Source organism: Lathyrus oleraceus, chromosome 6 (genome assembly GCF_024323335.1).
Source record: "Lathyrus oleraceus cultivar Zhongwan6 chromosome 6, CAAS_Psat_ZW6_1.0, whole genome shotgun sequence".
Lineage (NCBI taxonomy): Eukaryota > Viridiplantae > Streptophyta > Magnoliopsida > Fabales > Fabaceae > Lathyrus > Lathyrus oleraceus.
The window spans coordinates 320,944,686-321,016,774 of NC_066584.1; the positions used below are offsets into that span (position 1 = coordinate 320,944,686).

General features: G+C 35.8%; 4 protein-coding genes and 1 long non-coding RNA gene across 35 annotated transcripts; 4 read left to right on the top strand and 1 right to left on the bottom strand.

The window, feature by feature from the left end:
- The first annotated feature begins 4,273 nt into the window (after positions 1-4,273).
- Positions 4,274-9,576, top strand: LOC127092067 (uncharacterized). 4 transcript variants are annotated; one of them, XR_007792074.1, is made up of 7 exons: positions 4,311-4,535; positions 4,641-4,780; positions 6,853-7,005; positions 7,925-8,027; positions 8,296-8,476; positions 8,754-9,208; positions 9,304-9,576. XR_007792074.1 is itself a non-coding variant. In XM_051030848.1 (6 exons), the coding sequence occupies exons 3-6, from the start codon at positions 6,886-6,888 to the stop codon at positions 9,353-9,355; spliced, it is 456 nt and encodes a 151-aa protein (XP_050886805.1). In that variant the 5' UTR covers positions 4,312-4,535; positions 4,641-4,780; positions 6,853-6,885; the 3' UTR covers positions 9,356-9,576. The 4 variants fall into 4 exon arrangements, 3 of the variants coding, with proteins under 3 accessions (XP_050886806.1, XP_050886805.1, XP_050886807.1); XM_051030848.1 differs by lacking the exon at positions 8,754-9,208 and having other exon boundaries at positions 4,312-4,535; XM_051030849.1 differs by lacking the exons at positions 4,641-4,780; positions 8,754-9,208 and having other exon boundaries at positions 4,274-4,535.
- A 2,459-nt stretch (positions 9,577-12,035) lies between these two features.
- Positions 12,036-26,486, bottom strand: LOC127092069 (uncharacterized). Of its 24 annotated transcripts, none has more exons than XR_007792097.1 (9): positions 26,295-26,486; positions 25,944-26,153; positions 25,653-25,772; positions 25,068-25,372; positions 24,862-24,971; positions 24,529-24,767; positions 24,146-24,432; positions 12,570-12,883; positions 12,036-12,439 (listed from the first exon to the last, which is right to left on the bottom strand). It is a non-coding gene; the product is annotated as an uncharacterized LOC127092069 (long non-coding RNA). The 24 variants fall into 24 exon arrangements; XR_007792092.1 differs by having other exon boundaries at positions 12,570-12,640; positions 23,860-24,432; XR_007792091.1 differs by lacking the exon at positions 12,570-12,883 and adding an exon at positions 23,681-23,751 and having other exon boundaries at positions 23,860-24,432.
- On the top strand, positions 15,263-20,676 carry LOC127092068 (uncharacterized). Of its 3 annotated transcripts, none has more exons than XM_051030851.1 (5): positions 15,263-15,888; positions 17,961-18,113; positions 19,033-19,135; positions 19,404-19,584; positions 20,412-20,676. In XM_051030851.1, exons 2-5 carry the CDS (start codon positions 17,994-17,996, stop codon positions 20,461-20,463), a joined length of 456 nt encoding a protein of 151 aa, XP_050886808.1. In that variant the 5' UTR covers positions 15,263-15,888; positions 17,961-17,993; the 3' UTR covers positions 20,464-20,676. The 3 variants fall into 3 exon arrangements, with proteins under 3 accessions (XP_050886808.1, XP_050886809.1, XP_050886810.1); XM_051030852.1 differs by lacking the exon at positions 15,263-15,888 and adding an exon at positions 16,442-16,467; XM_051030853.1 differs by lacking the exon at positions 15,263-15,888 and adding an exon at positions 16,533-17,222.
- Positions 26,487-26,770: 284 nt separating the features above from the next.
- LOC127092066 (uncharacterized) lies at positions 26,771-31,786 on the top strand. 3 transcript variants are annotated; one of them, XR_007792072.1, is made up of 6 exons: positions 26,771-27,000; positions 29,071-29,223; positions 30,143-30,245; positions 30,514-30,694; positions 30,972-31,426; positions 31,522-31,786. XR_007792072.1 is itself a non-coding variant. In XM_051030847.1 (5 exons), the coding sequence occupies exons 2-5, from the start codon at positions 29,104-29,106 to the stop codon at positions 31,571-31,573; spliced, it is 456 nt and encodes a 151-aa protein (XP_050886804.1). In that variant the 5' UTR covers positions 26,771-27,000; positions 29,071-29,103; the 3' UTR covers positions 31,574-31,786. The 3 variants fall into 3 exon arrangements, 1 of the variants encoding a protein (XP_050886804.1); XR_007792073.1 differs by having other exon boundaries at positions 31,036-31,426; XM_051030847.1 differs by lacking the exon at positions 30,972-31,426.
- A 27,417-nt stretch (positions 31,787-59,203) lies between these two features.
- Positions 59,204-60,898, top strand: LOC127095445 (uncharacterized). The gene has a single exon (XM_051034131.1). It carries the CDS (start codon positions 59,204-59,206, stop codon positions 60,896-60,898), a length of 1,695 nt encoding a protein of 564 aa, XP_050890088.1.
- The last annotated feature ends 11,191 nt before the right edge of the window (positions 60,899-72,089 follow it).

Genomic DNA, 72,089 nt, shown 5'->3' on the forward strand with positions numbered 1-72,089 from the left:
AAAAATTAATTTACTTATTTGGCCCATAATGTAAATTCAAAAAGTATATATAATTGGACCTAAAAAATAATAAATTTGGCCCAAAGAAAGAGTTGGATACAAACTCACGTGATTCATTCCATTCTCCACAACTCTTCAGTCTACAATAGAACCAATTGGAAACTAGTGAAATTGGCGCAAAACCCAGGCGATTCATTCCATAGCCGCTGCCTGTGTGTGTTAGAGCTTTCAAAATTGACCTAGCCACTGGCTCGCTGCTGTGTAGAGTAGAGCTGTGCGTGTGCTGTTGTTTCGTGTTCGCTTCCTCGTCGCTGTCGTTCCGCTGTAGCCTGTAGCGATTCATTGTTTCCAGTAAGTGAAATTGCTTACCATTACTGTTGTATTGTTGCTGTTCTACTGAATATTTGCTGCTGCTTATCATTAGTTTTGAGACATTCCAATCAAAACCTCTAAAACCAAACAGTTTTGATAATTTGAATAGAGTGCAAGCTATATTGGGAATACGTTATAGATTATTTGCTGTTGTTTATCATTACTATAAAGTGATTTTGCTAAAGTGATTATAATGTTATTTTGACGAATCTGTTAGAGTAGTGATTATAATGTTTGATAAAGTGATTATGGGCCCGTTTGTTTTGTTTTTTTTTTAAAATGATTTTTATAGTGTTATATATTTTAGTGTAAAAAGATTTACAAAGAAATTTTTCATAAAAGTTTCAAATAAAAATTTTGTTTGAATAGTTATTCTTAAAATGTTATTTTAGGTATTTTATCATTTTATCGAAACTCTTTTTTGGATATCAAAATTTCAAAAAAATAATTTAATTTAGAAGCTATTTCAAATATCTTTTTCTAAAAATCATTTTTTAGATACAATTTTTAAAAAAAATTGTGATTTTGAATATGTTTTGATCTTCAATAATGTATATTTATGTTATACAATGAACAATTCAATCTTTTAATTTATAAAAAATAAATTTTGAAAAACTTGTAATATTTTGAAAAATATTTTTGTAAAATCCATTTTAAAAAATACAAAGAAAAAATCCATTTTTTTAAAGCTAAAACAAACTGGCCCTATAATGTTTGATTCCATTGAAATGGAATATGTGATTATAACGTTATTTTTGATGAATCTGTTACAGTAGACTAAAGTGATTTTGATAGAAAAAATAAATAGAGATTACATTGCAGTGTTTATAATGTCTATATTGTTTATGCTGTGATTATGCCTTGTGTCAATTTTAACCCGTCAAAAGGTACATAACTTTAACTAAAATCTACTCTTAATCATACATTTAGGATTATGCCTTGTGTCAATTTTTTTATTTTTTAAATAAAATAAAATCGAAAATATGTTTTTATTATTAATAGTAATTACGTCTACTCTTAATTATACATTTAGGATTATGCCTTATGTCAATTTTTTTATTTTTTAAATAAAATAAAATCGAAAATATGTTTTTATTATTAATAGTAATTACGTTGATTTCTTAAATATGAATTTGCAATAGAAAATATGTTTTTGTTATACTCATATGCGTAAGATAATTATTTGCATCGGAAAAACTCAACAAATAAAAAATATTACGTTTGCACAAGAGAACATATTTTAATTGGTCGGATATTTTCATGTTTATAACATGTACATTATATATTTATCTACTTTTTATTTTTTAATAAAATTTAGTTATCATTCTTTTATGTATTCATTATGTGATTGTTTATATTTTTACATGAATATTCCGTAAAATTACATTAAAAAATATTTAACTTATAGAAAAAAATGAAAATTTGTAAATTGTAAGATAATAATTTGTAAATTTATCTCTTTTAAGAAAATGATATGATTGAAATAAAATTAATTTGCAAATAGTATTTTACAATAAATTAAAATAAATTATAAAGAGATTTTTGGAGATGTACTAACCTAGTAAAAACAATTTACACAATCATTCAATAAAAATATATCATTTTCCTATATCATATAAATAATTTAAAAAAAAATTAATATGATTTAGTGGGATATAATCGTTATTGATCGAAAGTGTAAAATTAATTTACACTATCAACGTATCATCCATTTTCTCAATTGCAAAATCATTGTTTAAAATTTTAAATTAAAAAAATAAATTAGTTTAATTAATTACTGAAATAATTTTATACTTTTTTTAATAACTCTTTAATATATATAATATTTTATCATTTACTTATAATCACACTATTTCTAAAAGTAAAAATCAAACAATATTTAAATTAGTTTTTAAAAACAAATCAACCAAACAAGTTTTTTCTTTTATTAACTCAAAAATAGTTTTACAAAACAAAGCTTCCAAATAAATTTTTATTTTGTTTTCATCCTAAAAATAATTCTTAAAACTAATTTATAAAACAGTTTTTAAAAACAAAAAGTTGAAATTGAATCAAACAAGCCCTTAGTGTTTTAAAATCTAAAAAACTGAAACTATCAAAATATGTTTTGATTTTCAATTTTCACTTTTACTTTTTAATTTTCAATTGAGGTAAGTTGAAAAAAAAATACGGTTTCATTAATCGAATTATAGTAATTACTTGCAAGATTTTTTAATTGTAATATTTCACTCTCAATCTATTGTTAATCCTCATATATTGTTAATGAAAATTAAAATTCTCAGTCTCAATTATTCTCTCTTTAATTAATCCTCATTAAGTGAATAGTATATTGTTATACATTAAATAAATTGTGTATATATATTCAAACCAACACTGAAATATAATCTTTATACATTAAGTGAATTGTATATTTTATCATTAATTATTAAAAATATTTTAATAAACTTAAATGTATATTAGCTGAATTTTAATATTTTCAAAAATATATCACAATTATTTTATTTAGTAAAATAGATTTTTAAAATATAGATTATCAAACAAGCTATATTGTATTATATTAAAAAAAACAGTTTTTACAAATTATACTATCAAACATATTTTTTCACTTTTTAATTTTTAAAACAGTTTTCAAAAATTGAATAACCAAATGAATTCTTTTTATTTTATTTTCTCAAAAACAAATTTACAAAATAGATTTGTAAAACAGATTTTAAAAACTAAAATTGAGAAGAGATCCAAACAAGCCCTTAGTATCTACATTTTGCTAAATGTAATGAAATGATTCATTAATTCCAAACAAGCATTTGTGTTTAAACTCCAACAAAAGGTAAAATTATTCAAAAGTTATTACAGAATCTTTTATATATTCATGTTTATAACATGTACATTATATATTTATCTACTTTTTATTTTTCATGTTTATAACATGTACATTATATATTTATCTACTTTTATTTTTTAATAAAATTTAATTATCATTCTTTTATATATTCATTATGTGATTGTTTATGTTTTTTACATGAACATTCCGTGAAATTACATTCAAAAATATTTAATTTATAGAAAATAAATAAAAATTTGTAAAATTGTAACATAATAATTTGTAAATTTTATCTTTTTTAAGATAATTAAATTAACAAAAACACAGTAAAATGATATGATTGGAATAAAATTAACTTGTAAATAGTATTTTACAACAAATTAAAATAAATATAAAGAGATTAATGGAGATGTACTAACCTAGTAAAAAACAATTACACGATCATTCAATAAAAATATATCATTTTGCTGTATCATATAAATATTTTAAAAAAATAATATGATTTAGCGGGATATAACCGTTAATGATCGAAAGTGTAAAAATTAATTTACACTATCAATGTATCTTCCATTTTCTCAATTGTAAAATAATAGTTTAAAATTTTAAATTAAAGAAATAAATTAGGTTAATTAATTAGTGAAATAATTTTATACTTTCTTAATAACTATTTAATATAGATAATATTTTATCATTTAGAAAAGTAAAAATCAAACAATTTTTGAATTAGTTTTTAAAAACAAATCAATCAGATCTTCCATTTTTATGTTTAAACAACTAAAAAAGAAACAAGAGTGTATATATGAGAGGCTTGTTATAGCTAGAACCGTCAAAATGGACCAAAGCCTATGGACCAATCCACCAGATTCAAAAAAAAGTTAGGGCTTGACTTTATTTTTGGAGCCCATATTATTCTGAGTCTTTTTTAGCTCGGTCTGAAAAAGCCTAAAAAAAGGGCCAGGGTTATGGGTAGCCCAACGGCCAAATAAAAAAACTTTTAAAAATTAATTTACTTATTTGGCCCATAATGTAAATTCAAAAAGTATATATAATTGGACCTAAATAATACATTTGGCCCAAAGAAAGAGTTGGATACAAACTCACGTGATTCCATCCGTTCTACACAACTCTTCAGTCTACAACAGAACCAATTGGAAACTAGTGAAGTTGGCGCAAAACCCAGGCAATTCATTCCATAGCCGCTGCCTGTGTGTTAGAGCTTTCAAAATTGACCTAGCCACTGGCTCGCTGCTGTGTAGAGTAGAGCTGTGCGTGTGCTGTTGTTTCGTGTTCGCTTCGTCGTCACTGTCGTTCCGCTGTAGCCTGTAGCGATTCGTTGTTTCCAGTAAGTGAAATTGTTTACCATTACTGTTGTATTGTTGCTGTTCTACTGAATATTTTCTGGTAGAGCTTTCAAAATTGACCTAGCCACTGGCTCGCTGCTGTGTAGAGTAGAGTTGTGCGTGTGCTGTTGTTTCGTGTTCGCTTCGTCGTCACTGTCGTTCCGCTGTAGCCTGTAGCGTTTCGTTGTTTCGTTGTTTCCAGTAAGTGAAATTGTTTACCATTACTGAAGAAGATCGCTTACCCGAGGTACGTTCACGGATACCGGACGTCCGTCAAAGTTGTGAAATTTCAGCGAATCCTCTTCTCTGTCTCTTTGATTGTTTTAGCATCGTAACCTTTGTGTAGTTTTGTTGCCCATGTTGTGATTTGCTGATCTTTTATTGTTGTTTGTCAACGTGAGAAATGGGTTAAGGATCTAGGGTAGACCTTCTTTTGAGGTTCAGATTTGCTATTGTTTGCTAGATCCAGTTGAAGTTTTAGAAGTCTGAAAGGATTAGGAGCGTTTTTTTTGTGTTGGTCATTTTTTAAAACTTCATGCGATACTGAAACAGATCGGTTGCCTCGCGATTTCCTTGTTTTCTCGCTTCGTCTTTAGACTAGGAATAGGGGCGTGTTTAAGAAGGAGAAAGTTTTTTTTTCAGAAGAAACAAGGGTCATTTTAAGAGAGAGGGAGACGGCTGGGCTAATAATGCTCACTGTTGGCATTCCCTTAGTTATTATTATTATTATTCATAGTAAATGATGATGATAAGTGCATGATTAACCCACTTGCCTTTTCCAAAGCTGAACGTTCCGCTGTAGCCTGTAGCGTTTCGTTGTTTCCAGTAAGTGAAATTGTTTACCATTACTGTTGTATTGTTGCTGTTCTACTGAATATTTTCTGGTGCTTATCATTAGTTTTGAGACATTCCAATCAAAACCTCCAAAACCAAACAGTTTTGATAATTTGAATAGAGTGCAAGCATATATTGGGAATACGTTATAGAATATTTGCTGTTGTTTATCATTACTATAAAGTGATTTTGATAAAGTGATTATAATGTTATTTTGACGAATCTGTTACAGTAGTGATTATAATGTTTGATTCCATTGAAATGGAATATGTGATTATAATGTTATTTTTGATGAATCTGTTACAGTAGACTAAAGTGATTTTGATAGAAAAAATAAATAGAGATTATAATGTCTATATTGTTTATGCTGTGATTATGCCTTGTGTCAATTTTAACCCGTCAAAAGGTAAATAACTTTAATTAAATTGTACTCTTAATCATACATTTAGGATTATGCCTTGTGTCAATTTTTTTACTTTTTATTTTAAAAATAAAATAAAATCTTATCAGTCTCGTAACACTTCCTAGACCTTCACATGTTATTGTGGAACCACTGTGCTGTCCTCCTTCACGCCGCCCTAGTCCCTCAACACTGCCGGCGTCTCTCACGCCTCTGCAATCTGTGCTGTAACTATCAATTTCTGAGATGATGACAACTGTGGCGGTGACGGTGAACACAGTGAAGAACAGAATAGTCTAGTGATGACAACGGCGACGCTGACGGAGACGACCTGCAAAGACATGCGCTGTACTGTGTTTTTTTTCCAAATAGTCTAGTAATTGAAATTTACTTTTTTTTTTAGGGGAACAATTAGGATCTTCCCGATTCGAACCCACACTTTTACTATAGTTGTAATTAGTTATATTTGTTTTTTAAAAGAAATAAATAGATAGACATATGGCGTGGTTTAGACCGTAAGGTACCCTTCCCGCTCTAACGGCAGCAAATCCTGATCCGCCGTTTTAGGGAATTAGGGTTTCTCTTCAGATTTGTTTAGCAAGGAGGCATCGGGCAGCAGTGCCGTTAAGTTACGATGCAGTGCGTGGTGGAGCTTAGTTTTTAGTTGGCGTTTGGTTGGTGTCAAGTCTCGTTAGGGGATCATGAGCTGAGTGCAGATGGAGCTCTTAGTGGGAGTTAAAGGGTGGTTTTCTGGTTGTTTCAGTAATTGTAATTTTTAGGGTGTTGCTTTGGTGATGTTGGGATGTCTTCATTCCAAATCTTTCTTATGTTTTCTTGGTTGTGTTGACACAATTGTGACACTTTTGCAGATTGTTTATTCATGTTGTTTGACATATCTTATGCCTTATTTTTGTGTTAATAAAACTTTTGGCCTTTTCCAAAAAAAAAGAGTGGGTCAAGTAGCCTAATTCAGTTTGAGCTTGCGTTCACAGATTATTACTAACACTCCACAATTTTTCCTATTATTTCTTAATTCACAGATATTTATTTATTTTGAATACAATTTTTTTAACAAATGTTTTCAGGTCTTAGGTGCTTACAGTAGTTGATTCGATCCCATGAAGAAAGTTAGAAACTTGAAGAAGAGATTGGAAAGACCCGTTGAGTTGGATAAAATCAACAATGAGACTAGGGTTCAAGATGTCGATTGGATTTGCTCTCTTTCAGAGTCTGAGATTGTAAGTATTTTTCATACTTATTGTTGATATACTATAGTTGTAGTAATTGTCAATTCTTTTAAAATCGAGCTGGTAATCAAATCGGCAAGATCACCATGTCATTATTCAAATGTTTTGAAAGCCGTCGAATTGGGACTAAAGTGTAATTGAACTGCTCAATTCGTATGTGTTTGGTTATGCGGTGAAGATAATTAATTTGGAGTAAATTGATTGATTCTATAAAATTGATTTGGGGTAAAAGTGAGATGACGCTAAGGTGCTTTATGTTTGGATAAGTTCCTGCAAAAGTGTGTTGAATTGGTTGAGATGAAGGTAAATAAGTGCTTTATGTTTGGATAGTTCCTGCATAAGTGAGTTGAAAACAGTAAATTTTCAGTGTAACAATCACATTTAGACTCAGAAGCTACAAATCTTAGCTTTAAGTAGAATCAATTTCGGAAAGTATAATCAATTCTACACATTCAAAATCAATTCTGGATGCTTCAAACTGAAACCAAACATACACTTTAATGTAAAGAGTGTTGGTTTACAGTTCAATCTTCAAATTCAATTTTGAAAACATTGATATTTCTAGTTACTAGGAGGAGCTCTAAGGCCTTTTAGTAAAAGGTGTAATTTGTTATAATGTCTCTGTAATATCAACAATTGACTTATTCATCAGTATATTTATTTTATTTTATTTTATTTTATTTATAAATAGTAATAAGTGATAAAGGGAATTGAGAGGTTTAACTGTTATAGTCCTCTTTATGTAATATTCTGGTAATGTTTTAGAAGCAGCTACACTTTGGGATAAATTTGTGAAATTCAACATTTGAAATCTTAGTGATTATTCATGTATGTTTGTGAAATTCAACATTTGAAATCTTAGTGATTATTCATGTATGTTTGTGTAATTCAACATTTGAAATCTTGGCAGGATTTTATGATTAGCTTGAAACTGTTGATCACAAAGCGAGCAGAAAGGATAGGGTGTAAAAACTTGGCTGACAGATTTGACCTTAAGACGATTCGAGCTATTGGTATGTCATATGCTTTAGTTTAAGACCTATAATATACCTTTTGAAAAAAATCATGTGTATCCTTGATTTTGCAATGTGTGTAATGTTCTTAGAGTTTGAATTATTGAGATTTAGAGTTGGATTTAATTGAATATTGCTGTATTCATTTCGAATAATTGAAATTCTTAATGTCTTGTGCTTGAAAATCCGCTTCTTGCATTAGTAGCTATTAGTTGAACTATTTCAGTATCTGAATTCTCTAACGATTTGTGAATCTTTATTTGTGCAGCATTTGTTTTGATGGAAAATCTCAAAACAGAGGTAAAAGAAACATCACTTGTACCAGACACGGTAAAATCTACTGCCTTCTTAGATGCTTGCAACATACTTAAATGTAGTAATGTGGTTTCTGCAACTATTGAAGAGCTTAGTAAAACTGTTGGTGCTGATATACAACCTATTCTAACAAGGTACCTATGCCAAACTCTAATATTTTCGGAATGGACTAAATATATGATTACTGTCTGATTGAGTGTGCAAATTATTTTCCATGGTTAGAACTTGAGCTTTATTATAAATAGATACATGGCATATGATCCATTTTCCTCTGGAGCAGCTGTAAAATATGTAGCAGTTAACCAACTGATTGAATTCAATAATCAATGAATACAGCAAATTTCCACTAGAACCATATAAACAAAAGAGAACAAACCTAATGAGATTTTGATTTATTTGTCTTAAATTTAGGTTACATACCCTACAAAATTAGCTTGTAAGGCGGGGGAGTCAACTTATGTAAACACATTTTCAGGTCTTATCGTCAAATATGATACTATTAATACAACTCTCTCGAGTCCAAAGATTGAATATCTGAAGTGTGACTTGAGTGATCGGATGAGAGTTTCCAAGATGCGTTGCGCCTCTTGCAATCGGATGAGACACCAAAAGTCTAGTATTCAGTGTCAGATGGGTGTGTGCTGGCAGTATTACGTTGGGTGATATATGACCTGAAAGTTTTTGAGTTATTTCCCTCATCTTACAAGTCAATTGTGTAAAGTTAAGTTAGGCCCAAGTTAAATTCTAAGTAGCTACGAAGGTCTATCCTTGATCGGTTGAATCACACTTCAAAGGTTCAGTCCTGAATTTGAGGGGTGTGTTAACTATTCTACATTATGACCTGAAAATGTGTTTATAAATGGGAGGTATCCATCACCTTATAAATTCATTCATTCATGAAATTTAATGATGCTATCATCTGCAATTGAGCTGTTTTTAATATTTTTGTTTATGTTTACAGTTCGACGCCAACTTCCAAACGAAAGAAGCGGAAAGTTGGAAGCAAAGAGTAAGATTTTATCCTGGAAGGACCTGAAATTTATTCTCCTTATTTTGTTGTCCTTACATGTGCTGTGAAAACACTGATTTTGAGTGTCTCCATAGGCTAATTAGCTAGTATATTTTTTTATTTGGTTAGCATTAAATATTTTCTGCAAGATTGTATATATGTGAGAAAAAACCAGTGCGGAAAATGAAGATATGAAGTTTTGCAATCTTTCAATGAGTTTTTTTTTTCTTCAGAATAACCTTTTTTATTTTTATTTTTACGGTAATTTATCTTTCAATTTGCATGATTTAGAAACAGTTGGAGTAAATATGTTGATTTAATTTAGAAAATTGGTGTTTGCAAGAATGTATAGCAAATATGATAATGATTGTGACTTCTGTATGTATGGAGTAGCCAGGTTGTTTGAATTTAGTGTTCGATTATAGGGTAGGGAAATGTTTTTTTTTCTGTCTTTAACTCTTCTGTTCCAAGAGAAAAAAAGGTTCCTGGAATTCGAAGTTTGGACCTACTCATATATTTTTACAAGATGAAGTTAAAAAATTCCTCAATAGGATAAAAGTTCCATTTTGAACTTTCTATTGGAAGTTAACATCTTCAATGTATATGATTTAAATAGTAATGTGTCTGATTTAAATATTATGATCAGAAGTTTCATTAATAAAAATTTCAATATACAAACACAAAACTATTGAATTTGGCAATGCTTGCGATTTAGAGTAGACTAAAGCATTTAAAAGTGACTAAAAGTTTGACAGTAGAAAAACTTGGTTGACACAAGCTAGGAGGTTGGTTTCTGAATCGATTCATAATCCTGTTTTGCCTAAAACTCTTTTTTTTTTTTATGTTCTAAACCCCATTTTGATATAGTTCATGGTCTTGGACTTTAATGACGTGATCATATGCTTAACTTTAATCAAGTGATCATAGACTTAGATTTCATTTAGAATGGGCTTAGGACAAGGTGATGTAAGTGTAGAAAGTGGAAGTTTTACTTATGAATTACTAATGAATTGTATTGAAAAAGTGATACTAAAAAGACTTTATTGACTAAGGTGAGTGTAGTTGATGTAAGTGTGGTAAGTATGTAAGGTTGATATAGTGTAGAGGTTGAAGAAGATAATGGAATGTTATTTGTAAGATGACATTTGATTTATGGAAGTGAATAGAGACATATCCTGAACAAGTAATTGTTTCCACAATCCATGTAGTGATTGGACTAATTTCCCACACTACCCCAAAGTTGAATTTTTTCCCGCATTGCTTCATTATGAATTTTTTTTCTAGAATGCTCCATTTTTTATTTGGGCTTGTCCAATGAATGGGCGAGATGATGATGCGCTGCCATTAATGACTAGGCTCGGCCATTGGTTGGCCGAGCTAATGAAGGAGTTTTTTTTAAATACTATTATATAATTAAATAACTTTATTAAAATTATTATTAAATAGTTTTTTAATTAATTTTATATTTAAATAATAAAAATGATTTGCTGTTATTTATCATTACTATAAAGTGATTTTGATAAAGTGATTATAATGTTATTTTGACGAATCTGTTACAGTAGTGATTATAATGTTTGATTCGATTGAAATGGAATATGTGATTATAATGTTATTTTTGATGAATCTGTTACAGTAGACTAAACTGATTTTGATAGAAAAAATAAATAGAGATTACATTGCAGTGTTTATAATGTCTATATTGTTTATGCTGTGATTATGCCTTGTGTCAATTTTAACCCGTCAAAAGGTACATAACTTTAACTAAAATCTACTCTTAATCATACATTTAGGATTATGCCTTGTGTCAATTTTTTTATTTTTTAAATAAAATAAAATCGAAAATATGTTTTTATTATTAATAGTAATTACGTCTACTCTTAATCATACATTTAGGATTATGCCTTGTGTCAATTTTTTTATTTTTTAAATAAAATAAAATCGAAAATATGTTTTTATTATTAATAGTAATTACGTTGATTTCTTAAATATGAATTTGCAATAGAAAATATGTTTTTGTTATACTCATATGCGTAAGATAATTATTTGCATCGGAAAAACTCAACAAATAAAAAATATTACTGTCATACCCCGATTTTGTCCGAGGTTATTTTTGAACTCTTGTTATTTGTTTACAACCATAAAGCAATGCACACATTCAAAGGCTTGAGAATTTCACCAAAAAGAGGAGAGTAGTCCTTCTTGATCATCATCTTAATAACGAGGTTTTATTATACGCCAAGTCATAATTCTCATGTCTCTTTATATTATGGATTTTGGTCATATTTCACTAAGGAGTCCATAGTGCCCCAAAGGGTGACGCACGGTTTGGTTATGATGGTATTTTCGTTTGTTTATTGGTGAGTTTGTTAATAAGCCATTAGCAAGGATGTGCATCATCAAAGTCCATATTTTATTCATCTTGAAAAAAAGTACCTGGAATGCCTATATATCACTTAGTGGCATATTAAACACCATGTAGTTTGAAAGAAGGGTGCGCACGTACTATTTATTTAAAGTCTTTTGTCATTTTCTAAGAATGATGTATATAAAAAAAAAACAGTTGAATTGGATGTATATCTCTCACAAGTCACATTCGGCCAATGGCCACAAGGAACTAGCAGTAGATGACTTAGGTCATGTGTGTTTTGGTTTACATTAGGCACTGGTGTTTAAACGCTACCCCCTTAAAGAAGAAAAATGCAGTCCTTTCCTATTTAAATTTCGTGACAAAAATAATTACAATCCATTGGTTCGACAATACGAAACAATTTTCTTTCGCGTGAAAATTATTGAATTCCATTGATAAGGGGGCATAAACTACAAGTTACACTGACAGGATTCATGAATGACAGAGAGCCATAGCCTAAGACATAAACATTACAAACCGACAAAAATGCATGACTAAAACAACTTGGTTGATCGGCCACGAGAGTCTCATGCTTTTCTCTTGGTTCAGGACATTCCAAGGAATCACCTAAGAACGAAACAGGATTGTACTAGTTGATGCAGAATAGCAGGACACTTGTTCTTGAGAAATTCCAAAAATGTATTTCTATGCACAGGCTGACGCGGACTGGAACTCGGTCTCCTGGTATTAAAACATGGATGACAGTTCTGACTACAAGAAATTGTATAGCACACAGCAGTTTGGATGCTCAAACAAGACAGTATTTTAAGTCATTACAGGATGCCGCATCAGGATGAGTTTTTACACTTACCGTCATGTGAACCGCCGCTTCATCGAAACAGAAGCCAAGACTTGAATATCATGTATCAATGTTTCATGTACCTGCGTTCACTATCAAATAGTCACAAGTGCCCAAGATCACGGAACAGCTAGTGAAATTACAAGCATGTAATAATTTTTCGTGAGTTAAATATTCTAAGTATGCTGCACCGTGTTAAACACCATGTTACATTACTGGAGTCAAGAAAGATTAAAGTTTTGAATAAAAGAGCATCTAATTGTTGATCTTCAATGACCGGTCCATTCCCATTAAGTTGTGCATCCACCTGTACAAGACGTCTTAACCTGTCCAAAACCAACTCAAAACCTGTCAGAAATTCACAATAAAGGTTTGCCTACACTAACAGCGAATGTAAACAGCATTTGAGCAACAGTGTGCAAAATATGTGATCGACAGTATCAAATAACATGTGAAGCAACAGAGGAAGATCAATACAAACAGTCGGCATCCTAGGGAAGTCGTGTGATATGGCAGAGACATTTTCTGAGGACAAAGCTATAAGCCATGAAGACATACTCAATGACGACGTTGATGATAACTCAATGCATTATTAAAGTAGCAGTTGGAAGGGGAAGTAGATACTGTTTGTCGTTTTAAGCACTCTTAAGGAAGCCTTTACAGCTGTTGGTTACTCTTCTGAACCTGAAGCTCATGACTACATAAAATCCCTCGTCTGAAAATGCTCTTGAAGATCCACCAGATGCTAAGAAAGAAATAAGCACCTATGAGGGAGATTTTAAGAGTAAGGAAGATCAATCTGATAAAATATACAACATGATACAACAATGTTAGGTGATAAAGATTTAGAAGACGATCACCAGAAAACGAAAATTGCAAAGTGATGCTTCAGCAGACAAGATACACTTGGCTTCTACGAACGGATTTCCAGAAAACTCGACTTCAAAGGAGTAAGCAATGATTAATCATGAGAGTGGGCTCGACAACTGTGATGATCCCTGCGTTTCAAAAGCAAACCAATGCATTGAAAGGGTGCAAGTTCGTCACATCCGTACCAAAACTGTCATGACATGGGCTACGTCGGTAAAATCACCAATACCTGTTGCAAAACATAAACACTGTCACGAAATTGAAAGGCCACACATAAAAAACGAAACAAAAATGCAAATGGAATTATCATGAATATTAAGGACCGTGCCATTGAATGCACCACCAGCATGAAATGCCTAATGAGCAATATCTGCGATATAGCCATGAAGCCATGTTGAATCATTGGTAAGAGCAAATTGCAAGAAATCCACACCTGGTATAAAAGAGCATTCGACATAACATGATTAGGATGCAAACAGACGAAGATCAAGTTATTTCTTTTCAGGAAGTTTGTACACAAAAAGCATACAAAGAAGGATGCCGTTCAATGTGATGCAGAAGAAGAGGAACGAAATTGAAATTCCTTCAATTGACGAGAAGGATCTCTGTTATTTATTTTTAAGGTCCAACATAGCTACTAGCCTTGTCAAGATTTCTCACTTGCACCACCTGTGTCATCAATACCGCTGCCAACCAAAGCTGTTGCAGAACCACATCACTAGCTAACATCAACTGTCATCAAACTATCCCTTTAAACGGCAAGAAATCTTGGCTGCAGAACCAAAGCTAACAGCATAACAGCCACATGCTACCCTTTAGCAAGCACGCCATGACCTGCAAACACAGGATCTAGTCGCATCTTAACCGACTGTTATGAAAGAGTTCAAAAACACCAAGTTAGAGTTCAAGGACAGCCAAAAAAAAGCAATAATACTGCAAGGAAGACATATGCAAACTTCAAAGCTACGTTCTGAATGCAAGGTCCTCAAATGACCGGATAACACAAAAAAACCAAATCATGTCCACAGTCCAAGAAACATCTTATTAAAATGGTCGGCATGACGGCCAAAAGAGAGCAGGACGTTTGAAGGTGCTAAGCAGAGAAGTAAGTATACCTGATACCTCAAGGAAACGGATTTGATGCATGGAAGGTAACCTTGCAGGGCAGAAATTCCTCCCACCCGTCATAAGACTTCCACGTTCTGATAGTTATCACTTTGCCAAAAGCACCGCAACTGCAACCAAAACATACCAAGTTAGTGCGGTAAGAAGGCAATCAACCTATGATGTGGAAAATAACTGCAGTTGATGAAAGTTTGTACTGGATAGACGCAACTTTCGCAAGACAACAAGTCATAAGCATGAAACCACAAATGATAAGAAAGAGCGAAATCAACATAATTTACAGTGGATCCAATCTGGGCATAAGCAACACGTGACTGAATTCTTTTCCCATGATATGGAAACAACCTTGATAACCATTTCAGAAGTGTGATGCACAAGTCATCATGAACCTGGTAGGAGGGAGTCATATTGTGACCTGCAACACAAAGGTAACATTTCACCTTGATCAATCAATCAGTATGCACTGCCTTGCTTCCGTCCGAATTACCAACCTGAAATTGGCAAGCAATGTGTATCAATCCAAAACATGCAATAATCAGTCAAGCCAAAATAACATGAAGCTGCAACTAAAACCATAAGCAAAGGTGATGAATAGCTAAGACACCGCACGGAATCAACAGGAAATGTCATACCTGAAGAACAATTCACATCAATATGAGAATTAGTGACAGCACACTGTGATAGCAACAAACCGACATCCGCTAAGTATTATCTCAAGATGAATGCGTACCAGCTCAAATTAACGGTCCTGTCACCATCCATAACCAAATGGGACTAACATTAGAGAGCCGTTGGATGTAAGGAATGATTAAAGGTCAAGCATCAGTTAAAAATTCCATTTTTACAGAAGAGTAAATAATTTGACAAGCATGTGTTTTACAGCAGTAAAAACGCAGTGAAAAGTGAAAAAAGATAGATTCACTACAGACAAAATCTTATCTTTTCATTTGAGGGACCACACCAATTTGGAGCACCACCAACTCTGAGAAAATCCTGCTGCCTAACGGAATGATTCTCCCACTAATTTGACAGCTCATGAAAGAGAGGAAAGATTGAACCTCGTACAAAAACGCTATAAATAAGGACCTCCAGGGATGAAGTAGGGATCCGAATTTCTGCGCCGTTACTCTGGAAAAATCACTCCAAAACCCTCATTAAAAAGCTCCGTTTTGAACTTGTTGAGATTTTCACACCGAAGCTCAACAAGCTCGAGCTAGACCCCTGCTAAACCAAAGCAATCACTACATCAGTAATAAGCGAAGGAAAAGAAGAACGTCAAGGGAGAGGATCCCAAGGAGAAGAAACAAAAGAGACTGAAGAAGATCGCTTACCCGAGGTACGTTCACGGATACCGGACGTCCGTCAAAGTTGTGAAATTTCAGCGAATCCTCTTCTCGGTCTCTTTGATTGTTTTAGCATCGTAACCTTTGTGTAGTTTTGTTGCCCATGTTGTGATTTGCTGATCTTTTATTGTTGTTTGTCAACGTGAGAAATGGGTTAAGGATCTAGGGTAGACCTTCTTTTGAGGTTCAGATTTGCTATCGTTTGCTAGATCCAGTTGAAGTTTTAGAAGTCTGAAAGGATTAGGAGCGTTTTTTTTGTGTTGGTCATTTTTTAAAACTTCATGCGATACTGAAACAGATCGGTTGCCTCGCGATTTCCTTGTTTTCTCTCTTCGTCTTTAGACTAGGAATAGGGGCGTGTTTAAGAAGGAGAAAGTTTTTTTTTCAGAAGAAACAAAGGGTCATTTTAAGAGAGAGGGAGACGGCTGGGCTAATAATGCTCACTGTTGGCATTCCCTTAGTTATTATTATTATTATTCATAGTAAATGATGATGATAAGTGCATGATTAACCCACTTGTCTTTTCCAAAGCTGAACGTTCCGCTGTAGCCTGTAGCGTTTCGTTGTTTCCAGTAAGTGAAATTGTTTACCATTACTGTTGTATTGTTGCTGTTCTACTGAATATTTTCTGGTGCTTATCATTAGTTTTGAGACATTCCAATCAAAACCTCCAAAACCAAACAGTTTTGATAATTTGAATAGAGTGCAAGCTATATTGGGAATACGTTATAGAATATTTGCTGTTGTTTATCATTACTATAAAGTGATTTTGATAAAGTGATTATAATGTTATTTTGACGAATCTGTTACAGTAGTGATTATAATGTTTGATTCCATTGAAATGGAATATGTGATTATAATGTTATTTTTGATGAATCTGTTACAGTAGACTAAAGTGATTTTGATAGAAAAATAAATAGAGATTATAATGTCTATATTGTTTATGCTGTGATTATGCCTTGTGTCAATTTTAACCCGTCAAAAGGTAAATAACTTTAATTAAATTGTACTCTTAATCATACATTTAGGATTATGCCTTGTGTCAATTTTTTTACTTTTTATTTTAAAAATAAAATAAAATCTTATCAGTCTCGTAACACTTCCTAGACCTTCACATGTTATTGTGGAACCACTGTGCTGTCCTCCTTCACGCCGCCCTAGTCCCTCAACACTGCCGGCGTCTCTCACGCCTCTGCAATCTGTGCTGTAACTATCAATTTCTGAGATGATGACAACTGTGGCGGTGACGGTGAACACAGTGAAGAACAGAATAGTCTAGTGATGACAACGGCGACGCTGACGGAGACGACCTGCAAAGACATGCGCTGTACTGTGTTTTTTTTTCCAAATAGTCTAGTAATTGAAATTTACTTTTTTTTTAGGGGAACAATTAGGATCTTCCCGATTCGAACCCACACTTTTACTATAGTTGTAATTAGTTATATTTGTTTTTTAAAAGAAATAAATAGATAGACATATGGCGTGGTTTAGACCGTAAGGTACCCTTCCCGCTCTAACGGCAGCAAATCCTGATCCGCCGTTTTAGGGAATTAGGGTTTCTCTTCAGATTTGTTTAGCAAGGAGGCATCGGGCAGCAGTGCCGTTAAGTTACGATGCAGTGCGTGGTGGAGCTTAGTTTTTAGTTGGCGTTTGGTTGGTGTCAAGTCTCGTTAGGGGATCATGAGCTGAGTGCAGATGGAGCTCTTAGTGGGAGTTAAAGGGTGGTTTTCTGGTTGTTTCAGTAATTGTAATTTTTAGGGTGTTGCTTTGGTGATGTTGGGATGTCTTCATTCCAAATCTTTCTTATGTTTTCTTGGTTGTGTTGACACAATTGTGACACTTTTGCAGATTGTTTATTCATGTTGTTTGACATATCTTATGCCTTATTTTTGTGTTAATAAAACTTTTGGCCTTTTCCAAAAAAAAAGAGTGGGTCAAGTAGCCTAATTCAGTTTGAGCTTGCGTTCACAGATTATTACTAACACTCCACAATTTTTTCCTATTATTTCTTAATTCACAGATATTTATTTATTTTGAATACAATTTTTTTAACAAATGTTTTCAGGTCTTAGGTGCTTACAGTAGTTGATTCGATCCCATGAAGAAAGTTAGAAACTTGAAGAAGAGATTGGAAAGACCCGTTGAGTTGGATAAAATCAACAATGAGACTAGGGTTCAAGATGTCGATTGGATTTGCTCTCTTTCAGAGTCTGAGATTGTAAGTATTTTTCATATTTATTGTTGATATACTATAGTTGTAGTAATTGTCAATTCTTTTAAAATCGAGCTGGTAATCAAATCGGCAAGATCACCATGTCATTATTCAAATGTTTTGAAAGCCGTCGAATTGGGACTAAAGTGTAATTGAACTGCTCAATTCGTATGTGTTTGGTTATGCGGTGAAGATAATTAATTTGGAGTAAATTGATTGATTCTATAAAATTGATTTGGGGTAAAAGTGAGATGACGCTAAGGTGCTTTATGTTTGGATAAGTTCCTGCAAAAGTGTGTTGAATTGGTTGAGATGAAGGTAAATAAGTGCTTTATGTTTGGATAGTTCCTGCATAAGTGAGTTGAAAACAGTAAATTTTCAGTGTAACAATCACATTTAGACTCAGAAGCTACAAATCTTAGCTTTAAGTAGAATCAATTTCGGAAAGTATAATCAATTCTACACATTCAAAATCAATTCTGGATGCTTCAAACTGAAACCAAACATACACTTTAATGTAAAGAGTGTTGGTTTACAGTTCAATCTTCAAATTCAATTTTGAAAACATTGATATTTCTAGTTACTAGGAGGAGCTCTAAGGCCTTTTAGTAAAAGGTGTAATTTGTTATAATGTCTCTGTAATATCAACAATTGACTTATTCATCAGTATATTTATTTTATTTTATTTTATTTTATTTATAAATAGTAATAAGTGATAAAGGGAATTGAGAGGTTTAACTGTTATAGTCCTCTTTATGTAATATTCTGGTAATGTTTTAGCAGCAGCTACACTTTGGGATAAATTTGTGAAATTCAACATTTGAAATCTTAGTGATTATTCATGTATGTTTGTGAAATTCAACATTTGAAATCTTAGTGATTATTCATGTATGTTTGTGTAATTCAACATTTGAAATCTTGGCAGGATTTTATGATTAGCTTGAAACTGTTGATCACAAAGCGAGCAGAAAGGATAGGGTGTAAAAACTTGGCTGACAGATTTGACCTTAAGACGATTCGAGCTATTGGTATGTCATATGCTTTAGTTTAAGACCTATAATATACCTTTTGAAAAAAATCATGTGTATCCTTGATTTTGCAATGTGTGTAATGTTCTTAGAGTTTGAATTATTGAGATTTAGAGTTGGATTTAATTGAATATTGCTGTATTCATTTCGAATAATTGAAATTCTTAATGTCTTGTGCTTGAAAATCCGCTTCTTGCATTAGTAGCTATTAGTTGAACTATTTCAGTATCTGAATTCTCTAACGATTTGTGAATCTTTATTTGTGCAGCATTTGTTTTGATGGAAAATCTCAAAACAGAGGTAAAAGAAACATCACTTGTACCAGACACGGTAAAATCTACTGCCTTCTTAGATGCTTGCAACATACTTAAATGTAGTAATGTGGTTTCTGCAACTATTGAAGAGCTTAGTAAAACTGTTGGTGCTGATATACAACCTATTCTAACAAGGTACCTATGCCAAACTCTAATATTTTCGGAATGGACTAAATATATGATTACTGTCTGATTGAGTGTGCAAATTATTTTCCATGGTTAGAACTTGAGCTTTATTATAAATAGATACATGGCATATGATCCATTTTCCTCTGGAGCAGCTGTAAAATATGTAGCAGTTAACCAACTGATTGAATTCAATAATCAATGAATACAGCAAATTTCCACTAGAACCATATAAACAAAAGAGAACAAACCTAATGAGATTTTGATTTATTTGTCTTAAATTTAGGTTACATACCCTACAAAATTAGCTTGTAAGGCGGGGGAGTCAACTTATGTAAACACATTTTCAGGTCTTATCGTCAAATATGATACTATTAATACAACTCTCTCGAGTCCAAAGATTGAATATCTGAAGTGTGACTTGAGTGATCGGATGAGAGTTTCCAAGATGCGTTGCGCCTCTTGCAATCGGATGAGACACCAAAAGTCTAGTATTCAGTGTCAGATGGGTGTGTGCTGGCAGTATTACGTTGGGTGATATATGACCTGAAAGTTTTTGAGTTATTTCCCTCATCTTACAAGTCAATTGTGTAAAGTTAAGTTAGGCCCAAGTTAAATTCTAAGTAGCTACGAAGGTCTATCCTTGATCGGTTGAATCACACTTCAAAGGTTCAGTCCTGAATTTGAGGGGTGTGTTAACTATTCTACATTATGACCTGAAAATGTGTTTATAAATGGGAGGTATCCATCACCTTATAAATTCATTCATTCATGAAATTTAATGATGCTATCATCTGCAATTGAGCTGTTTTTAATATTTTTGTTTATGTTTACAGTTCGACGCCAACTTCCAAACGAAAGAAGCGGAAAGTTGGAAGCAAAGAGTAAGATTTTATCCTGGAAGGACCTGAAATTTATTCTCCTTATTTTGTTGTCCTTACATGTGCTGTGAAAACACTGATTTTGAGTGTCTCCATAGGCTAATTAGCTAGTAATATTTTTTTATTTGGTTAGCATTAAATATTTTCTGCAAGATTGTATATATGTGAGAAAAAACCAGTGCGGAAAATGAAGATATGAAGTTTTGCAATCTTTCAATGAGTTTTTTTTTTCTTCAGAATAACCTTTTTTATTTTTATTTTTACGGTAATTTATCTTTCAATTTGCATGATTTAGAAACAGTTGGAGTAAATATGTTGATTTAATTTAGAAAATTGGTGTTTGCAAGAATGTATAGCAAATATGATAATGATTGTGACTTCTGTATGTATGGAGTAGCCAGGTTGTTTGAATTTAGTGTTCGATTATAGGGTAGGGAAATGTTTTTTTTTCTGTCTTTAACTCTTCTGTTCCAAGAGAAAAAAAGGTTCCTGGAATTCGAAGTTTGGACCTACTCATATATTTTTACAAGATGAAGTTAAAAAATTCCTCAATAGGATAAAAGTTCCATTTTGAACTTTCTATTGGAAGTTAACATCTTCAATGTATATGATTTAAATAGTAATGTGTCTGATTTAAATATTATGATCAGAAGTTTCATTAATAAAAATTTCAATATACAAACACAAAACTATTGAATTTGGCAATGCTTGCGATTTAGAGTAGACTAAAGCATTTAAAAGTGACTAAAAGTTTGACAGTAGAAAAACTTGGTTGACACAAGCTAGGAGGTTGGTTTCTGAATCGATTCATAATCCTGTTTTGCCTAAAACTCTTTTTTTTTTTATGTTCTAAACCCCATTTTGATATAGTTCATGGTCTTGGACTTTAATGACGTGATCATATGCTTAACTTTAATCAAGTGATCATAGACTTAGATTTCATTTAGAATGGGCTTAGGACAAGGTGATGTAAGTGTAGAAAGTGGAAGTTTTACTTATGAATTACTAATGAATTGTATTGAAAAAGTGATACTAAAAAGACTTTATTGACTAAGGTGAGTGTAGTTGATGTAAGTGTGGTAAGTATGTAAGGTTGATATAGTGTAGAGGTTGAAGAAGATAATGGAATGTTATTTGTAAGATGACATTTGATTTATGGAAGTGAATAGAGACATATCCTGAACAAGTAATTGTTTCCACAATCCATGTAGTGATTGGACTAATTTCCCACACTACCCCAAAGTTGAATTTTTTTCCCGCATTGCTTCATTATGAATTTTTTTTCTAGAATGCTCCATTTTTTTATTTGGGCTTGTCCAATGAATGGGCGAGATGATGATGCGCTGCCATTAATGACTAGGCTCGGCCATTGGTTGGCCGAGCTAATGAAGGAGTTTTTTTTAAATACTATTATATAATTAAATAACTTTATTAAAATTATTATTAAATAGTTTTTTAATTAATTTTATATTTAAATAATAAAAATGATTTGCTGTTATTTATCATTACTATAAAGTGATTTTGATAAAGTGATTATAATGTTATTTTGACGAATCTGTTACAGTAGTGATTATAATGTTTGATTCGATTGAAATGGAATATGTGATTATAATGTTATTTTTGATGAATCTGTTACAGTAGACTAAACTGATTTTGATAGAAAAAATAAATAGAGATTACATTGCAGTGTTTATAATGTCTATATTGTTTATGCTGTGATTATGCCTTGTGTCAATTTTAACCCGTCAAAAGGTACATAACTTTAACTAAAATCTACTCTTAATCATACATTTAGGATTATGCCTTGTGTCAATTTTTTTATTTTTTAAATAAAATAAAATCGAAAATATGTTTTTATTATTAATAGTAATTACGTCTACTCTTAATCATACATTTAGGATTATGCCTTGTGTCAATTTTTTTATTTTTTAAATAAAATAAAATCGAAAATATGTTTTTATTATTAATAGTAATTACGTTGATTTCTTAAATATGAATTTGCAATAGAAAATATGTTTTTGTTATACTCATATGCGTAAGATAATTATTTGCATCGGAAAAACTCAACAAATAAAAAATATTACTGTCATACCCCGATTTTGTCCGAGGTTATTTTTGAACTCTTGTTATTTGTTTACAACCATAAAGCAATGCACACATTCAAAGGCTTGAGAATTTCACCAAAAAGAGGAGAGTAGTCCTTCTTGATCATCATCTTAATAACGAGGTTTTATTATACGCCAAGTCATAATTCTCATGTCTCTTTATATTATGGATTTTGGTCATATTTCACTAAGGAGTCCATAGTGCCCCAAAGGGTGACGCACGGTTTGGTTATGATGGTATTTTCGTTTGTTTATTGGTGAGTTTGTTAATAAGCCATTAGCAAGGATGTGCATCATCAAAGTCCATATTTTATTCATCTTGAAAAAAAGTACCTGGAATGCCTATATATCACTTAGTGGCATATTAAACACCATGTAGTTTGAAAGAAGGGTGCGCACGTACTATTTATTTAAAGTCTTTTGTCATTTTTCTAAGAATGATGTATATAAAAAAAAAACAGTTGAATTGGATGTATATCTCTCACAAGTCACATTCGGCCAATGGCCACAAGGAACTAGCAGTAGATGACTTAGGTCATGTGTGTTTTGGTTTACATTAGGCACTGGTGTTTAAACGCTACCCCCTTAAAGAAGAAAAATGCAGTCCTTTCCTATTTAAATTTCGTGACAAAAATAATTACAATCCATTGGTTCGACAATACGAAACAATTTTCTTTCGCGTGAAAATTATTGAATTCCATTGATAAGGGGGCATAAACTACAAGTTACACTGACAGGATTCATGAATGACAGAGAGCCATAGCCTAAGACATAAACATTACAAACCGACAAAAATGCATGACTAAAACAACTTGGTTGATCGGCCACGAGAGTCTCATGCTTTTCTCTTGGTTCAGGACATTCCAAGGAATCACCTAAGAACGAAACAGGATTGTACTAGTTGATGCAGAATAGCAGGACACTTGTTCTTGAGAAATTCCAAAAATGTATTTCTATGCACAGGCTGACGCGGACTGGAACTCGGTCTCCTGGTATTAAAACATGGATGACAGTTCTGACTACAAGAAATTGTATAGCACACAGCAGTTTGGATGCTCAAACAAGACAGTATTTTAAGTCATTACAGGATGCCGCATCAGGATGAGTTTTTACACTTACCGTCATGTGAACCGCCGCTTCATCGAAACAGAAGCCAAGACTTGAATATCATGTATCAATGTTTCATGTACCTGCGTTCACTATCAAATAGTCACAAGTGCCCAAGATCACGGAACAGCTAGTGAAATTACAAGCATGTAATAATTTTTCGTGAGTTAAATATTCTAAGTATGCTGCACCGTGTTAAACACCATGTTACATTACTGGAGTCAAGAAAGATTAAAGTTTTGAATAAAAGAGCATCTAATTGTTGATCTTCAATGACCGGTCCATTCCCATTAAGTTGTGCATCCACCTGTACAAGACGTCTTAACCTGTCCAAAACCAACTCAAAACCTGTCAGAAATTCACAATAAAGGTTTGCCTACACTAACAGCGAATGTAAACAGCATTTGAGCAACAGTGTGCAAAATATGTGATCGACAGTATCAAATAACATGTGAAGCAACAGAGGAAGATCAATACAAACAGTCGGCATCCTAGGGAAGTCGTGTGATATGGCAGAGACATTTTCTGAGGACAAAGCTATAAGCCATGAAGACATACTCAATGACGACGTTGATGATAACTCAATGCATTATTAAAGTAGCAGTTGGAAGGGGAAGTAGATACTGTTTGTCGTTTTAAGCACTCTTAAGGAAGCCTTTACAGCTGTTGGTTACTCTTCTGAACCTGAAGCTCATGACTACATAAAATCCCTCGTCTGAAAATGCTCTTGAAGATCCACCAGATGCTAAGAAAGAAATAAGCACCTATGAGGGAGATTTTAAGAGTAAGGAAGATCAATCTGATAAAATATACAACATGATACAACAATGTTAGGTGATAAAGATTTAGAAGACGATCACCAGAAAACGAAAATTGCAAAGTGATGCTTCAGCAGACAAGATACACTTGGCTTCTACGAACGGATTTCCAGAAAACTCGACTTCAAAGGAGTAAGCAATGATTAATCATGAGAGTGGGCTCGACAACTGTGATGATCCCTGCGTTTCAAAAGCAAACCAATGCATTGAAAGGGTGCAAGTTCGTCACATCCGTACCAAAACTGTCATGACATGGGCTACGTCGGTAAAATCACCAATACCTGTTGCAAAACATAAACACTGTCACGAAATTGAAAGGCCACACATAAAAAACGAAACAAAAATGCAAATGGAATTATCATGAATATTAAGGACCGTGCCATTGAATGCACCACCAGCATGAAATGCCTAATGAGCAATATCTGCGATATAGCCATGAAGCCATGTTGAATCATTGGTAAGAGCAAATTGCAAGAAATCCACACCTGGTATAAAAGAGCATTCGACATAACATGATTAGGATGCAAACAGACGAAGATCAAGTTATTTCTTTTCAGGAAGTTTGTACACAAAAAGCATACAAAGAAGGATGCCGTTCAATGTGATGCAGAAGAAGAGGAACGAAATTGAAATTCCTTCAATTGACGAGAAGGATCTCTGTTATTTATTTTTAAGGTCCAACATAGCTACTAGCCTTGTCAAGATTTCTCACTTGCACCACCTGTGTCATCAATACCGCTGCCAACCAAAGCTGTTGCAGAACCACATCACTAGCTAACATCAACTGTCATCAAACTATCCCTTTAAACGGCAAGAAATCTTGGCTGCAGAACCAAAGCTAACAGCATAACAGCCACATGCTACCCTTTAGCAAGCACGCCATGACCTGCAAACACAGGATCTAGTCGCATCTTAACCGACTGTTATGAAAGAGTTCAAAAACACCAAGTTAGAGTTCAAGGACAGCCAAAAAAAAGCAATAATACTGCAAGGAAGACATATGCAAACTTCAAAGCTACGTTCTGAATGCAAGGTCCTCAAATGACCGGATAACACAAAAAACCAAATCATGTCCACAGTCCAAGAAACATCTTATTAAAATGGTCGGCATGACGGCCAAAAGAGAGCAGGACGTTTGAAGGTGCTAAGCAGAGAAGTAAGTATACCTGATACCTCAAGGAAACGGATTTGATGCATGGAAGGTAACCTTGCAGGGCAGAAATTCCTCCCACCCGTCATAAGACTTCCACGTTCTGATAGTTATCACTTTGCCAAAAGCACCGCAACTGCAACCAAAACATACCAAGTTAGTGCGGTAAGAAGGCAATCAACCTATGATGTGGAAAATAACTGCAGTTGATGAAAGTTTGTACTGGATAGACGCAACTTTCGCAAGACAACAAGTCATAAGCATGAAACCACAAATGATAAGAAAGAGCGAAATCAACATAATTTACAGTGGATCCAATCTGGGCATAAGCAACACGTGACTGAATTCTTTTCCCATGATATGGAAACAACCTTGATAACCATTTCAGAAGTGTGATGCACAAGTCATCATGAACCTGGTAGGAGGGAGTCATATTGTGACCTGCAACACAAAGGTAACATTTCACCTTGATCAATCAATCAGTATGCACTGCCTTGCTTCCGTCCGAATTACCAACCTGAAATTGGCAAGCAATGTGTATCAATCCAAAACATGCAATAATCAGTCAAGCCAAAATAACATGAAGCTGCAACTAAAACCATAAGCAAAGGTGATGAATAGCTAAGACACCGCACGGAATCAACAGGAAATGTCATACCTGAAGAACAATTCACATCAATATGAGAATTAGTGACAGCACACTGTGATAGCAACAAAACCGACATCCGCTAAGTATTATCTCAAGATGAATGCGTACCAGCTCAAATTAACGGTCCTGTCACCATCCATAACCAAATGGGACTAACATTAGAGAGCCGTTGGATGTAAGGAATGATTAAAGGTCAAGCATCAGTTAAAAATTCCATTTTTACAGAAGAGTAAATAATTTGACAAGCATGTGTTTTACAGCAGTAAAAACGCAGTGAAAAGTGAAAAAAGATAGATTCACTACAGACAAAATCTTATCTTTTCATTTGAGGGACCACACCAATTTGGAGCACCACCAACTCTGAGAAAATCCTGCTGCCTAACGGAATGATTCTCCCACTAATTTGACAGCTCATGAAAGAGAGGAAAGATTGAACCTCGTACAAAAACGCTATAAATAAGGACCTCCAGGGATGAAGTAGGGATCCGAATTTCTGCGCCGTTACTCTGGAAAAATCACTCCAAAACCCTCATTAAAAAGCTCCGTTTTGAACTTGTTGAGATTTTCACACCGAAGCTCAACAAGCTCGAGCTAGACCCCTGCTAAACCAAAGCAATCACTACATCAGTAATAAGCGAAGGAAAAGAAGAACGTCAAGGGAGAGGATCCCAAGGAGAAGAAACAAAAAGAGACTGAAGAAGATCGCTTACCCGAGGTACGTTCACGGATACCGGACGTCCGTCAAAGTTGTGAAATTTCAGCGAATCCTCTTCTCTGTCTCTTTGATTGTTTTAGCATCGTAACCTTTGTGTAGTTTTGTTGCCCATGTTGTGATTTGCTGATCTTTTATTGTTGTTTGTCAACGTGAGAAATGGGTTAAGGATCTAGGGTAGACCTTCTTTTGAGGTTCAGATTTGCTATTGTTTGCTAGATCCAGTTGAAGTTTTAGAAGTCTGAAAGGATTAGGAGCGTTTTTTTGTGTTGGTCATTTTTTAAAACTTCATGCGATACTGAAACAGATCGGTTGCCTCGCGATTTCCTTGTTTTCTCTCTTCGTCTTTAGACTAGGAATAGGGGCGTGTTTAAGAAGGAGAAAGTTTTTTTTTCAGAAGAAACAAAGGGTCATTTTAAGAGAGAGGGAGACGGCTGGGCTAATAATGCTCACTGTTGGCATTCCCTTAGTTATTATTATTATTATTCATAGTAAATGATGATGATAAGTGCATGATTAACCCACTTGCCTTTTCCAAAGCTGAACGTTCCGCTGTAGCCTGTAGCGTTTCGTTGTTTCCAGTAAGTGAAATTGTTTACCATTACTGTTGTATTGTTGCTGTTCTACTGAATATTTTCTGGTGCTTATCATTAGTTTTGAGACATTCCAATCAAAACCTCCAAAACCAAACAGTTTTGATAATTTGAATAGAGTGCAAGCTATATTGGGAATACGTTATAGAATATTTGCTGTTGTTTATCATTACTATAAAGTGATTTTGATAAAGTGATTATAATGTTATTTTGACGAATCTGTTACAGTAGTGATTATAATGTTTGATTCCATTGAAATGGAATATGTGATTATAATGTTATTTTTGATGAATCTGTTACAGTAGACTAAAGTGATTTTGATAGAAAAAATAAATAGAGATTATAATGTCTATATTGTTTATGCTGTGATTATGCCTTGTGTCAATTTTAACCCGTCAAAAGGTAAATAACTTTAATTAAATTGTACTCTTAATCATACATTTAGGATTATGCCTTGTGTCAATTTTTTTACTTTTTATTTTAAAAATAAAATAAAATCTTATCAGTCTCGTAACACTTCCTAGACCTTCACATGTTATTGTGGAACCACTGTGCTGTCCTCCTTCACGCCGCCCTAGTCCCTCAACACTGCCGGCGTCTCTCACGCCTCTGCAATCTGTGCTGTAACTATCAATTTCTGAGATGATGACAACTGTGGCGGTGACGGTGAACACAGTGAAGAACAGAATAGTCTAGTGATGACAACGGCGACGCTGACGGAGACGACCTGCAAAGACATGCGCTGTACTGTGTTTTTTTTCCAAATAGTCTAGTAATTGAAATTTACTTTTTTTTAGGGGAACAATTAGGATCTTCCCGATTCGAACCCACACTTTTACTATAGTTGTAATTAGTTATATTTGTTTTTTAAAAGAAATAAATAGATAGACATATGGCGTGGTTTAGACCGTAAGGTACCCTTCCCGCTCTAACGGCAGCAAATCCTGATCCGCCGTTTTAGGGAATTAGGGTTTCTCTTCAGATTTGTTTAGCAAGGAGGCATCGGGCAGCAGTGCCGTTAAGTTACGATGCAGTGCGTGGTGGAGCTTAGTTTTTAGTTGGCGTTTGGTTGGTGTCAAGTCTCGTTAGGGGATCATGAGCTGAGTGCAGATGGAGCTCTTAGTGGGAGTTAAAGGGTGGTTTTCTGGTTGTTTCAGTAATTGTAATTTTTAGGGTGTTGCTTTGGTGATGTTGGGATGTCTTCATTCCAAATCTTTCTTATGTTTTCTTGGTTGTGTTGACACAATTGTGACACTTTTGCAGATTGTTTATTCATGTTGTTTGACATATCTTATGCCTTATTTTTGTGTTAATAAAACTTTTGGCCTTTTCCAAAAAAAAAGAGTGGGTCAAGTAGCCTAATTCAGTTTGAGCTTGCGTTCACAGATTATTACTAACACTCCACAATTTTTTCCTATTATTTCTTAATTCACAGATATTTATTTATTTTGAATACAATTTTTTTAACAAATGTTTTCAGGTCTTAGGTGCTTACAGTAGTTGATTCGATCCCATGAAGAAAGTTAGAAACTTGAAGAAGAGATTGGAAAGACCCGTTGAGTTGGATAAAATCAACAATGAGACTAGGGTTCAAGATGTCGATTGGATTTGCTCTCTTTCAGAGTCTGAGATTGTAAGTATTTTTCATATTTATTGTTGATATACTATAGTTGTAGTAATTGTCAATTCTTTTAAAATCGAGCTGGTAATCAAATCGGCAAGATCACCATGTCATTATTCAAATGTTTTGAAAGCCGTCGAATTGGGACTAAAGTGTAATTGAACTGCTCAATTCGTATGTGTTTGGTTATGCGGTGAAGATAATTAATTTGGAGTAAATTGATTGATTCTATAAAATTGATTTGGGGTAAAAGTGAGATGACGCTAAGGTGCTTTATGTTTGGATAAGTTCCTGCAAAAGTGTGTTGAATTGGTTGAGATGAAGGTAAATAAGTGCTTTATGTTTGGATAATTCCTGCATAAGTGAGTTGAAAACAGTAAATTTTCAGTGTAACAATCACATTTAGACTCAGAAGCTACAAATCTTAGCTTTAAGTAGAATCAATTTCGGAAAGTATAATCAATTCTACACATTCAAAATCAATTCTGGATGCTTCAAACTGAAACCAAACATACACTTTAATGTAAAGAGTGTTGGTTTACAGTTCAATCTTCAAATTCAATTTTGAAAACATTGATATTTCTAGTTACTAGGAGGAGCTCTAAGGCCTTTTAGTAAAAGGTGTAATTTGTTATAATGTCTCTGTAATATCAACAATTGACTTATTCATCAGTATATTTATTTTATTTTATTTTATTTTATTTATAAATAGTAATAAGTGATAAAGGGAATTGAGAGGTTTAACTGTTATAGTCCTCTTTATGTAATATTCTGGTAATGTTTTAGCAGCAGCTACACTTTGGGATAAATTTGTGAAATTCAACATTTGAAATCTTAGTGATTATTCATGTATGTTTGTGAAATTCAACATTTGAAATCTTAGTGATTATTCATGTATGTTTGTGTAATTCAACATTTGAAATCTTGGCAGGATTTTATGATTAGCTTGAAACTGTTGATCACAAAGCGAGCAGAAAGGATAGGGTGTAAAAACTTGGCTGACAGATTTGACCTTAAGACGATTCGAGCTATTGGTATGTCATATGCTTTAGTTTAAGACCTATAATATACCTTTTGAAAAAAATCATGTGTATCCTTGATTTTGCAATGTGTGTAATGTTCTTAGAGTTTGAATTATTGAGATTTAGAGTTGGATTTAATTGAATATTGCTGTATTCATTTCGAATAATTGAAATTCTTAATGTCTTGTGCTTGAAAATCCGCTTCTTGCATTAGTAGCTATTAGTTGAACTATTTCAGTATCTGAATTCTCTAACGATTTGTGAATCTTTATTTGTGCAGCATTTGTTTTGATGGAAAATCTCAAAACAGAGGTAAAAGAAACATCACTTGTACCAGACACGGTAAAATCTACTGCCTTCTTAGATGCTTGCAACATACTTAAATGTAGTAATGTGGTTTCTGCAACTATTGAAGAGCTTAGTAAAACTGTTGGTGCTGATATACAACCTATTCTAACAAGGTACCTATGCCAAACTCTAATATTTTCGGAATGGACTAAATATATGATTACTGTCTGATTGAGTGTGCAAATTATTTTCCATGGTTAGAACTTGAGCTTTATTATAAATAGATACATGGCATATGATCCATTTTCCTCTGGAGCAGCTGTAAAATATGTAGCAGTTAACCAACTGATTGAATTCAATAATCAATGAATACAGCAAATTTCCACTAGAACCATATAAACAAAAGAGAACAAACCTAATGAGATTTTGATTTATTTGTCTTAAATTTAGGTTACATACCCTACAAAATTAGCTTGTAAGGCGGGGGAGTCAACTTATGTAAACACATTTTCAGGTCTTATCGTCAAATATGATACTATTAATACAACTCTCTCGAGTCCAAAGATTGAATATCTGAAGTGTGACTTGAGTGATCGGATGAGAGTTTCCAAGATGCGTTGCGCCTCTTGCAATCGGATGAGACACCAAAAGTCTAGTATTCAGTGTCAGATGGGTGTGTGCTGGCAGTATTACGTTGGGTGATATATGACCTGAAAGTTTTTGAGTTATTTCCCTCATCTTACAAGTCAATTGTGTAAAGTTAAGTTAGGCCCAAGTTAAATTCTAAGTAGCTACGAAGGTCTATCCTTGATCGGTTGAATCACACTTCAAAGGTTCAGTCCTGAATTTGAGGGGTGTGTTAACTATTCTACATTATGACCTGAAAATGTGTTTATAAATGGGAGGTATCCATCACCTTATAAATTCATTCATTCATGAAATTTAATGATGCTATCATCTGCAATTGAGCTGTTTTTAATATTTTTGTTTATGTTTACAGTTCGACGCCAACTTCCAAACGAAAGAAGCGGAAAGTTGGAAGCAAAGAGTAAGATTTTATCCTGGAAGGACCTGAAATTTATTCTCCTTATTTTGTTGTCCTTACATGTGCTGTGAAAACACTGATTTTGAGTGTCTCCATAGGCTAATTAGCTAGTAATATTTTTTTATTTGGTTAGCATTAAATATTTTCTGCAAGATTGTATATATGTGAGAAAAAACCAGTGCGGAAAATGAAGATATGAAGTTTTGCAATCTTTCAATGAGTTTTTTTTTTCTTCAGAATAACCTTTTTTATTTTTATTTTTACGGCAATTTATCTTTCAATTTGCATGATTTAGAAACAGTTGGAGTATGTTGATTTAATTTAGAAAATTGGTGTTTGCAAGAATGTATAGCAAATATGATAATGATTGTGACTTCTGTATGTATGGAGTAGCCAGGTTGTTTGAATTTAGTGTTCGATTATAGGGTAGGGAAATGTTTTTTTTTCTGTCTTTAACTCTTCTGTTCCAAGAGAAAAAAAGGTTCCTGGAATTCGAAGTTTGGACCTACTCATATATTTTTACAAGATGAAGTTAAAAAATTTCTCAATAGGATAAAAGTTCCATTTTGAACTTTCTATTGGAAGTTAACATCTTCAATGTATATGATTTAAATAGTAATGTGTCTGATTTAAATATTATGATCAGAAGTTACATTAATAAAAATTTCAATATACAAACACAAAACTATTGAATTTGGCAATGCTTGCGATTTAGAGTAGACTAAAGCATTTAAAAGTGACTAAAAGTTTGACAGTAGAAAAACTTGGTTGACACAAGCTAGGAGGTTGGTTTCTGAATCGATTCATAATCCTGTTTTGCCTAAAACTCTTTTTTTTTTTATGTTCTAAACCCCATTTTGATATAGTTCATGGTCTTGGACTTTAATGACGTGATCATATGCTTAACTTTAATCAAGTGATCATAGACTTAGATTTCATTTAGAATGGGCTTAGGACAAGGTGATGTAAGTGTAGAAAGTGGAAGTTTTACTTATGAATTACTAATGAATTGTATTGAAAAAGTGATACTAAAAAGACTTTATTGACTAAGGTGAGTGTAGTTGATGTAAGTGTGGTAAGTATGTAAGGTTGATATAGTGTAGAGGTTGAAGAAGATAATGGAATGTTATTTGTAAGATGACATTTGATTTATGGAAGTGAATAGAGACATATCCTGAACAAGTAATTGTTTCCACAATCCATGTAGTGATTGGACTAATTTCCCACACTACCCCAAAGTTGAATTTTTTTCCCGCATTGCTTCATTATGAATTTTTTTTCTAGAATGCTCCATTTTTTTATTTGGGCTTGTCCAATGAATGGGCGAGATGATGATGCGCTGCCATTAATGACTAGGCTCGGCCATTGGTTGGCCGAGCTAATGAAGGAGTTTTTTTTTAAATACTATTATATAATTAAATAACTTTATTAAAATTATTATTAAATAGTTTTTTAATTAATTTTATATTTAAATAATAAAAATGATTTTTTTAAAATAATAATAACATTTTTATAAAAATATTAATAATAAAATGTTAATAATAATAGTTTTTTATAATAATAATAGTTTTCTAATATTGTTTTTTTAAAACATTAATAATAAAATATTTTTTTTAAATATTAATAATAGAAATGATTTATTTTTTTAAATATTTATTATACAACTATAAATATTATAATGAGGCATATAATGAATTGTAATGATTAACAATTATTTTATTGATATAATGGAAGAAATACATTTTATTTATAGTGACCGCCTGTTCCACATCTTGTGCCAACTTTTTTGCGTTTTCCCTTGCCCAAGTCTTCTTGTCTTTGTCTTGCGGGAGACAGAGATGAGTCGGAAGACAATTCATCATGGGCGTCTTGTTGTTGATGGTTGTTGTTGACTTTGATGTTGTTGTGATGTGTTTGGAGGCATATCCATACTGTCGAGATCTTGAATGCGAAAAGAAGGGATATTCATTAGATGGTCATCAGTGAGGTCAAAGTTGGGTAGTGAATGTGGGAGTTGTGCGTAGGTGCTAGGTTGGATAGGAGGATAATAGTCATCATCAGGGTTGTATGTAGGAGTGGGTTGTGCGAATGTGAGTTAGATGTTTGGGGTTGAGAATGAGGGTTTGAGTATTCAAAGTTGGGTTGAGGAATTGGAGTGTATTGTATGGGTGGGCGTAGGTTGGTTTGTTGTTGATATTGTTGGTTGTAATAGTAGTTTGTTTGAGGGAATGGAGTGTGGGGATTATGGTGTTGGGTTGAGGTGGAATAAATTGTGTGTTGTTGTGTGGTCTGGGTGTGTTGGTAAGTTTGTTGAGCTGAGGATGATGGTTGGGCCCCAAATGTGGATGTGTATGTGGGGGGAATGTCTTGATGTGGGGGTGATGTTGTTTGTTGGGTTGAAGAAGCTACACGTTGACGGGGATCATTCAAAAATTATGTTGGAGCAACGTGCATAAAAGGAATTGATAAAAACCAATTCATGTATTCTCTACCCGACTTAGACTCACCAATTACCGAGTTTCCTTGTAACACCAAATGCCTTCTTCTTTTCCATTCTTTTAGCTCTTCTTTGTTTAAATATTGCCAATGTGTGTCCCAAGCTTGGACCATAGTCATGTTATGGTGTTCACTTAGAAATCTTGACTGAGACGGTATTTGTTGTTCAAATCCAAATTGGAGTTTGACTCGATCCGTCTGATGCATCTCAACGGTAAAGAAACATACCATATATGTTGTTGCACTCCAAACTCGGCTGTCACTATAATCAGACATTGGATATTGTATGTACGGCCTCCAAATAAACTGTTAAAAGAAATATAACTATTAGAATGTATAAAATAAATTTAAATAAGTTGAATATTATAATTAATCATTCTTACATCGATTTCTTCCATGTGTTCTATTGCAACATGGTACCCTCGTAGATGATGACGAGGATTATTTCCATAATTCATACTTCATTTGCACCATCTTGCATATTAAAAAAAAATACCTTAAAGCGACGTATAAATAATTTTGAGAAATATAAATTGCATTTAAATGAAAATTGTTACCTTAATGCATAAGGATGTGATGGAACCTCGTTACTAACCGGGGCTAACAAGGGTATGCGTGTGAATGCCCATACAGTTAGTATACAACACAACCTCCTATGCTCTTGACTCCTTTATGGGCTGCCTTGCACATATGTCTATATAGTGTCGCCAGACAAGCAGAACCCTAACTGTATGTGTTACATTTTTCTAGGTATCCTACTAAAGGTAACCAAGAAGAATGTAATAAATTGTGACTCTTATCTGACATTAAAAAAGTAGCAATTAAAAGTAAAATATAAAATTTTGAATGAAGAATATTTTCCGCCTCGGTCGAGTTAGGGTTATTTTTCAGTTGTGTTAATACGGCTTCTAACCAAACAATTTTGACAGAAGCCCCATTTTTATCTGAAGTTGTTGGTTCGATGCCCAAATTCTCCATGTAAACATCATTGATTACGTTTGTTGGGTCATTAACAACTTTATCATTAATTCAGAGATCGAGTAACATACTCACATCCTCTAGAGTGATAGTACATTCACCCGTTGGTAAATGAAAGGTATGTGTCTCAGGTCTCCATCTCTCTAACAATGCAACAATTAATTTAGAATCTACTTTTAGAATTGCAATCTTGGCCACATTTGCAAAACCGGCTAGTTCTAAATACAATATTATAACCGCATTTGGTTAAATGTATGTATGCAAATGGACCCGGAACCTATCGTCTTCCTGAAATTCAAATAAAAATGGTAATAAATATTTGATGTGATATTTACATATTGAATTTGTGAAATAAATTTGAAAGAGACTTACGTATTCGACAATGTTTGTCGCCGTCCCACGGTGTGATTCGCCCATCCACAACAAAGACATTTTGGAATAGAAGATAGTGAATATTTGTAGAGAGTAAATATTTGAAGAGACTAAGTATTTGTGAAATAGAAATTGGAGGAAGATGATGAGAAAGAATTGTAGAGGAAATGTTTATTTATAGTGGTAAAAAATATTAAATATATAGGTCAGAATTGTACAGGGTGATTGGACTAGTAAGGGAATGCATGCAATTTTTTTTTGCAAGGAATCCCTGCAACAACGATTCCCATGCTGATTGGAAATTACACTGCAAAAAAGCATGCGTGCAGACTCGTCCCTTTGATGGCCGAGTTAACCCTTGTATTGTGTTGCCTCATCCAATTGAGTCGTTGTATGGAAATTGGGAGACATCTTACAACGATCTTCCGTAGTGGATACTGGTAATGAAAACATATCTACCAGGTACCATTATTGAATTGCAATCCTTACCTGTGATTTCAAATGATGGTTCACACTTGGGTGACCAAAGGATATTTCATCGTTTGTTTTGGGCATTTCGACCATGTATACGTGGTTTCACGTATTGTAAACCTATTGTGCAGGTTGATGGAACATGGTTGTATGACAAGTACAAAGGGACTCTGTTGATGGCTGTGGCACAGGATGGGAACGAGAACATATTTCTAATAGCGTTCACATTGGTTGAAAGTGAGACAAAGGAAGCTTGGAGTTTCTTTCTTAAGAATTTAAGAATACACGTTACTCCCCAAGCAAATCTGTATCTAATATCAGACAGACATGAATCGATAAAGAGTGCATATAACAATCTGGAAAATGGATGACAGTATCCTCCATCATCACACGTCTATTGCATTAGACACATCACGCAAAACTTCATGCGCGAGATTAAAGACAAGGATCTGCGCAAAATAGTTGTTAACATGGGTTATGCGTTAACAGAGGCGAAATTTACCTACTATCGGGGGGAAATCCGAAGAACAAACAACAACGCTTTATCATGGATAGACAACATCCCTCTAGAGAAGTGGGCAAGGGCATTTGACGGAGGGCAACGCTGGGGTCACATGACAACTAACCTAGCAGAAGCAATGAACTCGGTGCTAAAAGAAACCCGAAACCTTCCAATCACCGCATTGGTCAAATCTATGTACTATCAATTAGGATCACTATTTGGTAGAAGAGGCCATCAATGGACAAAAATGTTAGCCTCTAGGCAGGTTTTCACTGATAACTGCAACAAGGGGATGACTGAGGAAGTCATGAAAGCTAACACGCATAACGTCATGCAGTTCGATCGCAAGAGATTTTATTTCATGGTCCAAGAGAAGATTAATCATAACGACGGTCGACCAACCGGAACATTCAGCGTTGATCTGAGGAAACAACACTATGATTGTGGGAAATTTCAGGCATTTCACTTACCTTGCTCCCATGTAATCGCAGCATGTTCGAGCATATGCCAGGACTACTCCATTCACATTCCAGACGTCTTCAAAATTCTTAACGTGTTCAAGGTCTATAAGGAGAGTTTCCTAGGACTTCCCCATGAGGAGAATTGGACACAATATGAAGGATTTACTCTTTGCCACGACGACTCTATGAGAAGGAGGAAGAAAGGGCGCCCAAACAGCACCCGGATTAGAACCGAGATGGACGACATTGAGAAGGAAAATAGAAGGTGTGGAATTTGCCGTGAAATAGGACACATGCGTAGGAAATGTCCTAATGTTGTAGGACTGTCCCAGCGACCATCTAGATGATTATGTTGTTATTTTAAATATCTGTCCAGATGATTATGTTTTTTTAATTATTAACTATTATGCACGTACTTTATGTAAACCATTGTGTATTTCTAATGTCTTTTGGGAACAAACAATTATGAAATACATTTGATAATCAAATGCTTCTGGTTACAAAGTACGACCACATGAACTAAACAACAACAACAACAACCAACACAAGTGGTAATTAAAAAACTAATCAACAACAGCAACCAACACAAGTGGACCTTCAACTCCTCTATTAACTTTACCACTATGTGCCGAAAACATACACTGAACATCTTCATCATTTTCTATATGATCCAGGTAATACATGTACGTACCATCGGGGCTTGCATCAGTCAACGTTATGTATGGACAACGATACTCTACTTTCCTCACCTTCATACGATGCCCGCCCAACTGTTGGAAGCCAGTGTGGATGGCTGAAATCAGTGTTCTGAAATTCCATTACGGATCGAGGCAAACACTGATTTTTTCACCATGTCCATAAAATACAAGACCCCAAAAAGACATTTTTACCAAAATAAAGGATTTTGTGCTCTGAGTTAATTTTCTACAAGTCCTGCTATTTATAGAAAATTAATACTTCAGTACTCGGCCAATCATTGACCGAGACAGTACAAACACAAAGTAATTGCTCGGTCATTGAAATATAGGAGGGAAGCATATCATTCAAAAAAATATTACTTCATTATCTTTTTAAAAAATATTAATTCATTTCTATTATTAATATTTAAAAATAAATAAATCATTTCTATTATTAATATTTGAAATTTTTTTTTTATTATTAATATTTAAAAAAAAAATAGAAAACTATTATTAGTATTTTACAAAAATATTATTATTATTTTAAAAAAAATCATTTTTATTATTTAAATATATAATTAATTAGAAAACTATTTAATAATAATTTTAATAAGGTTATTTAATTATATAATTATATTTAAAATAAAAATAAATAAAAAAAACATCTCCTTCAAGAGCTCGGCCAACCAATGGCCGAGTCTACTCAGCATTTTAACCGCTTCATCCTCTCGTCCAATGAATGGGCGAGACCCAAAAGAAAAGTGGGGCATTCTGGGATTTTTTTCTTCATAATGGGGCATTGTGGGAATAAATTTTCAAGAAAGGGGTACTGTGGGCAAAAAGTCTAGCGATTGAGGTAGAAGACTAAGTCGACTTATTTTAATATTCCCGATGAAGAATATGTTGACTTATTCATCGAAGGGTATGCCGATTCACCCTAGTGATTCAGTCATGCAGATATGTCGATTTATCCCATGATTCAGTTATAGAGCATTTTGACTTGACTCTTGACTTGACTATGGGTAGTCAGTAGGGGAACATGTTGATTTATTGCTTTAATCTAATGGATAGATATCATGATTTATTTTGTGATTAGGGCAATTTTTAATAAATATTGCAGACTTGCAGTAGCATAGATGGTTCAGGAGTGGTACTTGTGGATAAGGCACGTGTTCAACTCTCACCAAATGCAAAAAAGATTATATTTCGTTTAAATTGTAATTCATTAACTATTCATTGTTTGACATATAGTGCCAATATATATATATATATATATATATATATATATATATATATATATATATATATATATATAGATATATATATATATATATATATATATATATATATATATATATATATATATATATATATATATATATATATATATATATATATATATATATATATATATATATATATATATATATATATATATATATATATATATATATATATATATATATATATATATATATATATATATATATATATATATATATATAACTCCTCTCACATGATTGATAACAAAAATACTAATGATCGAATGGTTATGTGAGAGGAGTTATATATTGCTAGTCACATGTTTAATAATTAATTGGATTAATACAAAATTGTCGTTACATATTTGGGTTTTCAAGTATTCAGTTTTATGGATGTATACTCGGGATATAATCAAATAAGGATGAACCCTAGCGATGCACCACAAATGGTGTTATGACCAGCTATAAAAACTTCTATTATAAGGTAATGCCATTCGGTCTTAAGAACACAAGAGAAACTTATTAGAGATTGATGGACACTGTTTCCTCCAAGAAAATTGATTGAAATTAAAGGAAAATCACAATAAAAATACAACGGAAAACAAAAATTTCTCTTAGGTGATCCTTGCGAATGAACATGATCAATGATATACTGGTTTCCTATTGTGGTGATTAAATGTTGATGTAGAATCAAAAGAATGACCATGAACAATGAACAACAACACCTCTACCTAGTCCACGCGAAGAAAGTGTCTTCAATCTCAGTAGCGGCTGCTACAAATGAAGACTTTAAGAGGGATAAATTACAACTAGGGTTTCACAAACCAAACTTCATCAAGTGAGAAAACTTCATTACAAGGATTATATTTATAGAATTGCTTGTGTGGGGTGGTGGAACCTTATTTTTCAAATTATATGCCTTTAAAAAGGACAACAACTTTTGTTGAACTTTTGATGATGACTCTAAGTCAAACATAAGTGATTAAGCAAATAAAGATGAAAACCTAAGTATCGAGATTTGATGGACTTGACTATCTAATGATGGAAACCTAAATGGAATATATGCTTAAGCCTCATCTCAAGTGAACTCAAATAAGTATCTAAAAAAATAAACCATATGACAAAGTCTTGCAGTACAAGAAAGCCCTACATCAGAAAAAGAGAATTCTCATAAGAGTGCATGGCTAAAACATACACACACACACACACACGCACACACACACACACACACACACACACACACACACACACACACACACACATACACATACACGCACACGCTTACACGCAAGCAGACACACACATACACACACACACACAGGCACACACACGCATACACACGCAGAGACACACAGATTTTTCTCAAGAAAATATTTCCTAAAATGTCTTGAAATTATGTCAGGTGAATTGGGAGAATTCAAAATTGCTATGGGAAAAGTTTTGCCTTTTCCAATCGATTGGAGCACTCGTTTAATCGATTAGATCAACTCAAAATTGAATTCTAAGTGATTACGACATCGCCTTAATGATGTACAACTACTAAATATCTTTTCTTTCATGTTTTGGAACTAGAAATTGATTACCATTGAAGTTTGTAATCGATTATCATTAGGTTTTTATCGATTAGATTGTCTTAAAAGACATTAAAATCAATTTTCCTTTTTGAGCCAACCTCTATGAAATTATGTTCCTCAGGGGAAAAATGTTAGACCAGATGTTGGGACAACTTCTACAACTTCTTAAATCAGTTTAAAAGATAGTTTGACAAAAATAATAAATCAATGCAGAAAGCTATAAAAACACAAGAGTTTGACAACTCATTTTGGTGAAACCACATCTAAGTCTAGGGGACACTCTACCCAAGAAAGTAAATTCACTATTTCGAATTAGAATAATTAGTCTTATAAAAATCTTCAACTCCTATGAAATTTTATGCCTCTCCCTAATCCTAATGACTTTCTATTTAGGCCCCCCTAAATATAAGAACCCAATCTCTTTCTTCTATCACTAAACCCCAGTGATCAACCTCAATAACAAGACTATTGATTGTTAAATATTTAACTCAACTAAGACAAATCAATTGTGCCAAGTTACTGATACACAATGTTGTACAATAATAGATTCAACACTAATTCATTTATGACCTTAACATGGAATACAAGAAACAAAAACTCAAACCCTAGCATAAAGAACCCAGTTCTTGCACACCAAAACTCTTAACAAAACTTGAGAATTGAGTCTCCTTATATAGAAAATCCATTCTAGGATTTTTCTCCTTTGGATAATGACCTGATTTCGTCCAGAAATAGTGGAAATTTTATTGAGATGTGTTGCTCCAAATCAGCTCCACAAAATATGATTTGATTTGATTTGAATTCAAATTTAAATCACATTGGTTTAAATTTAGCCAACTAAAACAATCAAACAAATCCAATTGCTAAAATATAATATAACAATAATATTTGTTGCACACATCATCAAAACAATGAGAAAATAAGTTTTTAATTAATGTTATATAGAAAATATTTGTGCATATGGGTGTTATTATCTAAAGGTTACTTGCGATTGATTTTAATTAAGGGGAAAAATAAGTTTTTAATTAATGTGCTTGCCAAGATTTCAAATCATGTGCGTACGTATTCTCATATTACAATGAGAAAATCAGAGCTCCGTAGTTCGTGGTGTATAAAATAAGTATTTGTTGATTGATTTTAGGGAACAATGTCATAATCGTATCTTGGAAGTGTTTTGACGTTAGCTGTTTGATCCAGGTTCAGATGCTATAAGCTTTTAGTATGAATGCTAAGTAATGAATTATAATGTTATTTTATTTTATTTTATGAAAATGGATTGTGTGAGGGAAAAGATCCGTTGCCCTTATTTTAATGATGTCAAACCTTTTTAGTTGCTCATAATGTGTGTTTTGGACGGTGTCATCATATCATAGAATGCATTCATCCTCCAACGTGCTCAAAGTATAAGTGTAATGAGTTCATGCATATAGGAGTATTTCATAGATTAGAATAATGCACTTGATCATCATTGGTACCTTAGGTTCATAAGAAAATGGTTTGAATTGACCAAAATATCAAAAACTCATTTTTGGCAGTTTAAGAATTTTGAGTTGACTCATCCCCTGTTTGAGTCGACTCATTGAGTCAACTCATTGGCTGTTTCATTTGAACCATGTTGCCACGGGTCTGAACAGGTCGAGTCATGAGTCGACTCAACTCTGGAAAAACCTGTTTGAGTTGACTCATCCCCTGTTTGAGTCGACTCATTGGCTGTTTCATTTGAACCATGTTGCCACGGGTATGAACAGGTCGAGTCATGAGTCGACTCAGCCTTTTTGAGTCGACTCAACTATGTGAACAGGTCGATTGATCGCTGTTGGCACTCAATTTTCTGCTATGCATTTTTGCAAAATTATTCTGTTATGTCTGTTACTTTTTCCATGCATCATATAAATATTTTAGAGTCTCTTCTTCAACATTTAACAAGAAAAGTGAAAGATATACACCAAAGTGCTCATCATCATTCTTCATTGCATTTCTCAATAATCACACATAATAATCTTTGTTGAGCATTATGCATTGTTGTTGTGATAAAGTTCAAATAAGATTGGATTATCTTAGTTTGGGTTGAGACTTTGTGTGGGTTTTTCTTGAATAAAACCATTGGGGTTTTGTCCTCCAAGAATTGGGGGTTTTTGCACTAACCTTTGCTTCGCAGATTCAGCCGAGTGAAAAGTTTGAAGAACGGAAGGTTCAGTCAAACAAGTAGCGGTAACCGGAGGATTATGAAGAAAGCTTAGGGTTCAAGCAACTTCCGTTCGAAATCAGACGAGTTGAAGTTTTGGAGAATGTGGCCTTCTTGCAATAAGGTAGCGGTAACCAGAGGTTTGTTCGAAGCGCTTGAAGGACTTGGTTCAACTCGAATCAAGGGGAGAGAATAGAATAGGATATGCAACAACTCTAGGGGTTGATTGGTGGTGATCATTTGTTCTATTGTATTGACTTTGCAACATGTTAAATTTCAAGATTTTCCATCGCACAGCTTTAAATTTGAAACCTGGCTGCGAAACTCTGGCGTAGATAAAGTAGTTTCGGATATAGGAGATTACTACCCATATTTGATAAGAGAATTCTATTCCTCCATTAAGTTTGGCACAGATGAATTTGGAGACTTGGCTTTTATTGAAAAGGTGAAGAATGTGGAAATTTCTATGGATCTTACTCAACTAGGACAGTGTCTTGAAATCCCTTCGGAAGGAGAGGTTTTCCGTCACGGTACCGAACCTGACAATGCTGCTTGGAATAACTACAATAGTCTGGAATACTTTGTTTCCATCTCTAGAGGTACTCAAGCCAACCTCATGATCCGGCAACGCACATAATCTTCAAGAGTTGTGAAGTATGCTAACATGCTTTCTGTGAGCGATAGGATGCTCCACTACGTCCTTGCATATGTGTTGGTACCAAAGCACTCTAATCATTCTCAAGTCAGTGAACTTGAATTGCAGTTGATTAGAGCCATGAAGTTGAATTTGAAGATTAACCGGGCATATATTATTTACCAACACATGATGCATCAACTTTCCTTGAGTGGTGGACTTCCCTATGGTCGTTTTGTCTCAAGAATTCTTGAATTTTCTGGTGTTCCGCTTCAAAGGGAACCAAAGACCTCCATGTCTGTCAGGAATGGTGAAATCAACGAGGTGACTATAACGAAGAATACCGGGATTTGTATCGGACCTAATGGAGTGTATCGATACAATGATTTGGTCACCCCTTCTGCTTCTCCAACAATTCCAGAAGGTGAAATTTCAAATACAATGCTATATAATAAAATGTGTTCTATTGAGACAACAATGCACCAAAATCATCGGGTTACTCAACGTGGCGTCAAGTCCCTTAAAAAACGTTTCCTCTCCTTAAACCGCCAACCTAACCCTAGTGAAGAAGGTGCTGAGGAAAGTGCTGATGAAGATGAAGAGGATGAAGGAGATGATATGTCTGAAAGTGATTAAACTTGGTCATGCTGTTTTGTTGTTTCACTAGCTTATGTTCGTCTTTATGTTCGTATCATTCTAGTTTTATGTTCATACCTTGTTACAAATATTGGTTTATATTATGGTTGAATTTTCTTGTGTGGTATATGATGCTTAGTCAATTCTGTTTGCACTCTTTTTATTTATCTCTTTTTCACCCTTTTTGTTAATGACAAAGGGGGAGAAGAAAATAAATTTTTACTATGATATTTCCTTGCTGGTTGTGTCTCTCTAACAAATATGCAGAATTCAAAGACTCCTTACTTCATCAATTAAGGGGGAGCATCGCTTAAGGGGGAGCTGTTGATAGAGAAACACCACGGGATCAAACCTTCATGATTTTGGGTTGTCATCATAAAAAAGGGAGAGATTGTGAAGACATGACTTCTCAGATATTTTGATGACGACAAACCTTGCTACATAGCTAAAGTCAGATTAACAAAAAGATTGATCAAGGTTCAAGCTCGTATATGAAGTTTCCAACATATGATCAAGTCTTGATGAGTCACATGAAGAATCGTCTTTCACATGGATTAGGTAACACTTGAACTCTAGATAGTTATACAAGTGTTCATAACATATTGCATTCATATCATAATCATTGAAAATAGTTTTATGCATCAAACAAACCACCACACTTCACTCTTTAAGTTATTTTTAAAAACCGTGTAAGAGTAACTGATTATCAGCTTTAGAGTAACCGATTACTCTGTGTGATTTTCAAACATTTTTGTAACATTGGAACCATGTAACCGGTTATCCAATTTAAGGTAACCGGTTACCTCAAGCAAATTTCAAATTATTTTTTAACGTTGAATGCATGTAACTGGTTACCCATTTTAAGGTAACCGATTACCACTGATCCAGAATGAAAAATATTTGCATCTCTTCATGAAAACTCTTATGTTTTCTTCATCATGAAACATGGTGACCTTTGGATTATTGCATTCATCTGAGGAGGTGTTTTAAACATTATATAAACTTTATTTTTTAGATTTCAAAATTACCTCCTTGCAAAATTTTAAATCATTTACACACATTCTCTCAATCTTTCTAAGTGTTCATCCAAATTTCCTTAAGAGTGAAACTTTGCATAAACCTTAATTTTCAGCATCATAGTTTCATTCCATTTCAAGAACACTTGTATAATTATTGTGAGATTTGAGTGTTACAAAGGAGAAGATCAATTATTTAATTTATATACTTCAATTTTCATCTATCTCATCTTATACAAACTATTTAGAATTATATTCGTTGATTACAACTTATTCTTAGGATTGTTAAGGATAGATTTGTAAGGTGTTATCCTTGTTATCCGGTGTGTGGATACAAGAGGTCCATTTGTGAGAAATTGAGTCTCGATTGGACTTTAAACATTGTAAATCCAAGAGGATTGTTCTTGGTTTTTTAGAATAGATAGAAAGACCTTAAGGTGTCTTGTCTAGGAATCTAACATTATAGTGAAATTCTCTTTCATGTTGAAAGGGGAGTGAAGTACTCTCAATCTGTGAGGGGAACCACTATGCATCGCTGTGTCCTTTACTTTCCGCACTTTACCGCTTTTCATCACTTAAGCATTTCAGAAAGTAAAAGTCATAAACCGTCAAAAATCCGGAAAATACTCTAAGTGCCTCATTCACCCCCTCTAAGGCACTCCTTAAACTTACAATTGGCATCAGAGCAGGTTATAGGTAACCTATTCCTAAAAGATCCACATGGCTTCCGCAAGCAAGAATCTGGTTTTTAAAGACGGTGGAAGTAGTAACAAACCACCACTATTATCTAGAGAATATTTTGATTTTTGGAAGATCCGTATGAAGGCACATCTAGAAGCCCAAGGAGAAGGCATATGGCAAGCCGTTGAAAATGGTCCACATAATCGTACGAGTGTGATCAATGGCGTTGGTACTGCAAAGATAAAGAGTTCGTACGATGAAGATGATAAGAAAAAAATCTTAAATGAAAAGAAAGCAATAAACATTCTTCAAAGTGCTTTAAGCATGGATGAGTTCTTCCGCATATCTCAATGCAAGTCGGCAAAATAAATATGGGACACCTTAGTGGAGGCACGTGAAGGCACCGCCGAAGTAAAGAGATCAAGGTTGAATACATTAAGTCAAGAATATGAGATGTTTAGAATGCTGCCCGAAGAATCCATTGTGGCGCTACAAAAGAGATTTGTTCACTTGACAAACCACTTGATTGCTCTCGGAAAAACATTTACAAATGACGATATCAATCTTAAAGTACTAAGATCATTGCCTCGAGAATGGAACCGAAAATAAAAGTCTCTCAACAATGACGTCCGCATCTCTCTTTGGCAAACTTCAAGAACATGAGTTAGAACTTGGTAGGCTTGAGAAACATGAAAGCCAAGAAAAGAAATCTAAAGGGATTGCCTTGAAGGCAGACTCAAAAGAAGATAAAGATGATGACGCATTGGAGGAAGATGAGAATTTCATGCTCCTTGTTAAAAGGCTCGGTAAGTTCTTTAACAAAAATGATAAATCCTTTAACGCTAAAAAGAATAGACATTTCAGGAAGAAGGAGGCCACCACATCTACGCAAGATGTAACATGCTACGAATGTGGAAAGCAAGGCCACATAAAGTCGGAATATCCTAAAATTTCAAAGAAAGGAGGATTCAAGAGCAAGAAGGACTTCAAGAATAAAAAGGCATATCTTGCATGGGAGGACAATGAAATTATCTCTTCATCCGGATCGGATAGCGAGGAATGTGCAAACTTGGCGCTAATGGCTTCACATCATTCCGATGATGAAGAAGAGGTTAGTAATAATTTTTCTCTTTTTGATGATGATGCACAAGATACAATTAATGAATTGTTAAATGAATGAAAAATTCTTTATAAAACTATATCATCTCAAAAGAAACAAATTTCTTCCTTAGAAGAAAAGATTGAAAGTTTTGAAAATGAGAAACAAAAGATGATTAGTGAAAAGAAGAATTTTGTGTGTCTAGAGTGTGAATCTCTCTCGTTCCAAATTGTCCAACTTAAAAGAGTCCTTGAAAGGTACGAAAAAGGGAAAATTGGTTTGGAAGGGGTTCTTAGCCAACAAAGGTACTCAAATGACAAAAGTGGACTTGGTTACTCCAAATTTTCTAAACCAAGTACAAGTAAAACTATCTTTATAAGGCCTAAGGATCAACCTCCAAAAGAAAGAGTCAACACACCAAAGATTGTGCATCAACATCCTGACAAGAAAAAGTTTACAAAGAAAAAGACTTCTGTTCCTAGATATAAAAGCAATTTTGAACCAACCTGTTTTTATTATGGTATTATTGGCCATATACCTAATGCTTGCTACATTAGAAATTTTAGTGTAGCAAAAGGGCATTATGTATGGGTTGAAAAAGGTACTAATTATAAAGGACCCAAAGCAATTTGGACACCTAACAAAACTTAACTTTGTTTTGTAGGTTTGCTTGAAGGCCACAACAAATCTTTGGTATTTTAATAGTGGGTGCTCCAAGCATATGACCGGTAATGTGCACAAATTTTTAGATCTAAAGCTTAAGGCCAAGGGTTATGTTACTTATGGAGATAACAACAAAGGAAGAATTTTTGGCATAGGCAAAGTAGGTGCACCAAATTTCATATCCATCGAAGATGTGCTATATGTCGAAGGACTAAAGCACAACCTCTTAAGCATCAGCCAACTGTGTGACAAAGGATTCAAAATAAGGTTCACAAAAGATGAATTCTTAATTGAAGACGAAGTCACATAAGAGGTAATGCTTATAGGTAAGCGAATTAATAATATATTCATGATTTCCCTTGACGATGTTTCTTTGAAGGTTAAGTGTCTTGTGGCAAATAACAACGACTCATGGTTATGGCATAAGAGATTTGCTCACATTCACATGGAGCACTTGAATAAGTTAGTAAAACATGACCTTGTCATTGGATTGCCAAAGATAGGCTTTGCGATGCATGTCAAAAGGGGAAGCAAACCAAGTCAACTATCTGGACTTATACTAACCTCCAACAGATGATCATGGGAAACAAATGCCAACAACATGGACTTACAATTGAATCCTCACATACAACAAACAAGCACAAGCAATAAGCAAAGAGGACATAAGTGGCCAATGAAATGGTCTTACACTCAATCCCTTCCAAATCATAGGAACAATGGCCAATTAATGGACTTACAGTTGCTTCCTCAATGGGCAAACCAAAAATGTGTCACAAAGATATGAAATGATGATCATGCAATAATGAGCAATTAATGATGATAAATGCACAAAGGCAACATAAAGGCAAACAAACACAGATGAACCAAGCAATCAATGATTCAATTAGCACCCACTATACACAAGCAATTAGGCTCAAGCAAGGGTTAGACTTTAAAGTCAACTGGAATGGGGTAAGTGGGCTCTTAACCTTAAGATTGAGAGTTAAGGTGAAGCCAGATGAAATGGAGATGAGGGGTGTGCCTCATAGCTCTTATCCCTGGTCAGGGAGAGCATTGAATGATAGAAAGTGTGGGAGTTCAGAAAGTTGGAACTCTCTCCACAAGTTAATGACTCTATAGATCTTGGGTTAATATCCACAATGCATCAACATGTAATGTGAGCAAGGGGATGACACACTGAATAGTAGGAGATGGATTACACATCTCTTTTATCTACCAATTGCCTTATCAAAGGAATTTTCCTGCTTAGCACAAAGATAAACATACAAGAACATGGCCTCTTAAGGAGGGCTTCAGACAGGTGCCTAGCCACATAATAGGCTAGGTCTTCCAGACTACATGAAGAAGAGAAATTATACCTAATTGGTTAAGCAACCAAGCAAAAGCAAGTTCAAAATAAACTTAAGCAACTAAGGTACCTGAAAACAATCCAACTCAATCAGTATACAAGTCAAAAAGTTAAACAGACAATTAAGAATCAACAGTCAACAGACATAGTCAACAAACAAAGCAACAATGTGCAAAGCACAAGCTCAACTCAAATGAGCTAAAGGCCACCTACAAAACAAGTTAAGGTTAGCCAATAACAATCAAATAAACCAACTCAATCAAGTGAATCAATCCAATTGTGACCATATGCTTCCTTAACCTGAAAAACCAAGCTCAAACATGAGAAGCAAACCTCTAGGACAAGTCCTAGGGTCAAAGAGGGAGAAATAATTCAAAACAGAACATGAAAATTGACTTGAATGAACCTTAATCAATTAAGAATAAAATCCAGAAGGTCTCATGTCAATAGCATCAACCAATTTCATGTTACAACTCAAATAAGGCAAAGCATGCCAGTTGGAATCACATTGGAGCAACAGAATGAACACAAGCATATTAATTCCAAAATGGCTCAATAAATCTCAAGAAAAATCAAGGCTAAACAGAACTCATCAAAGGATCAACACACCAAAAGTCATGGCATTTGGACAAGTATAAGCATGTCAATGAAATTCATCAAGTCAAGGTAGGCATAAACAAGCTCAAACAAGACCACAAATGGTGCATCAACTTAAGGCAATCCTAAAACAGAAATGACATAAGATAAATGGCTCAAACCAAAGCCAAGACACACTTCAACATGTTGAGAATCAATGTACAAAATTTCAAGTTCATATGATAAAGCATAAGCATTTCCCAAATCATCTAAGTTCAACACTCAACAAAAGTCCAAACATGACAAGCCAGAAGAAAAAATCTCAAACAAATTGGAAATAAATCCAAAAATTCCACAAAAATTCATGATCAAACCTAACATCCAGAAGTAACATCATGCAAAAATTCAGATCAATTAGCATTTATTTGGCATGGTAAAAAAAATCAGCAAGTTGGACAAGAAATGGTGTTACACACATTGTCACACCTCCATTAACCACATCATAACTCATCATCCAGAAAAGCTAAAAATGCAAACTATATACCAAAATGACCATTAGGATGTCTAATTTACACATGTAAATTTTCAGCTTCATTGGATCAACCATCATCATTTCACAAAGGAAAAGGCAAGCAAGGTGCAAGGTATGACATGCAAACATAAACCCTAGGCCAAAAACATTTTCAACCGTGCACAAATTCTGTAAAAATATCCATAAAAATAGTAGACATCATGATGATCATTGTGCAAAAAATTTCATGTGAATTGGATGAGTAATCATGGAGTTATGATTTTTTTGATGAAGAGGAAAATAAAAAAAAAACATGAAACAAGTAGCATGAACATGTATGGCATAAGTGGAGAAAATGCAAAAGCAAAAAATGAAAATGTCTTGGTCCGGAATCGAACCAAGTATGCATTTGAATTGTGCGTGCCACTGAATGAAACGCTCTGTTTCATTAATCAGATGTGGCAAGGCACTTCAATCTGAACCAATCACAAGGCCATGTGTATGCTGATGTGGACCAACGCATGAATGAAAACAGAAAAACGCATGCAGGCAAGGCTCATGAAGATCAAAACGATTCTGGAAATAAAAACCCTAGAACATTCATACAGTTCATCGTGTTCATCATCATCAAGATCCAATCATCACAGAAATTCACAAGCAGCATACCATTGGACTCGTATTCAAACATACATCATCAATCCAGCATTAATTTCATCTAAATCAACTCACAACAAAAGATTTAAGCACATGAAGTTTCAACAACCAAACTTTAAACTATGATAACTAACTCATTACTGCATGACAATTCACGATCTAAAGCTCAGTATACTCTATGTTTAAAGATCTACAAGATGCATCTAACAATTTCAAGAATCATGAGCATCGAAAATTGACCTCAATGAAGATGCAAAAGTTGATTTGCTTGATTCAAGGCCTCAAATGCAAAAACAGATGCTCTTCCAAGCTTAGATGAAGGAATGGATGCAAAAGAATAGCTCAACGCTGCTTGATTTTTCCAGAAATCTTAACTGCCATGGATGATGCAATGTTCAACAGTTCATGATTCCTGCAGAATTCTTCAAGATCCAGCTTCAATAATCTTCAACAATGCTTGTAGATGATGCACAAACCAAGAAACAAGCAAAAGAGATGAAGAATTCGATGAAAAAGTTGAGAGAATTTTGAGAGCAAAACTTTCAGATCTGGATTTGTGAAGTTGTTCCCCTGATTTTCTGTTAGGATTATGAATATATACCCTCTGTTAATCAAGCTTGCTAATCATGTTTAGCCACAATGCAAGTGATTAGTGAAGTTGGCATGTTTATGCAAAATGGCAAAACCACCCTTATGCATGCATGGCAATGGAATAGTGACCGAGTTTCACTTGGAGCAAGCTTAAAAATCTGTTTGGAGGCAAGTGTAATTGGTTGGAATTGAAAATAATGCACATTTTTCAAATTGATACTTTCCCTCCAAAATTCAAATTAAATTCAAGTGAAAAATGCAATATTTTTGTGATGAGAATTGATGAAATGTGATGCATGATTATGATAGTAGGGATCAAGATGGAAATGTCACAAAAAGAACCACTTGAATTGGACATTTGGTGCAAAAGTTATGCTAGCTTGAAGTTCAAAATTTCTTGGCAATAATTGATCCATAATTCTTTAACCACACATGAGAAATTCATGTTCTTGGACTTTTTGGAAAGGTGAGAGCAAGATCTTAAACTTTCATGTTGGAAAAAATTTCATTTGAAGCTTGCTTGATGATGTAAACTTGAGGAGAAGACCTTTCCATTTTTGGCAATTCCAAATTACAGGTCACTTACTATTTTTGGAAACTTTCCATCTGACCTCAAATTCTTCATTGTTGATGTTTGACATGTTAAATGAGACTTGTATGAACATGAATGAGGCCTCTAAAACCATCTCCCACCTTCAAATCCATGATTGAATGCACATTTGACTGATGTTGACTTTTCTAGGGTTTCAGTTGACCTAGCTATGCTTTGATGAAATCCAAGCCTCTACCACTTGAGATTTTGATTCAAAATGATGTCATAACTCATATGAACTCTTGAGAATGATCAATGGTGCCTAAATTCTCAAGAATAGCCACCATTCATTGCTCAAGGCTTGCCTTTGACTGGCTTGACCTAGTGTTGCTTCATCTGCAAGTAACAAGGTTAGATGACATATTTTTGTACTTTTGGTTAGTAAACAAATGAAAAGCCATGATATACAAATGCAAAACATGCTTGGTGATCAAGAACCACTCTCAAAAGATGGCCCACCCACAGGGAAAGCCAGCAAAAGTGCACAATGATCCTTGAGGTAATGAATGATATGATATGATGCCATGAGGGATCTTAGGGACAAAATTGGGGTCTTACACAATGTCAACACCAATGGGCTCTGGAACTTATGTTGATCAAGACGAATCGGGTGTGTCAATTGATATCACGAAGTATCGAGGTATGATTGGGTCTTTATTATATTTGACGGCAAGCTGTCCTGACATAATGTTTAGCGTGTGTTTATGTGCTCGCTTCCAAGCAAATCCTAAGGAGTCACATCTCACGGAGGTCAAGAGAATCATGAAGTACCTCAAGGGAACAACCAATGTTGGATTATGGTATCCTAAAGGTAGTGTTTGTAAGTTAATTGGTTATTCTGACGCGGATTATGCAGGTTGTAAAACAGATAGAAAAAGTACTAGTGGAACGTGTCACATCCTTGGTAATGCTCTAGTCTCATGGTCCTGTAAGAAACAAGCGTGTGTTGCTCTTAGTACGGATGAAGCAGAATACATAGCAGCAGGCAGTTGCTGTGCACAGAATCTTTGGCTAAAGCAACAATTAAGTGACTATGGAATCGATCTTGGATGCATACCACTCTGATGCGACAACACAAGTGCGATTAATATCACAAAGAATCCGATCATGCACTCAAGGACCAAACACATAGACATTTGACACCATTTTCTTCATGATCATGTGCTTAAAGGCGATGTCGAAGTTACCTTTTTCGATACTTGTCATACCCCGATTTTGTCCAAGGTTATTTTGGAACTCTTGTTGTTTGTTTACAACCATAAAGCATGATGCACACACTCAAAGGCTTGATAATTTCACCAAAAAGAGGAGAGTAGTCCTTCTTGATCATCATCTTAATAACAAGGTTTTATTATACGCCAAGACATAATTCTCATGTCTCTTTATATTGTGGATTTTGATCATATTTCACTAAGGAGTCCATAGTGCCCCAAAGGGTGACACACGGTTTGGTTATGATGGTATTTTCGTTTGTTTATTGGTAAGTTTGTTGATAATCCATTAGCAGGGATGCGCATCATCAAAGTCCATGTTTTATTCATCTTGAAAAGCACATGAAAGACCTATCTATCACTTAGTGGCATTTTAAACCCCATGCATTTTGAAAGAAGGATTGGCGCACGTACTGTTTAAAAGTCCTTTGTCAAATTCTAAGAATGGTGCATAACAAAAAAAAGAAACAATGGTATTTGATGTATATCCCTCACAAGCCACATTCGGCCAATGCCATAAGGAACTAGCAGTAGATGACTTAGGACATGTGTGTGTTGGTTTACATTAGGCACTGGTGTTTAAACGCTACCCACTAAAAGAAGAAAAATGTAGTCCTTTCTTATTTGAAATTCATGACAAGAATAGTTACAATCCATTGTTTCGATAATACGAGACAATTTTCTTTCGGTTGAAAATTATTGAAATCCACTATTAAGGGGGCATAAACTACAAATTACATTGACAGAGCCATGGCCCAAGACATAAACATTACAAACCGACAAAGTCATGATTAAAACAACTTGGTCAATCGACCACGAGAGTCTCATGCTGTCTCTTGGTTCGGGATATTCCAAGGAATCACCTAAGGTCGAAACAAGATTGTATTAGTTGATGCAGAATAGAATGGCACTCGTTCTTGAGAAATTCCAAAAGATGCATTTCTAGGCACGGACTGGAGCTCGGTTTCCTGGTATTAAAACAGAAAACATTTAGCATATCTAGGAAAGTTCTGGCTACGAGAAGTTGTACAGCACACTGCAGTTTGGATACTCAAACAAGACAGTATTTTAAGTCATTACCGGATACCGCATCAGGATGAGTTTCCACGCTTACCAGCATAAGAATTGCCGCTCCATTGAAACAGAAGTCAAAACTTGGACCTCATGTATCAATGTGTCGTGAACCTGCACTCACTGTCAAATGGTCACAAAATTACCAAGTATATCATGGGAAAGCAGCCACGACGAGATCCGTTAAAAAAGCAGCAAAAAGCCATTAAGTTGGAATCAAACGCGTCATCACAGCTCAAAAGACCTTACACCAAGTATCATCACAACAGTAGAGTACAAACTGCAGAAACACTCATTATGCAAGGTTTAAAACAGATACCGACGTGTTACAGCATCATGATGCATGAAGAAAAGACCTTGGTCCACAACTAGTTATGTCGCCATAAGCCAGTTTGTCTCAATAATCATGGACCTGCAACACCAAAAAAACCAAAACTGATAAACAAGTCACAGTACATAGGTCCATGAAATCTCTATGGAAATTTTCTCATGATGTATACGTCAATTGCAATACATCCACTAACTGAATTAACCATTCCTGCATTAACCATTCCAAACTACAGTTCAATACAGGGCTACAAGGCAAAGTATATGTGATTCATTGTTCAAAGAAAATGGCAAGCATTTGGCACGACAGTTCCAGCCAAGAAAGAATCCGTCTGCCACCTTGAGCATAGACTCATCATTTCCAAAACAGTTGTCGAGTAAGTTACAAATGTCGCTGAACGATGCTCTTGACCTGGATTTAGATTGGCTTGGTGGTGACCTACATGATCATGAGAAGGAGTTTCTTTTACATCAAATATGAAGGAAGAGTCCGCCAAAATGCACAATGCCATTTGAAAGGTATGCCTTACCAAGTTGTGACTGAAGATGAGTGAAACCTGGAGTTTTTTTTCAAAAGCCTAAATGTCCAAAGATAGCAGCCGAATGATCAAAGCAAAATGATTTCAAACCTTGAACATTAAGCTAGTCCTGGTTGTGACAATTAGAAGAGAACATCCCAACAAAGAGGTTAAAGCAAGAACGAACGGAAGATTGAGTAAACAGTATGCCGTGATATGTGTCACCTCTAAAGGACATCATTAAAATTACCTGAACCAATGCGTCCTGTAAGACGGTTTTAACCTTGCAACTGCCATAACTCTGTTAAAGCAAATATGGGCATGGTCTCCAAGAACAGATACGTATGTTGAAGTCATGATTTGTGCTGCACATAATATATGAAAGCAGGATATAATCAGTTAAAGGAAATTTGCAGCAGCATATTGAAGAGAAAACTGCTTATTACAACCAATAGACAGGGTTAATGCAAGAAAGCTCGAGTCAGTTGTAAACCATGATGGACGAACCTTAAGTCAAATTGGAGCATTGCTACTGTGCGCATATCCATAACCAAATAGCAGTAGACAAACACCAGTAAAAAAACCTGTTACAAAAGGCAATACGTGGGTAAAATAGAACAACTACTGCAGTGAAAAGTGAAAAGAGGTGGTTACCGTGGATTCACTACAGACAAAACCTTATCCGGTCATTTGAGGGACCACATCAATTTGGAGGACCACCAACTCTGAGAAAAATCCTGCTACCTAACGGAATGATTCTCCCAAAAATTTGCCAGCTCATGAAAGAGGAATGAGAAACCTCGTACATCCAAAGCTCTATATAAGGACCCTCCATCGTTAGGGTAGAAGGACCGAATTTCTACACCGTTACTCTGGAAAAATCACTCCAAAACCCTTATTAAAAAGCTCCGTTTTGAACTTGTTGAGATTTTCACACCGAAGCTCAACAAGCTCGAGCTAGACCCCTGTCAAAACCGAAATAAACCCAAATCGTAAAGAAGAACGGAAGAGGAGAGGAAGCGTAGAAGAGGAGGATCCAAAGTTCAGAAGGAAGAAAAGGAGAAGAAATCAAAATACCTCGAGGTCGGTTACATCGCCGGTACGCTCGTCGAAAAATCCATTTTCCGGTGGGCTTTATATTACTTTCCCTCTTTGTTGATCTGCATATTTCTGTTTGTATGGATGACGCGTATATCTTTTTGTTTATCATACCATTGTAAATTGTTTACTTGATTTAGGGTTAGACTTAGAACAAATCTTGGATTTGGGGGTTTTTCTTTGTTCCGTTGAGAGTTCAAAAATGGTTTTCTTGGTTTAACGTTCATGTGAGACCAAATGGGGAGGACGAAGCGTGATGTTGTTTTCCTTTGATTTGTGCGTTTTATTTTGATTTATCTGCGGAGTTATTCGTTTTTATTATTAATGTGAGCAGCTAGTTATTAATGGACACTAAGGTGTTGGTAAGTCCCAAGGCGACACGCGTGTATTCTCGGGGAAGACCAAATGGTCACACGTCATTAAGATCGGTGTCCCTTTGCCTTCCATTTGCTTTCTCCTGCTCCTGGACAGATTGCTTAAGTGGGTTTAAGACTTACTTCTTTTCTTTTTATTTTACTGGCTGGTTGTTTTTTTTGGTGTGGGAAAGTCATGGGCCTTAGGGTCCATTTCGAGTCCCTCATAATTTAGAATTCTGTCGGGCCTCTATAGTTTGGTATTTTGGGGTTTCACCCCCTCCTTATTCCCCATACATCTTGATTTATCTTATTTGGTTTAGGTATTATTTTTTATAAAAAAAATACTTTAATTAAATATTAAAATAACTATGATTAATTAATAATAGTAGAAATATTTATTAGCTTGATTTTGATTACTATTTTCAATTCACATTTTTATTTTGTTAGAACATTACGATTGATTAAATAGAAGATTAATTATTAATGCCAACAAATATTTTTTCTAAAGTGAATCCAATTTTGGTCCAAGGCCAAGTATTCCCGCTTAAGGCCCGGTGATGCTAGCGAATTCGAATCCAAATCCTTTCTTTATTAGTATACTCTTCAAAACTTATTTAAATTAATTTTGAATGAAAAGGAGAATAGTAAGCCTCCGTTTCGCTATCTCTCGACTATTCGGATAATTGGCGTACGCCATATTGCTCGGATTTTCGTCATTCATTTCAAACCCTAAAACTTTATAAAATTAAAATCACTTCCCAAATTTAATTATTCTAAAAGTTTTTTTTAATAATTAATCTTTAAATGAAAAGGAGATTAATAAGCTTCCGCTTTATTACCTCTCGATTATTCGAATAATTGGCGTACGCCATATTGCTCGAATTTTTGTCATTTAAAAACCCTAAAAAGTTACATAAAATTAAAACCACTTCCTCAAGTTAATTAAATCCCAAAAGTTTCATTTTAAATTAATTTTGAATGAAAAGGAGATTAGTGAGCATCCGCTTCATTATCTCTCGATTATTCGAATAATTGGCGTACGCCATATTGCTCGGATCTTCGTCATTCAATTTAAACCCTAAAAATTCCATAAGATTAAAATCATTCCTCCAGATTATTTATTAATTCTAAAAGCCTTATTTTTAATAATTAATCTTTGAATGAAAAGGAGAATAGTGAGCATCCGCTTCATTATCTCTCGATTATTCGAATAATTGGCGTACGCCACATTGCTCGAATTTTCGTCATCAAATTTAAAACACAATCGAATAAATCCAAACTATTTTCGCAAATCACATACGAACATCTAAACATATCTTTCACAATTTAAACCTCGGATGATAAAAGATGGGAGGCGTACGCATCACAATCTCTCGATTATTTGAATAATTGGCGTATGCCATATTGCACAAATTATCGACTTCCGATTAATATATTCTAATAAACTTGGATAAAGGAATAGGTGGCGTACGCCTCATTATTCCTTGAATAAGCAAGTAGGAGGCGTACGCCTCACTACTGTGCATACTCAACATCCACAAACAAACCTTCAAATAGTCGAACGAAAAAAGAGTAGAAGGCGTACGCCTTATTACTCCTCGAAGGAATTGGTCAATTGGTGTACACCACATTGCTCAATCTTTTGTCGTTCTTTAAAAATACCTTAACAAATCAAACTAATGTCTCGCCCCCGTGCGACCTATAACTTAAAAATTCTTTTCAAAAGAACACTGTTAATCCTTTCTAATGCGCATAACAAACCAATGCTTAAGCCTCCGCCGAGAGTAGACAAGCCAGCGTTTAGCCTTTAGAACGCAATCTACACAGTCGTTCATTAAAAGACACCAACAAAAAACCGTAGTTTCCCGAACTACGAATGCTCTGATTTCCTTATTATACCATAAGGATACGTAGGCAGGAGATTGCTGTATCTTCGCGAGCACACTAATAAAAAAACCTCCCTTTTCTCCTTTTGAGGTCTTCATCCATCTCTTTTCAATATTTTAAATTACTAAAAGAAAACAAACAACATTAACTAACATTCAAATAGCAAATTGGACTAAAAGGTTCCCGTTGAGTACAACGGACGTGAGGGGTGCTAATACCTTCCCCTTGCGTAATCGACTCCCGAACCTGAATATGGTTGCGACGACCATTATTCTATTTTTTCAAAGGTTTTATCGATATTTTCCTATCCCTTCATTGGGATAAATAAAGTTCGGTGGCGACTCTGTTCGAACATTAAATATTTCCGCGACCATCGCGAGGAATCGTATTTTTCGAGATGCGACAGATGGCGACTCTGTTGGGGAGAATTGCTTCTAGCAAGAGAGAGTCAAGCCTAATTTAGTCAATTTGCTATGAATGTTAAATTATTGTTTTTCTTCATTATTTGCTTTTGTGTCTCTTGATGTATTATTTATGCTATGTAATTTATTCTGCTATTATGTTGGGTGATCTATAGGGCTTGATACATGTTGTGAGATAAGCTCCGTACCCGAGCTTTGAGAAGAACTTAGAACCCGGAGTTAAGTAGTATTGAACCGGGGGGTGTACACCTCATTGGGAAAATACGAGAACTCCACCTAGAGTAGATCTGTTCAGAGTTTCCGTCATAATATGGCTAGCCCATCATTGCGAGGAAACGTTGAACACGGTCCATGACTCTGGGAACCTCATCTTAAACTGAAGTCCGTCTTCATGATTGGCGATCGTGTAGTATTGAACCGAAGGGTGTACACCCTGTTCGAATAATACGAGGATCCCACTTAGAATAGACCGATTCAGAACTTCCATTTCAATGTGGCTAGCCCATTATTGCGATGGAAGACTGAACTTGGTCCATGACTCTAAAGTTCTTATCATGAAAATGGATAACCTTAGGAGCAATCCTTGATGTGTGGGGTAAAAGACATAGATCCGCTGTTAAGTTGAACCTTGTGATATATGTGAAACCTGGATCCTTATCATTGCATAAACATCATGTTGCATTCATTATGAGCATATCAAAATCATTTACACACTTTTTATTTTCAGGGAATTTCAAAATTTTCAGTTAATTAAGCATTCAAGAACAAATGGAGTCAGAAAAGAAAAAAACATTCCAAATCAAAGCTAAGGTACCATGTGTGAAGAAGTTCATTGCATTCAGAGATGGGTTGACTAACATCCGTCGAGACGCATTCACACTCAAATATGGGAAGATTCTACAGTTGTTGTCTGTACCAGTACAAAAGGATGCTATTACCACACTAGCCCAGTTTTATGATCCACCACTCAGAAGTTTCCTCTTTAAAGATTTCCAGTTGACCCCGACTTTGGAAGAATTTGGAAGAATATTGGACTCTCCTAAGCAGAAGAAGGGACCATACAAGGGGTTAGGTCAAATCCCTGAACCCAAAGAGTTGGCAGAAGTATTAAGCATCCCAGTCAAAGATCTAACCCCTAACATCAAAATTTGGGGGAAGGTACAAGGAATTCCACAAGAGTACCTAGAGAAAACTGCTCAAAGCTTTGCTGAAGCCCAGAAGTGGGAAGCCCATGATACTATTATGGCTTTACTTATTTTTGGATTAGTGTTATTTCCTAACATGGAGAAGTTAATTGATGTAGCAGCTATTAGCGTGTTTTGGGCCGTCAAGGTTAAGAATGAAGATCCAGTACCCGCACTCCTAGCAGATGTTTATCACACCTTGCACCTACGCTTTGAGAAGAGGGGAGGACTGATGTTATGTTGCATACCACTCCTTTACCAATGGCTTGTCTCTCATGTGTTCAAAGAGGTTGATACAATTGAAAGTATGGATGGATATGAGTGGTCTCAAAAGCTGGTAGGACTCACTGAAAATACCATTATTTGGTATCCTTATGGCTTGAATGTGGGAGACACAATTACTAGTTGTGGAGAATTCCCGAATGTACCGCTAATAGGGTCAAAAGGGTGCATTAACTACAATCCTGCTTTAGCAGTAAGGCAGTTGGGTTATCCTATCACATACAAACCAGATGACCAGTTGTTAGAAGGTTTTGTGTTCCATGATATGGAGGATTCCGCTATGCTGAGAAGGGTCATCCGAGCCTGGGAGAAAATTCGCTTCAGAGGACAAGACAAAGGAAAGGGTGTCATAGGGGATAGAGAACCCTATCATCAATGGGTCACCAGAAGAAGTCAAGAGGTCAAACTGCCATTCATCCTCGATCCTCCAACTCAACCTCCATCACCAGAACCCATCCCTGTCTCCATGGAAGAAGTGGAAGCATTAAGAGCTACTATAGCAAGACTTGGACGAGAAAATGAAGAGCTACAGGCCAGCTTCCAACAAGTTTCAAATGAAAGAAATGAGATAAAGTGGGAACTAGAGAGCAAGAAGGCCCAGCTTGAAGCAACTGAGGAAAAGGTCGACAAAGAAGAACATAAGAGAAAGAAAGTGAAAATAGGCATGGAGCAAGCTGACCACTGCCTAGAAACCATTAAAGAGCAGTTGAGACAAGTTGAGAAAGAATGCCTAAAGAATAAGCGGTGGTGGCTACGAGCCACAAAAGAGAAAAAAGAGGTTAGAGAGATATTGGAGGCTAAGATACAAGATCTCACTATCTCCCTCCATAATGCAGAGACCCAAGCCGAGCACGAGCGCCGACTTAAGGAAAGAGCCCTGGAAGCTTCTCGAGTCACACCTACGACTTGGGCCGAGAAATGTCAAGAAGCAAAAGATGCTAGAGGAGTTGCTCAACATTGGAAAGATTGGACCAGCACGGCACACATCCTGCTGTAATCCATTTTGTTATGATGTGTGAGGGGATGGTGAAGAGGTTCAAGTCTGAATTAGAAGAACTCATAACTCGAAAGACTTCTGTGTGATTCTTCTGTTTTTCTTATATTCAGTTAGTATTTGAGCTGTATCGATTTGGGCGGTTATGCCTTTGTACTCCGTACTTTAAATACTTGAATGGAAGAGGATGATCCTCATTTTTATTTCCTGACTTTATGTTTTCTCTAAATGCTTAATATAACTACAATCGTGATGAAAATTCCCTGAAAATAAAATATGCATAACATTTGCATCCTCATGCATCACGCTTCATAACAAAAAAACTTACCCAACCTTTTGCCATCTACCAGTAAACGCTGACTAATCAACACCGGTACGAGACGCGAAGCCATTACAAGATGACGTTAGAGCAAGTGGAGGCTAACCAAGCTACCATGAGGTCAGACATTAATACGATCCAAGAAAAGATGGATCAACTGCTGGAAACAATGCTCGCCATCGCCCAGAGAGAGAGGGTTGCGGATGCAGAAGCTGAGGCTAGAAGGAATGATAACCCATCAAGTTTGGTCCACCAAGACGAGAGCTTCGCCCACGCCAAGAAGAGTCTGGTTCAGATACCAGTAGGGAGCAAAGGAGATGGGGATCGTGCAGAGCCTTCTGAGGCGCCTGCTCATTATGGGTCCGAAATGGGAGATGACCTGTATGAAGCTTTCTATGTGCCGGATCAACCAAAGCCTAAGACACTTCCAGACCCATCTGCAGATAGGCTTCGTGCCTTGGAAAAGAAGATCAAAGCTATCGAAGGGAATAATATCTTCGGTGCCTCTGCCATGAACATGCGTCTGGTATCAAATTTGGTCATCCCGACTAAATTTAAAACTCCTGATTTCGAGAAATACCAAGGCCAGACCTGCCCAAGAAGTCACCTAGTGATGTACTTCAGGAAAATGGCTGCTCATACCGAAAATGACAAACTGCTTATACACTATTTCCAAGATAGTTTGAGTGGAGCGTCTCTGAGATGGTACATGAGTTTAGCGCAAGGGCGGATTCAAAACTGGGAAGATTTGGCTGACGCATTCCTCCGTCAGTACAAATATAATTTGGATATGGCACCTGACCGAATGCAGTTGCAAGGGATGGCAATGAAAGAAAATGAGTCCTTTAAAGAATACACCCAGCGATGGAGAGAGTTGGCTGCTCAGGTAGAGCCACCATTGTCTGAGAAGGAAATGACTGGAATATTTGTGGACACGCTGAAGGACCCATTCTTTGATAGATTGGTGAGTAGTGCAGCATCCGATTTTGCGCATCTGGTCACAATCGGAGATCGTATAGAAAAGGGTCTGAGGGATGGAAAGATTTCAGGAGCTGTGGCCACCTCTAGCGCACCGAAAAAGTATTCTGGAGGCTTCCAGAAGAAAAAAGAGGGTGAAACGAATGCTGTATCTAGAGGCTATAAGGGGAAGCAACAGGCTTCATATGGCCATGTCGCTGTCGTGGTACCCATACCTTATCAACAACCCATACAACAACAACCAATGTATCAACCACAACATCAACAACCTCGTCAACAACAGAACACAGCACCACCAAGACAATTCAAGCCAAAGCCTCCAAGAAGGCAACTTGACCCTCTACCAGTACCTTATAGCCAAATATTCCCATATTTGCAAAAGGAGGGTCTTCTGACATTGAGGGAGCTGAAACCGGCTGTTTTTCCATATCCACCAGGATATGATGCTAACGCCCATTGTGAATTTCACATGGGAGCGCCCGGCCATACCCTGGAGAATTGTTTTGCATTCCAAAATAGGGTACAAGACCTGATTGAAGCAAAAGTTGTTACCTTCACTCCGAGACGCCCGAACGTGAACACTAATCCCATGCCAACACATGGAGGAGCTTCCGTCAGTGCCATAGAGGAGAGTAATCAGGGAGAACTGATTCTTAAGGTTGAAGACATTCAAACCCTATCACCAGGATAGGGGCACAGCTGCTAAAAGGTGGTCTAGTTCCAGAGGAGCTAGTCAATGATGAGAATGATGAAGGGTTGAAGAATTTTATACAACAAATGCTGGATCAAGGCGAGTTACAGATAAATCGTCGTGTTAAGAACAAGAAAGAGAAAGAGATAGCCGTTGTGGTGGATATCCTTTACGATGAGGTTAACGTGGACATCCCTTTCGATGAGGTTAACGTGGACATCCCTTTCGATGAGGTTAATGTGGCCATCCCTTATGATGAGGTTAATGTGGAAATCCCCATAAACCCCTTGGTGATAGAGTTTCCAGCGCCGTTCGCATATAAGGATGAGAAGGCGGTACCATGGATATATCAGCCCAGAGCTTTTAAGCAAGGGCAGGAAGACTGACCCGTGGTAATCAACGAACCAAATGTTACCTCAATTGTGGGGCCAGCCGGAATGACGCGCAGTGGCCGAGTGTTCGCACCAAGGGCTGTTGATGCTTCTACAAAAGCCAAAGGGAAAGAAGTTGCTACTCCTATCCAAATCCCTGTCCCTAGTCGAGAAATGCAAGAAATGCATCTGTCTCCTAAAGTTGCGGTCACTCGTGAGGAGGCTGAGGAATTTCTAAGGATAATCAAGAAAAGTGATTATAAAGTGGTGGACCAGTTAAATCAAACGCCTTCAAAAATCTCCATGTTATCTCTGTTGCTCAACTCAGAAGCACACAGGAATTCATTACTGAAAGTGTTAAGCGCAGTACATATCACGAAAGACATAACGATAGAACAGTTTGACGACGTGATAGCTTGCGTAACCACCGGAATTTTTTTGGGGTTTAATGATGACGAACTGCCAGTTGAAGGGAAGAACCATAACAAGGCCTTACATATCTCATTGAAATGCATAGACACTATATTATCAAGGGTATTAGTAGACACAGGTTCCTCACTGAACGTCATGCCAAAAACCACGTTGATAAAGCTGCCGATGGAAGGGATGAATATGAAGCCCAGTACCCTAATTGTAAAAGCATTCGATGGCTCAAGACGAGCAGTGATAGGAGAGGTTGACCTACCAATCAAAATAGGCCCAACTTTCTTCAATATCACATTCCAGGTTATGGACATACATCCCGGTTATAGTTACTTACTTGGGAGACCATGGATCCACTCTACAGGTGCCGTCACCTCCACTTTACACCAAAAGCTAAAATTCATTACCAATGACAAGATGATTGTGATTGGAGGGGAGGAGGATATCTTGGTTAGCCACTTAACATCTTTCCGATATATCGAAGTGGATGGCAAGATAACCGAGACACCATTCCAGTCCTTGGAAGTGGTAAATGTGATGGCTGTCCAACGGACATCGGAGACTCCGAAGTCAGGACCGTCCATGGCCTCGTGGCAAAGAGCTAAGGCTGTGATGGAAAGTGAAAATGCTCAAGACTGGGGAAAAGTGGTGGAAGTGAACCAGAAGCAAGACAAGTTTGGGTTAGGTTATGACCCATCGTCAATTGAAGCCGGTAAACAACACGATGAAGAGAAGATTCCTCCTGTGGAAGAAACGTTCATCAGCGCTGGCCACATTTTTGGAAATCAGGTGGCAATGATCAATGTTGAAGATCACGAGGGAGGGGTGTCTAGCTGGATACGACAAGCCGCGCCTAATGAAGAACTGACAAACTGGAAGGCTGTGGAAGTCCCCCAATTTTTTCAAAAGTAATTTTATTATTTTAGACAAAACCCTGTGCTCTGCCCAAGGCACAGTGGCATGTTGTAGGGTCTCCTTTATCTTTTTTAAGAGTTTTTATATCAATAATAAGTAGAGATTTGCATTCAATTTTTTGTTCCTTTCCTTTCAATTTTTTTACAAAAAAATGGCATCAATTTTTATGCACACACTTTCTAAATAAACTGCATAAATCATAACATGCAGAAACACCACCGAGACCATTGATAACGACACTGCTATGGTCTGGCATGACTTTGATTGTCCAATCTACCAAGCTGAAGATGAAGTAGGGGAAGAGTGCGAACTCCCTGAAGAGTTGGCCAGATTACTCAGACAAGAGGAGAAGGTCATTCAACCACACCAGGAGGACGTCGAGGTTATCAACCTGGGAACAGAAGAAGACAAAAGAGAAGTAAGGGTAGGCGTCGCGCTTCAAGATGCAGTAAAGACTAGATTGATAGAGCTCCTCCACGAATATGCTGGTGTGTTTGCATGGTCATACCAAGATATGCCCGGATTAGACACTGATATCGTAACCCACAAGCTTCCCCTTAAAGAAGAATGCTCTGCCGTCAAACAAAAGCTAAGAAGGACTCGACCGGATATGGCTCTCAAGATCAGAGAAGAGGTGAGAAAGCAGTTTGACGCTGGTTTCCTAGAAGTCGCAAAGTACCCACAATGGGTTGCCAACATTGTACCGGTACCAAAGAAAGATGGGAAAGTCCGCATGTGCGTAGATTACCGAGACTTAAATAGAGCTAGTCCCAAAGACGATTTCCCATTACCTCACATCGATGTATTGGTAGATAACACAGCCCAGTTCTCTGTATTTTCCTTTATGGATGGATTCTCTGGATATAACCAAATTAAAATGGATCCCGAGGACATGGAGAAGACCACGTTCATTACCCCTTGGGGCACCTTTTGTTACAAGGTAATGCCGTTTGGATTAAAGAACGCTGGGGCAACATATCAACGCGCTATGGTGACTCTCTTCCATGATATGATTCATAAAGAGATCGAGGTGTATGTTGACGACATGATTGCCAAATCCCAGACAGAGGAGGAACATGTCACTAATCTGGAGAAACTGTTTGCTCGTTTGAGGAAATTTCGGTTGAGACTTAAGCCTAACAAATGCACATTTGGGGTTCGATCCGGGAAGCTTTTAGGCTTTATTGTAAGCCAAAAGGGAATTGAGGTAGATCCTGACAAAGTTCGAGCCATTCAGAACATGCCATCACCAAGAACTGAGAAGGAAGTCTGTGGTTTCTTGGGAAGACTAAATTACATCGCTCGGTTTATCTCTCATCTTACTGCCACATGTAAACCGATATTCAAGCTTTTAAGGAAGAATCAAGGCGTGGAGTGGAATGATGACTGCCAAATAGCCTTCGACAAAATTAAAGAATACTTACAAGAGCCGCCGATTCTGATGCCCCTTGCAGAAGGGAGACCCCTCATCATGTACTTAACAGTGCTCGACGAGTCCATGGGTTGTGTATTGGGACAACAAGATGAGACTGGTAGAAAGGAGCATGCCATATACTATCTGAGCAAGAAGTTTAATGATTGCGAGACCAGATATTCCTTACTCGAGAAGACTTGTTGTGCACTCGCATGGGCCGCTAAGCGTCTCAGACAGTACATGCTAACTCACACGACTTGGTTGGTATCTAAAATGGATCCCATCAAGTACATATTCGAGAAACCAGCTCTTACCGGTAGAATTGCTCGATGGCAGATGTTGTTATCAGAGTACGATATTCAACATGTTGCACAAAAGGCAATCAAAGGAAGCGTACTGGCAGACCATCTTGCCCACCAACCATTAGAGGATTACCAACCTTTGAAGTTTGACTTCCCAGATGAGGACATTATGGTTGTCAAGGATGCTGAAGACTCTGAACAAGAGGAGAATCTCAAGCCAAAAGCAGGATGGACTCTCATGTTCGACGGTGCCTCAAATGCAATAGGCCATGGAATTGGGGCAGTGTTGATGTCTCCCAAGAATTTCCATCTACCATTCACTACAAAGCTCTGTTTTACCTGTACAAATAACATGGCTGAATATGAAGCTTGCATACTAGGGTTGGAAGAAGCCATTGAGTTGAAGATTAAGGTGCTAGAAGTATTTGGGGATTCCGCCCTGGTGATACATCAGATCAGAGGTGATTGGGAAACAAGACATGTCAACCTAATTCCATACCGGGATTACGTGCTGAAATTACTCCCGAAATTCGACAAAATCACTTTCTCTCATATTCCTCGAGAAGAGAATCAGATGGCAGATGCTTTGGCAACCTTGGCTTCCATGTACAAGTTGATATGGCCTAACCATCAGCCTCACATTGAAATTAGGCGTTTTGATGAACCCGCGCATTGCCTGACGACAGCAGAAGATTCAGATGGTAAACCCTGGTTCTTTGACATCAAACGATATCTAGAGAAACAGGAATACCCGACAGAGGCCTCTAGCCTTGACAAAAGGACCCTCCGGAGACTGGCATCGAAGTTCCTCTTGAATGGGGAAGTATTGTACAAGCAGAATTATGACATGGTTTTGTTGAGATGTGTGGATGAACAAGAAGCTAATCAGCTTATGAAGGACATACACGAAGGATCTTTCGGCACACACGCAAATGGGCACTCCATGGCGAAGAAAATCCTGAGGGCCGGTTACTACTGGTTAACGATGGAAGCTGACTGTTATCATTACACCAGAGCCTGCCACAAATGCCAGATCTATGCTGACAAAATACATGTACCGCCTACCCCGCTGAATGTTATAGCATCACCTTGGCCTTTCTCTATGTGGGGCATCGACATGATTGGGATGATAGAACCTAAAGCATCTAATGGGCATAGATTTATCTTGGTGGCCATAGACTACTTTACCAAATGGGTGGAAGCCGCATCTTATGCGAATGTCACAAAGCACGTAGTCGCCCGTTTCTTAAAGAACAACATCATATGCCGATATGGGGTTCCCAACAAAATCATCACTGATAATGGGTCCAATCTCAACAACAAGACCATGGAGGAGTTATGCACAACGTTCAAGATCAAGCATCATAACTCGTCACCATATCGACCTAAGATGAATGGGGCTGTTGAAGCTGCGAACAAAAATATCAAGAAGATCATCCAGAAGATGGTAGTCACGTATAAGGATTGGCATGAGATGCTACCTTTTGCGTTACATGGTTATCGTACGTCAGTACGAACTTCAACAGGGGCAACCCCATACTCCTTAGTGTACGGCATGGAAGCAGTTCTCCCCATAGAAGTGGAGATTCCCTCGATGAGAGTCTTAATGGAAGCTAAGTTAGACGAGGCAGAATGGGTTCAATCAAGGTACGACGAGCTCAACCTTATTGAGGAGAAACGCTTGAAAGCGCTAGGTCATGGTCAACTCTATCAGAGGCGTCTCAAGAAGGCATTCGACAAGAAAGTTCGTCCCAGGGTGTTTCAAGAGGGTGATTTGGTGCTGAAGAAAATCATGCCCATTCACAAGGACTCTAGGGGGAAGTGGACACCAAATTATGAAGGTCCATTTGTGGTGGTTAGAGCCTTTTCCGGAGGCGCTCTAATCCTGGCAACTATGGATGGTGATGAATTGCCACTTCCTACTAATGTTGATGCTGTTAAAAAGTACTTTGCCTAGAAAAGTGGAATGATAAAAAGCCGCTAAATCGAAAACCTGAAAAAGGCGTTTTAGGCAAAAAATGGCTATCCCGGTGGATCGAAAACCCGAAAGGGAGATCCAGGCAGAAATTAGGGATAAAAATAAAAATTTGACCCGCTGAGTTGAAAACCCGAAAGGGCGGCTCAGGCAAAAATGGGTATCCCGGTGGATCGAAAACCCGAAAGGGCGATCCAGGCAAAAGTTAGGGATTAATTCCAAGGCAAAGAATTATACTCTCAGGCGTCTAGCATATCCCTCGAAGACAAAAGAATCAATCTACCCGACTTTTTTTTTCAAAGGCGAGGTGTTCGGACTATCAAAGACATAAGGATCATAGCAGTGTGGAGACTCAATGGGAACTCAGTTTTATTGCCGCTTTGTTTCTACACACAGCAATTACCTCATTAAGGAATTGCATCTTTATGTACAATCGCCCATTCAAGGGTCAAATCAATAAAAGAGAAAATTTTCTCGACAAAAGTTGTGTCCAAATTATTTTGCATTTTATCTGTTTGTTTGCAAAGCAGCTTTATTTTTGATAAACATCATTCTTAAAAATTTTGGAGAAAAAAAATAAAAAAACACATAATTGAATGAAGTAATAAAATTGCTTTTGAAATAGTAAAAGGATAAACTTCTTGGTCTCCAAGTTTGCTCTTGTTTTTCATAGAGGTTTAGGACTGTGTGTAGGCACCTATGTTCATTCCAATTGCTAATCAACACCTCTCAAAGATATACTCATGGTATAGCCAAACCGAGGCAAGTCTCTAATGCATTTCCAGCAGAAACATTAAATCGTAGTTGGAGTATCGCGTGTTGAGAAGTCTGAACCCTTCAGTGGTTTGGGGCACCCCGAATATATTCCCAAAACCACCCAGTGGGGCATCAAATTTTGATCTCCATCATAACAAAGTCCAAACCACTGGCACCATCACCTAAAGCAAAAACGCCCTAACCAGGGCAAATCCCAATCATCCATTCGCATACCCGCATGCATCACATGCACCATATGCGTCAATTACATACATAATTTTCCTACCAAGTAGGATTCACCATTAAGAAATCATATCAATCATGGGCATCCATATGCATAGCCTTACACGATTCGCATTCCTATATGCACAGTAAAACATCCCCAGCAAACACATAACGCATACACCTCAGGCATCCTCCCATGCATGGCATTTCCACCCAAAGTGGAACATCACACAAAAATCAAACATAATCTGATAAGGATCTAAGGTCATTCACGTCTATCCTAGATTTTCCTCATTTCCCAAATAAAGTTATTACCCTACATACGCTCATGGAATCATTTCCTGGCCAGTCATCTCTCTCAACTTCGTGGCTGATAGTGATTTTCCCAGCATTTTCTTTGCTACCATTGCTCCCCAAGCAGAGGTTACCATAAAAGTCTCTTATGAGCTTCTCCCCTACAGAGCTTCTTCAGCATATTTCCTCCAAAAGGAATCTTTTCTAAGAATATCCCCCAACAGACATTCATTCTTTAAGATATTACTTCATTTATATGGAGAATCTCGTTTTCGTTACTGTTTGAGATGTTGTCTCATCAATATGAGGAGTCTCATTCTAGTTTTTCTTTTGAGATACTGCTCTAGTATCCTCGGAGAGTCTCAGATTCAATTAAGGTATCATTCCCTTGTTCGGAATATCTTAATTCTATCATATGAGATGCTGCTTCGACTCGATACAGAGAATCTCATCTTTTGCTGTTTGAGATGCTGTCTCATCAATATGAGGAGTCTCATTCTAGTTTTTCTTTTGAGATACTGCTCTAGTGTCCTCTAAGAGTCTTAGATTCAATTAAGGCATCATTCCCTTGTTCGAAATATCTTAATTCTCTATCATATGAGATGCTGCTTCGACTCGATACAGAGAATCTCATCTTTTGCTGTTTGAGATACTGTCTCATCAATATGAGGAGTCTCATTCCAGTTTTCCTTTTGAGATACTGCTCTAGTATCCTCGGAGAGTCTCAGATTCAATTAAGGTATCATTCCCTTGTTCGGAATATCTTAATTCTATCATATGAGATGCTGCTTCGACTCGATACAGAGAATCTCATCTTTTACTGTCTGAGATGCTGTCTCATCAATATGAAGAGTCTCGTTCTAGTTTTTCTTTTGAGATACTGCTCAAGTATCCTCGGAGGGTCTCAGATTCAATTAAGGTATCATTCCCTTGTTTGGAATATCTTAATTCTATCATATGAGATGCTGCTTCGACTCGATACAGAGAATCTCATCTTTTGCTGTTTGAGATGCTGTCTCATCAATATGAGGAGTCTCATTCCAGTTTTTTTTTTTTTTGAGATACTGCTCTAGTATCCTTGGAGAGTCTCAGATTCAATTAAGGTATCATTCCCTTGTTCGGAATATCTTAATTCTATCATATGAGATGCTGCTTCGACTCGATACAGAGAATCTCATCTTTTGCTATTTGAGATGCTGTCTCATCAATATGAGGAGTCTCATTCTAGTTTTTCTTTTGAGATACTGCTCTAGTATCCTCGAAGAGTCTCAGATTCAATTAAGGTATCATTCCCTTGTTCGGAATATCTTAATTCTATCATATGAGATGCTGCTTCGACTCGATACAGAGAGTCTCATTCTTTTTTACTGGTTGAGATGCTGCTTCATCAACATGAAGAGTCTCATTCAGTTTTAGGAAACATTGTCATGCTTATTATCAGGCAGTCTTGGATACAGTTGGGATATTATTCCTTTAATGGGATACCTTGGTTGTAATCATCCAAGATACTGTGCTGACGATTCTTTCTCATAATGTATTTCTCACTACATTTTTTCTTTACGAATTTATTCTTTCCATTTCGAAGGACAAAATTCGAGTCTTCTTATATTTAATTACCCTTCACTATGAACGCATGCAGACTACTGTCATTTCTGCTTTCTAGTTCACTGTAATTAAATAGGGGCAGCTGTCATACCCCGATTTTGTCCAAGGTTATTTTGGAACTCTTGTTGTTTGTTTACAACCATAAAGCATGATGCACACACTCAAAGGCTTGAGAATTTCACCAAAAAGAGGAGAGTAGTCCTTCTTGATCATCATCTTAATAACAAGGTTTTATTATACGCCAAGACATAATTCTCATGTCTCTTTATATTGTGGATTTTGATCATATTTCACTAAGGAGTCCATAGTGCCCCAAAGGGTGACACACGGTTTGGTTATGATGGTATTTTCGTTTGTTTATTGGTAAGTTTGTTGATAATCCATTAGCAGGGATGCGCATCATCAAAGTCCATGTTTTATTCATCTTGAAAAGCACATGAAAGACCTATCTATCACTTAGTGGCATTTTAAACCCCATGCATTTTGAAAGAAGGATTGGCGCACGTACTGTTTAAAAGTCCTTTGTCAAATTCTAAGAATGGTGCATAACAAAAAAAAGAAACAATGGTATTTGATGCATATCCCTCACAAGCCACATTCGGCCAATGCCATAAGGAACTAGCAGTAGATGACTTAGGACATGTGTGTGTTGGTTTACATTAGGCACTGGTGTTTAAACGCTACCCACTAAAAGAAGAAAAATGTAGTCCTTTCTTATTTGAAATTCATGACAAGAATAGTTACAATCCATTGTTTCGATAATACGAGACAATTTTCTTTCGGTTGAAAATTATTGAAATCCACTATTAAGGGGGCATAAACTACAAATTACATTGATAGAGCCATGGCCCAAGACATAAACATTACAAACCCCAAAGTCATGATTAAAACAACTTGGTCAATCGACCACGAGAGTCTCATGCTGT

What these genes read in the sequence shown, in the direction of transcription:
- LOC127095445 (XM_051034131.1), top strand. Translation starts at nt 59,204, where the DNA reads ATGGAGTCAGAAAAGAAAAAAACATTCCAAATCAAAGCTAAGGTACCA.
- LOC127092066 (XM_051030847.1), top strand. Translation starts at nt 29,104, where the DNA reads ATGAAGAAAGTTAGAAACTTGAAGAAGAGATTGGAAAGACCCGTTGAG. An exon ending in TAAGACGATTCGAGCTATTG is followed by an intron (nt 30,246 to 30,513) that starts GTATGTCATATG and finishes TTATTTGTGCAG; the next exon opens with CATTTGTTTTGATGGAAAAT. An exon ending in ATACAACCTATTCTAACAAG is followed by an intron (nt 30,695 to 31,521) that starts GTACCTATGCCA and finishes TTATGTTTACAG; the next exon opens with TTCGACGCCAACTTCCAAAC.
- LOC127092067 (XM_051030849.1), top strand. Translation starts at nt 6,886, where the DNA reads ATGAAGAAAGTTAGAAACTTGAAGAAGAGATTGGAAAGACCCGTTGAG. An exon ending in CTCTTTCAGAGTCTGAGATT is followed by an intron (nt 7,006 to 7,924) that starts GTAAGTATTTTT and finishes AAATCTTGGCAG; the next exon opens with GATTTTATGATTAGCTTGAA. An exon ending in TAAGACGATTCGAGCTATTG is followed by an intron (nt 8,028 to 8,295) that starts GTATGTCATATG and finishes TTATTTGTGCAG; the next exon opens with CATTTGTTTTGATGGAAAAT.
- LOC127092068 (XM_051030851.1), top strand. Translation starts at nt 17,994, where the DNA reads ATGAAGAAAGTTAGAAACTTGAAGAAGAGATTGGAAAGACCCGTTGAG. An exon ending in TAAGACGATTCGAGCTATTG is followed by an intron (nt 19,136 to 19,403) that starts GTATGTCATATG and finishes TTATTTGTGCAG; the next exon opens with CATTTGTTTTGATGGAAAAT. An exon ending in ATACAACCTATTCTAACAAG is followed by an intron (nt 19,585 to 20,411) that starts GTACCTATGCCA and finishes TTATGTTTACAG; the next exon opens with TTCGACGCCAACTTCCAAAC.